General features: G+C 33.5%; 4 protein-coding genes across 5 annotated transcripts in view; 1 reads left to right on the top strand and 3 right to left on the bottom strand.

The window, feature by feature from the left end:
* Positions 1–6,813, bottom strand: part of LOC124539393 — a 30,320-nt gene extending 23,507 nt beyond the window's left edge. Inside the window, exon 1 of the mRNA XM_047116782.1 lies at positions 6,606–6,813. The gene's annotated coding sequence lies outside the window, so the exon portion shown is untranslated. The remainder of the gene's footprint in view (positions 1–6,605) is intronic.
* A 7,263-nt stretch (positions 6,814–14,076) lies between these two features.
* LOC124539224 lies at positions 14,077–38,466 on the bottom strand. The gene is made up of 13 exons (XM_047116521.1): positions 38,185–38,466; positions 37,433–37,569; positions 36,332–36,475; positions 26,584–26,676; positions 24,913–25,018; positions 23,637–23,747; positions 22,205–22,372; positions 20,873–20,968; positions 20,205–20,339; positions 19,577–19,652; positions 19,201–19,382; positions 17,892–18,028; positions 14,077–17,551 (listed from the first exon to the last, which is right to left on the bottom strand). The coding sequence occupies exons 2-13, from the start codon at positions 37,567–37,569 to the stop codon at positions 17,545–17,547; spliced, it is 1,392 nt and encodes a 463-aa protein (XP_046972477.1). The 5' UTR covers positions 38,185–38,466; the 3' UTR covers positions 14,077–17,544.
* A 577-nt stretch (positions 38,467–39,043) lies between these two features.
* LOC124539379 (anoctamin-8-like) lies at positions 39,044–68,350 on the top strand. Its single transcript, XM_047116760.1, has 24 exons — positions 39,044–39,546; positions 40,300–40,428; positions 44,073–44,202; positions 44,957–45,062; positions 47,269–47,407; positions 48,196–48,312; positions 50,110–50,216; positions 50,782–50,885; positions 51,703–51,784; positions 54,405–54,557; positions 55,114–55,231; positions 56,100–56,155; positions 57,278–57,352; positions 57,744–57,876; positions 58,241–58,416; positions 59,251–59,448; positions 60,796–60,927; positions 62,135–62,266; positions 63,046–63,167; positions 65,723–65,816; positions 66,247–66,375; positions 66,505–66,628; positions 67,104–67,246; positions 68,085–68,350. The coding sequence occupies exons 1-24, from the start codon at positions 39,426–39,428 to the stop codon at positions 68,211–68,213; spliced, it is 2,949 nt and encodes a 982-aa protein (XP_046972716.1). The 5' UTR covers positions 39,044–39,425; the 3' UTR covers positions 68,214–68,350.
* Positions 68,351–71,191: 2,841 nt separating this feature from the next.
* The window catches only part of LOC124539377, a 5,568-nt gene continuing 4,670 nt past the window's right edge, over positions 71,192–72,089 (bottom strand). For both annotated transcript variants that reach the window (XM_047116759.1, XM_047116758.1), the window contains exon 2: positions 71,192–72,089. This exon is cut by the window's right edge and continues 2,737 nt beyond it. In XM_047116759.1, the coding sequence (XP_046972715.1) occupies positions 71,269–72,089 (821 nt within the window). In that variant the 3' untranslated portion in view covers positions 71,192–71,268.

The raw sequence follows: 72,089 nt of genomic DNA, 5'->3' as shown, positions 1-72,089 counted from the left end.
CTGACTGTTCCTACGACTTCTTAGGCTTAGATCTCTAGTACATACACATTTCTCTCACATGTAGTTGTACTACGTTCACAGAGTTGAACATACTCCAATTATGTGAGTAAAATGCTAAGGAATAAAATTTTTATTTAAAAATACTTTCTTTGAAATTATGTTAAACATAATAGTCGTTTTGATTATAAACCACTAGCTTTTGCTCGCGCCTTTGCTCGCGTCAAAATTGCTTATATTACCAGATATTTCAAACCCTATTTAACTCTCTTATGGACAGAATTTCCAAAATCCTTTCACAGTGGGTGTCTTTCTAAATAAAACTATCCTACTCACCAAATTTCAAGGGACTAGGTTTAATTGTTTACGTTTGGCAATGATGCATCAGTCAGTCAGGACTTGTTATTTTTTATATATAGAAGATTACTTCAAAGTTTTCAATGCGTTGATATGAAAAGAATGAGCGATGTCTTTATCAATGAGATCAAAAAGGCTCATGCAATACAGGTAGGGTTCAATGCAGATAGCATTTAATATGGTTGACTTTTGGTATGTATTAGAAAGTTCAATGACCCGAGTTCCTTTGGACTTAATTAGTTACTGAAGATGTTTATCTATCCTTTGCCCCCTAATAATCCACTGCTAGACATTCCCTAATTAACGACACTACGGTGTTGTACTTTTCCACTCATTAAGTTTCCTCTAAATTATTCAACAGAATACGACAAAATTGTCATGTTATAATTCGAATATAAGTACATATAATTTTCATTTTCAACAATGGAAATCGACACTGTTTTCTGCTTTGTCTATGCCCGTATTCACCGGCATGATCATAGTTTCATATACAACTATACATCGCATTACCAGCGGCTTCGTTGGCCATTATGGAGTTGATCATGAAAGAACAATCAAAATTGCTTTCACGTTTAAAATATTAGTTTAGATACAAACTGTGGTCAATGTACACACGATGTACCCAATAAGCAGTCGTTTTAAATACAACAATTATGTCGAGTCATAATTAAAATTATAATCAATACCATGAATCATCAGACCATCAGACAACAACAATGGAAGTTCTGAAGTCACGATATGATATTAATGCCACTTGAATATTTTTTATATTATTTTGTAAACGATACTAGCGACCAGCCCCGGCTTCGGATGTAATGCTGATACTAAATATATTGAATTTGTTGTAGAAGCTGAAACATCTAAAATGATCAATGTTTCTTTACTATATTGTCCATGTATTACTTACAAAAACCTTCGTAATTGAATCACTATATCTAATAAAAAAAACCACATCAAAATACGTTGAGTAATTTTTAAGACCTAAGCATACCTACATAGGGATAGACATCGGTAAGCGACTTTGTTTTATACTCTGTTATGATTATATGTTTTAATGATCTTGACATTTTCATTTAAAAATATGTTTTTTTTTTTTTATTTAAATGAATGAGTTCATTCAGTCAGTCAAACCAAACGACCGATGCTGTCACAAGTGTAACAAAATGCAGTTATTTCTTATAATTTTTTTGAAATGAGGGGGACACTTAAAAAATACATATGATATATTTTTTAAATAATTATTGTCTAACCATTAAAATAATATTAGTCAAATGTCATCGATAAAATTGTTTGGACGGCATTTATATATTTTCGAAACAGGAAATATCCAATATTAACTTTAGTACGATCTGATCTCAGACACAAACGATTTTAAAAGAGTACCTAATACTTTTAATATATGTCATCCTTAAAAAGCAGCAACTTGCTTTATATTTAGTTACTCTGCTCGCAAAACTGCTCTAAGCCATGTTCGTTACTAACAGCTTAAAAAAATCTCACATAGCTCACTCGACCTCCTTTTCTTCGGCGCATTACCCTCATTTAAGTTTTACTCAATCACGTCAAATATTCTCAGGTCAAGTTAGATTCGAGACAAAAGCTTCGGTTCTCAGACGTAAGCACTTACATAATAAAATCACAACACTATTAACAAATGTTAGTGTTGCCCAATCACAATATTGTTTGAGAACTTTGATACTTTTTGTTTAGCAGTATACAATCTTGATACTTTATAATACTAATTTAATGTAATTGAATTGAAGGAATGCCATGTTGAAACAAAATGCTATGTCGGTCTATTGGTGTTTTAGAAGGAAATCGATTAATTTAATTGACCTTGGGGACTGGGGACAACAATTATTTTTTTATTGCGTTTTCCGAAACTCGTTTATGTTTTATTAGCCAGTGACATTTAAAAGTACTTCGAATAGACACATCGTTTAGTAAAATGGTTAACGAAAAAGTTAATTGCCCAAACCAGGTCTAGTTGTCTGATTTTATTGCTTCGCATAACGCAGAGTAATAAACCGTCAAATTCAGGAAATGAAATGAATCGTATATAAGCATTCAGTTTAAATTATCAATATAAAAAATTGTAAATACAAATACAATAACAGTATGGAAATATATTTTGTTACTCGGAGTGTGATAGTACCTAACTTTGCAGAGCTTTCAAATTTTAGCCATAAAAATATTTTTTTTATATTTATATTTATTTTTTAATGACAAGTATATTTATTATTTTTCAGGCCTTAAGAATATACAGCTAAAAGTGCTGTTAAATCGTGTCCGGATTGAATTGTGGCAAGAATGTTAGCAGTATTTCCCCGTTAAATTGCGATTCCAATCCTTAGGCCTCCACAACCGCCGGTCCACAGTGGAGACAAAGAGAGGTGATATACTTCTTATTCATAATTTACACTATTAGTTCATAAAGTTATATATTTATTTTAGCTTAATTACATTATACATCTCAAACAAATTTGTAGACATTTTTGGTGAAAAATATTGACACTTGTGAGTGAGAACAAACTGGTCAGCTCAGCTATCGCCCGACCCTTCTAATAACTATCATTTACAATACAGGAAGCAGTTATAAATAAAACAATAATAACAACAGCCTGTAAATTTCCCACTGCTGGGCTAAGGTCTCCTCTTCCCTTGAGAAAAATTTTTGGAATATATACCACTACGCTGTTCCAATGCAGGTTTGTGGAATACACATGTGGCAGAATTTCTACAAAATTAGACACCTAATGTTTCCTAACGATGTTTTCCTTCGAGCACGAGATGAATTATAAACACAAATTAAGCACGTGAATATTCAGCAGTGCTTGCTTGGGTTTGAACCCGCAATCATCAGTTTAGGTGCACGCGTTCCAACAACCAGGCCATCTTGGGTAAATAAAATATGAATTAATAATTCTAAAAACTATTTCTGCACGTTCAACGCGCCGTTATGGTTTTATTGTAATAATAGCCAGATGACATAACATGAGTTTCATTGCATTACGGTACTACATCATCCGAGTCACGATCGCCTTCATCTCACACGAGATCTTAAATAGAAACGATTGTAGTAATGATAGTAAATATTATGATTTACAAGTTTTATATCTTATCTACCTACACAAAAGACAAAACTATTATTAATATGGGAGGAATAATTATTAATAATGGTCATATAGCAAACTGCCTTTTTGTTGCACGAAACTACAGCAAGATACGTTTTAAATCATTTTTGGGATACGTTCACACTTATTGCATAATACACATACATTAGCTAAGCATCCTGGTGGTAGGGCCTTGTGCAAACCCACCACCACCATCAGTTATACTCATCAGTTATCCTACCGCCAAATTACAGTACTCAGTATTGTTGTGTTCCGGTTTGAAGGGTGAGTGAGCCAGTGTAACTACAGGCACAAGGGACATAACATCTTAGTTCCCAAGGTTGGTGGCACACTGACGATGTAAGGAATAGTTAATATTTTTTACAACGTCCTTGTCTATGGGTGATGGTGCCCACTTTCCATCAGGTGGCTCATATGCTCGCCCTCCATCCTATACCATAGAAAAAAAAGTTATCGAGGACAATCTGCGATAATACTAAATATTACCGCGGTGTTACCCGATTATTCCATTGAGGATACTTTTTAATATGGCGGTATTACATCCGACCGTTAACGAGCGGACAGGCCCGACGACGATAAGGTTAGGTCTCTCAATAAAAAACCGGAAAACCATCACAATATAAGAAGTGTTATCCTTTTTCTGATAAAACTTTTGACCTAATGGCTGCAAAATATCGTACGAAACTTCGATAGAACATTATGAAACAAAGATGTAGCATTTTTCGAGATTCATTTTCATGAAATATTGGTTTAGCCGTTTAGAGGAATCATTATTTCGCCAATCTAATCGAGGATACAGTACAGAAGTCTCGAATATGATTGATCAATACGGCGAAACTAAAACTCAATTATGAAGGCAAATTGGCATTACCTACTGCTTATTATGAATTGCGAATATTATATTAAGAGTAGTTACATATACGATTACTGGTATTCAATTAGAATTGTTTTTTTTTTTTTACAAAGCTAGAAAATATGCAAAGGATGCATATTTGAAGCTGTCAAATTTTTGGGTTCGAAATTTGAAATCCGTATATGCACCACTAAGTTGTCAAGTGCATAATTTGTGTTTATAATTCGGTAGTCGAAGAGAAAGTCGTGAGGAAACATGCACGCGTCGGATAAGAGTATGTCTCATGCATATATTCAATGATGCAGAATGGCAAAATAAACTAATAATAAATAATATCATTGTTTAACCCCAATTAAACAGTTTATGCAATCATTTTCTACCTGGCAAATATTATAAATCAACTACTACCGACAATGATCGTGAGGACTGTAATTCATGAGGAAAAGCAAGATATATAAAATTTATTTAGATTTTAAGTGTACTGGTTGACAGAATACTATAATCCTTAAAGGAGTCAGAAAATTGATACTGGGAGCTTTACAGACCGTAAAAACCCTAAGTATTTTATCCTTTCTATATAAACGTTTTATGTGAAGTGTATTCCAATTTCCAATTATAAGAAAACAAAAACCAAATAAACAATTATGACATCGAGAGTTTGGATGATCTATGATATTCCTTTTAGATTTTGCAAAGAAAATGCGGTGTGAATTTGTGAAGCTGCTGTCGGAACTTTGGAAGTAAAATTAAAGAGGATATAAGTAATAAAGTAGAATATTGTTGTATTATAAATATAGTGATTGATATTGATCAAGAACTGCTTGTAGCGTATATTTAATTCAGCCGAGTTATTATCAAATTACATAGAATGCAGTTGATATTTTTATTCTTTCTTCGATTGGTCTAGGCTATAGAACCTTTTTTGTCCATGCTTGGGCAGTTAAATAGTCTATGATAAGACCATACCCAAATCATTATATTAATCAATTTGCGTAAAGAATATTATGACATAGCCTAGACCAGTAGATAATGTCACGGTAGCATGCGTAAGCGATCCCGTGGCGTCCGCCGAAAGACAGAAAGGGTACCGCTGGTTTTTTGCTGGGTAAACCCGGCGTACTTTGGCGCATTCGGCGTCCAGGGCTTCGAGGAGTCCCGCGTGTGGGAAGCGCGTAATGCGTTTTTCCAGCGAGAAAAAAGAAAACAGTATCTAATAATGCATTTGTCACGTGATGCTTTTGATGTTCCATATCTTAGAGATAGATTTGAAAGTATAATCCTTAATGGTTAACGTGTAAAGTCGGGATGGTTAGACTAGTATAAAATATTTTGCTGTTCCAATAATCTCTAGTAATATTATGTATAAATGTGAAAGTAACTCTGTCTGTCTGTCTGACGCTCTTTCACCGCTGAACTGAATTTGATGAAATTCTGTATGAAGCAAACTTAAACTCCAAGAAAGGACATAGACTACTAGCATTTATATATCTGTAGATTGTTGAGTAAAGACTCAAATGTAATATAGTTATAATGGAATGGCATTTGCAGTTACTTTTGTATATATGTTTGCGTGAATGATTAATTAATTATAAATCGTTATAGCATTGTGTAGTGATTCGATTATTAAGTTGCGTAACTACCAACATTAACGTAATGGTAAAGTACTTAGTTATAATAGTTGTGGTAGATGATTCAATTTTGTAAGTTTATTATAAAAATTAAAAAAAATATATTAAGCTAGTATTTATATTTCATAGTCGAAAGAATATTGTTCTTGTATATATTTCCAAAGAACTGAAAAAAATGTATACAAATACATTTCAAATAATAATATCAATTTTTTTATTTATTCTTGAATTCCTCATATTCTATTTTGTTTCATAAAAAATAATTGTTATAGAAATGTTACTTAAACTAAGAAAATTATGAAACTCCGCAAATTATTTCACTTTTAATTTTCAAGTGGCTCATAAGACGTAATTATGCGCGTGTCCTGCTTAAATATTTAAAAAAAGATCATTACATTATGTTACTAATGAAGACACACGTAAAAAAATATTATTCAACATTTTTATGTCTTCTTTCGTAAAATAGTTTCATCCAAATTATCAATTAATTGCATCAAAACTATAAAACAGTCCAATGACGTATTAGACTACACTAATGATACTTGTATTTTGCAAAAATAAACATAAATTACATTTATTCGATTTAAGATATATATCTCAAGAAATATCGAAAATATTTGTATTTTGCTTTATTACCTCACAAAGAAACACAGACCATCCGTACGAAACAAGATATCGATACACTAAGACACAAAACACATATTAAAACAAAGATTAAACTTAAATATCCCTTTTAAAACTTAAAAACAAGTAATATAGTTGTTTTCACATTAACTGATCACTAAACTTGAAAAAAGAACGCGCGCGCTTACGTGAAGTCTCAGCGCGATACTGGCCTCTGATTGGTAATAGCGATTAAAGCGCGGGAATGCACATGTCAATGTTTTCCGAACGGGTTTTTGTGGCCTGTATGCAAATATTTGGATTGTGCAATATTAGTGTATTAGCTTATTATTTCGAATTTATTTATCCGAATTTTATTATAGAAATATAATAATAACATATACATCTTAATTTTATCGTACTTTAAAAAAATATATAAAGTAAAAGCGCAAAATTCAATTTTTTTTTTATATTATTTAGGCACGTGTACAATGTATTTGGAATCAAAATCATAATATACTAACAATTTCTCGAAGACCCTGAATACTTATTAAAACCAATTATATCGGTCAGCATTACATACATTTACATAAGTCAATAGATTTAACATGAAAGGTTTTTATATTTATTCCAAGCGCAGTAATTGAAAGCGCTACAAAGTGACAGCTTGCAAAACAGTATTACTATGTTAAATCGTTATTCGTATATACTATACGAGTATTTATTAGATTACAATAAGGAGTATTTTTGCGTAAACAATTCGTATACTTTATATTTTTTAACTGAACGAAACGCACATGCAGGTCGTGACTCAAGCTGCTCAGCTGGAATATTAAGCAGTTGTTCATACAACTTTTGTCTCTTTATTGTCTACACTTTTCTATTTGGGCTTCGTTAACACTTAACTGAATTTTAATATATTTTTAACTAGGCATTCAAATGTATACTAAATAAATACACAGATTATATAAAGTACGTTATTTCATTTTATTACAGGTGTGAATTAAAAAAAAAACAATACTATAAAAATGCTTGCCCTAATGGAAGTTATACATCGGAAATTGAAACATTTGGAAAACATGAGGTAAGCTAGTAAAACATATATTGTTAGATTTATGTGTATATTTTTTAGAGGCAATAAGATTTAGAATTAGTCTTTAGTAAAGGCTTGAGTTGTTTGAAATAGAAAAACAATTTGATTTAATTTTTAGAAAATTGTCAGGAAATAAAGTTGAATTTAAGGCCTCGTGTGCTGACGAGTTGATACATATTTTTTGCGTCCGACTTCTCCGTTATTTGATAAAAAAAAAGATGTTTAATTGCTTGATTTATTGTAACCTGACATTTGACGTGTTTGCTACTTAGCAAAAAACCTTTGTAAGAAAGAAGATAAAAGACTTATAAATACTTTAATTATGATTGAGCCGGCCACTTTATTTTTTATATCTTGAATAAGTATTGAAAAAAAAAGGACAAGCTCCGACTTACACGTGAAAAATATAAAAGGTATTAATAAAAAAAAGTCATGTATTGAACAATATAAAAATACAGTTAGTTGATTACTTTTTTTTTAGTAACTTAACAACTATGAAATATAACATCAAAAAATTTCTAATTTAAAAAAAAATGAAGATAATATTTTTTTTGACAATTATATTCTAGGCACTGATTATAATTTAAAGGTTCGTAGTTTTCGCTATTCATTCGTCGTGTAATTGTTTACTACCTATCGTTCGATTGTCATCATTATACGCATTTATCAGTGTCTCCATGTTTAGCGTGATGAAGGTTAGAATAGCATCCTTCGCCGCATCCACAACTATTAATGAATCATTAGTTTCTCACGAAACACAATGTCGTTATGGTAGCTCGCTGCGTTCTGTCATTACATAAGTACATTTAACTTTTTTTACATCCTTATTTAGCGGGATTAAGACACATTTTCGAATGAACAATAAAACAAACATTAGAAAAGATTACTATTTGTACGTAGGTATTACAACTAACGCAAAGAACGCCCCAACAGTACCTTGAGGTCGAAAATGGTAATGTTTTTAAACAAAACGTCAATCACTTCCTTTGTTTAAGTATTTTACTATGAGAACCGAATTTAAACGGACACCATTTTTGTTTCGTTTCAAGGATCTCTAGTTAGAATGGCGTACCGACGGCATGTACTTCAAGTAAACTACTTATTTCCTGTTGCTGAAACAGGGGATAAAATCAATTTACGTAAGTATGTTTGAATGATTATTTAGATATTTTAAACGTTGGTTGGCTAAAGCCGGCATCTATCGATTAAGACCTTAATAGAACGAATAGTGATATTTCTAGTATTCGCCAATGCAGCTCCTCAAATGTGCATTTAGAATATAACAAAAAGTTAATTTTGGCTGATTATTGACTATTTAGTTCACAATCATTATTTATTTGCTCGGAAATGAATATCAGATTCTGTACAATGGATAATTTAATATTTACATATTAATATATAGGCAAGATCCTCCTCTTATCATCATCCTCCTGCCCTTATACCAATTTTATTTTGGGGTAGCGCAGCATGTCTCCTTCCAAACTTCTCAGTCGGACGTCATCTCACAAGTTACATTTTTACTAACCATATCATCTTTCACACGATCCATACATCGTTTCTTTGGTCGTCCTCTACCTCTAAATCCGTCCACGACCATCTCCAAGACCTTCCTCACAGTATGTTCCTCATTCCTCGCAAAACATGCCCAATGCATGGGCATTGCGCATGCTGTCACTTAGTTTTCATATTCATCCTTATCAATATGAAAATAAATTGAGACCAGATAATATTAGAAAATAATCACTTTATATTACAAACAAATTTACAATGCTGTTATTTACAGTAATAATTAATGTCCTATCATGGAACCCGAGCATCCAGGGGTACTCAAGGGCTTTCCAAAAAGTACTCTTTTAATGAATAATACCATTTATTTATTAATTTAGTCATATTGATCATCATATTGATTTGCGTAAACAAATTAAAAAAAAGATACTGACAATCTTATCTTACCTGAAATATAATTGAATAATAACTGTTAATGTAATACCGCCTACATATTTTAAAACAACATTAGTTTTCTTGATAAGTACAGTACAGTATCAACCTTAACCTCATGCTCGCTGTGGGCGCATATTTCCACGTACATGATGGTACACCTGTCTTCGTCCTACGACTGTTGACTCATGATGAATAACTGGCTTGACTGTTGAATCACAGCAACTTAGAAAGCCTTGTGTATTTGATCTTGAAGCTCGGTTATCATTTTTGTTACTTAACCAAGTTGTCAATTTTTATTTCATTAAGAAATGTTAGAGAGCCGAGATGGCCCAGTCGTTAGAACGCGTGCATCTTAACCGATGATTGCGGGTTCAAACCCAGGCGAGCACCGCTGTTTCAAGTGCTTAGTTTGTCTTTATAATTCATCTCGTGCTCAGCGGTGAAGGAAAACATCGTGAGGAAACATGCATGTGACAAATTTCATAGAAATTCTGCCACATGTGTATTCCACCAACCCGCATTGGAACAGCGTGGTGGAATATGTTCCAAACCTTCTCCTCAAAGGGAGAGGAGGCATTTAGCCCAGCACTGGGAATTTACAGGCTGTTGTTGTTGTTGTAAGAAATGTTAAGATTCGACTCGATGCGATACAGCCCTAGGAATCTGTAAATCTGCTAGTAAAAATTAAACCGACTTCTAAATTAGAAATAGCTATTGAACTAGAAAAAAATATAAATATCCATGATGATTAATGCTGACCACTACTATCCTTTGAACTGTCAGTGTATCCAGTTTATCCTTTAGCTCGATATATTAACGAATACTTTCTAATTTTCACATACATACCTGTTATATGTATGTGTCACTTAAATGTCACTTGGTGGTAGGGCTTTGTGCAAGCCCGTCTGGGTAGGTACCACCCACTCATCAATTATTCTACCGCCAAATTACAATACTCAGTACTGTTGTGTTCCGGTTTGAAGGGTGAGTGAACCAGTTTAACTACAGGCACAAGTGACATAACATCTTAGTTCCCAAGGTTGGTGGCACATTGACGAAGTAAGGGATAGTTAATATTTCTTACAGCGTCATTGCCTATGAGTGATAGTGACCACTTAACATCAGGTGGCCCATATGCTCGTCCGCCAACCATACACCATATAAAAAAATTCTTACTTATTTCATAGGTTTTATATATAAGAAACAATTATTATCAAAGCCTCATTTGCAAATTATTTAATTTGGTTAAATTAAAAGTACCTGATAATACATGCTCACCACGGCCCACCGCACCGTAAAAATAACTATTTCATTCATTGCCAATACGCCATCCACCCTGAGAATTAAGCTCCTGTTACACTGGTTCAGACATCCTCCCAAGGGAACACAACAATGAGGATAAGAAACATTTAATTATAATGAATATTCAAATATTTATTACGTCTTATGTTAGTTCTCAAAACCTTCAATCAGATAACAATTTGAATGAAACAAAAACGCATTGATTTAAGGTCAAAAGGAAGTAATGTATGAACAAGAGCTATAAAAGCTACCATATCGGTTGCCCACGTAATGAGCCCAGCTACGTGACGGGTAATGATTATTGCATTTCTGTCGTACCGTTGAAGCTTCTAAATAACGAAGTATAACAGACTATACTATAATCCTAATACATCCATCAACGGATATTCATGCTCAAGCAAGATCATTATTGCTGATAATTACGACGCGTTTTGTTAGTCATTAGAATTGGCACCCAAAACATGCCCTAGAGTTTGGTAAAGGTGTAACTCAAAATGTCTACGGTCTGAGACCAGATAAAATATAATTACTAATTCATTGATGCCAATACGGACAAGACTGGAACCAAGCCAAGGGTTAGTTATTAAATTTATATACGCCATCTTATTTCATGATTTATGGGTGAACTTTTAACGGAAAAATATAATATTCTCAACTTTCGCAAGTAATAACAAATGTATATTGTTATATCTAGTAGGGATTAATAGATATCGAAGCCATTCGACCGATTAACGTGAAAGTTTTTACATCGAGGTTACAAGAGGTGTTACTATGATAATTGTCGTTGGATATTGCTAAGTCTACTCTATATAATATTCTATATATAATAAAATACGTTTGCTTGTAGCATATGAGCTCTGTAGTCAATAGTCACTACATAATGAAAAACAAAGCTTCCCTCGTCTGTTTGTCCATATTTATCCTTTATTTCTTTCGCAACTGATTTTGATGCGGTTTTTTTAATAGATAAGAGTTACAAGAGGTTTATATATATAATGAAACAACTATTTGCTACACATACGAATATATTTATAAGTGACATATATGAATTACAATAATATTATAATATAGAAAAAATACATTGAATTTTAACGGTTCTGTCAAAGAAGGTAAAGAAGATAAGTACGGGCCTTAGTTAATATTCATTTCAACTGCAAAGATGCGACTTTAACAGTTTGCTTGAATTTCAGATTCTGATTTTTTTTTAAATAAAATACAATTCAAGATTGAACGTTCGTGTATTAAAAAATATCTCCATATATGATTTATTAGTATATCGATTTTATATTAATTTTAGTCGAGGATATTAAAATACAAATACATTCTTATAATTAAAATTATATAACATTAATAGAAAGTAATTGTTAAAGAAGAGACACGATATAATAGTATTTAAAATATTCTTTAAATTATAATCCTTTCACTCGGATAGAAAGATTACAGCAAAAAAATATATTAAAAATTAGTTTTAGTTAAAAAATATGTTAATATGTTGCAATTATAATAATAAAATATGATTAAATCATTTTAAAAGTTACCATAAAAGTAAAGTACGAATACAAATGTTACAAGTTGTTAATTTCAATTGAAATTACAAAAAAAAATTTAAAGAAATAGTAACAATATATAATATATTCAGTAGTAAGTCGTGTGGCAGAAAACACTAATAATAATAAAACGTTAATACAATTAATAAAAATTGACTGAACAAGAACGAATGAGTGAATATTCAATTCAGTAAATATATTTTTTTATTGAATAGTTTCTATTAAATGTTTCCAATACGAAGTAGATTCGATAACTTTCATATAAATACCTTAACTATAACCAAATACAATTTTTAAGTAACTATTGTTGTACTCGTTAATTCAATCGAACGAAAAAACGAAGATTAATTTTTTTATTTTTAATCTATTTTAAATTTGATCATTAAAGGTGTCCAAGAAACTGTTAAATGCGGATCAGAAATCAGTAAATATATAAATCTGATAAAATTTAATATTAATAATAGAAACATACATTTGAATATATTTACTAACATACAAGCGGTCGAGGTGAGGTAAGTGAACATTTGTATGCATTAATAACTATGTCACTTACTATAATAATGCACAAACTACGATGCAAATAGATACGATGACAAAACACCAATCACATGAAACATCAAATCGAAAATGGAATCAAAACATTGACATAAAATGCGAATAGTCAATTCATTAATATCGAAACGATGTATACAATACTTTTTAGATCTTAAAACATAAATAAACTCTCAAAAAATATTATACAAAATAGGCTCACTCTCGTCAACGCTTCATAATCTGTTACAATTAAATCATAGATTAAAAATAATAATAATGAAAGTGAGCCCCTTAACACACTCTGATAACAGCTTTTAACACTTGTTGTTCCTAATAATCCTCCACATTCCCTTTATTATCACTAGAAGATGCATAAGTACAACAATTTCGATCTAATTCTAGGCAATTCGGTTAGCTATATTCCATTAGCACATGCGCAGTGACAACGTTCGATTCAAATGAATACCTCGAAGAAATATTGAGCAAAAAACTTAAATGAACGAGATAGCATTTATTATTTTATTGTCAATTGATAATACAACAAATAAAACAATACATTCGATCTTCAAAGTTTTTTTTTTCAGGTATATTACGAGAAACGTTTAGAAATCTGTAAATATATTTTTTAATATAGCAACATTGTCACAGCGTGGCATAATGAATAGTACAACAAAGGGCATAAGCTTATAATTATAAGCACTAAAGTTCGTCGTCGTTGATATCGTAAAATTCGTTACTAATTAATTAAGGTGGGTTTAAAAATGTTCATGCCCTTCGTTTGTTAATAGTTTTGGAAGAAATCAGTTAACCAGCTAACGTTTATTTTACTTCACATTTACGGCTTTACTTATATTTTACGCTGAGGGAATTAGTTAAACAATGATGTCTTCTTCTTTCAAATATCAAATCAGTAATGATAGAAAGAGATAAATCTATGTTTGATCAGACCATACAATGTTTACAAGTAAAGCCGAAAATGTTTTTCCATTTTACTTTGCTATAGAAAAGTTATGCATTTGAAATGAGAACGAGCGATATGTTATACTATTTTCTGTCAACTGATTCATCCAATTACTCTTATTTTTCACATTGTTTATAAAATTAGCTGAACCGAATCAAGTTGTTTCACAGCCTTATTGAAGTCTTGGTTGTTAAGTCTCTGCCACATTTGGAATCGAGGTGAGTACGCAAAACTATTACATCTTTGGTGGTTTTCGAATTAATATTAATAATAGAGATGCGTACCGTCTTCAAAACAATGACGATATAACAAATGGGTAATATTTTTAAAGCTGTTTGTTTTGGCAGAGACGAAATTATTAAAACAAGAGGCGGGAATGTATTTCCTTTGTTAATGTTCTTAAAATACGGTTGTCATTTGTATTTATATCACATTTTATTATACATATGTCAGTTGTCAAGTATGGCTGTCAAAACAAAAGTGGTTATATATTTGTTACGGGAACAGAGATCAATTAACTTCTTCACATTTAAATTATGGCTATTTTAAAAAGGTAAATATATGTATTTATTTTATGTAAGGCTATCATTAAACTCTTATATTATTCATATAGATTTGATATTTTGATATTATACAGGGTGTAGTAATAAATATCTTTGTACGCTATCCACTTTTGCAATGACCGCCATTGTTGTTCTTAATATTATTTTGTAATACATATTATGTTCTTATTTGATCTAAGCCTCTTCTATTTGTTCTCAGTCTCAGGGAATGTATGTTGGTAAGTCTCTTCGTTGCCTTACAAAATATGTTCTTCGCATCGAACTTTTTATAAACATCTTAAAAAATATTTGAAGAAACCATTGTTTTTTTTATTATTATTATTTCAAGTAATTTAGTGAGTTTATTTATCTAAAGTACTTAGTACTATAACCTACTTGAAGCAATTTCTTTAATACAATTAAATTGGCCTAGTAAAGTGATTTTCGATTACAATAATTATTTAGCACAATTCGATATTACAGGAATCGAAGGTAAATGTACGAATATATATATATTTTTTGTACACTATCGTTAAAGGCATACTTTCGAATAATTGGGTTTATACTTAAGATCACAATGTTTGTGCGTGACTATGATTTATATATTTATTATCAATTTTTTGCACTCCTTGTATTATTACTGAGGGAAGCTAAAGCCGTTTCAATGTGTTTTAGTCAGTGTATTTATAAACGCAACCGTGTAGCGCTGGGGACGGACTATATGTGACTCCACTGAAATAAAACTTTACAAACATCGGCTAATTCACGATACATACAAGGTAGTGCGTTTCGAATTTGAATCGTTCGTATGAAATAAAATGTAATTTCAAGATTTTCTTCACTCTCGTGGTCGATAATGTAACGATAAATGCAATGTCTTTTAATAATTGTTAAAAAAATTACATTGTTTCCTACAAAGTCGTGTATTAGCTTAAAACGATAACACCCTATTCAACATTTAAGTTCCCTCGGAGAAAAACTAGTCTCGTCGCAGCAACAGAGTGGCACGTATGATAAAAATAACTGTATTTTATACAGTTTCTGAGATTATTATTCTCTTAAAGCTATAGAGTTGATATAAATTATAATATGTATTTTTGTAATACTTCGTTACATTTTGTGCAATTCGATCTTTAATACCGCAGGTGAACGCGTTATTTTATATAATATATGTACAAATGTCCCACGGTTCTGACTAGATGTTGCGAATTTCTAACACCACGCCAAGTTACAAATTACAGTTTATCTCATTTTAAGCCTCATTAATTCGAACCTCAGCCATCGTGATCATTTAAAAAAAAATATTATTTCACCCGCGAGTAATAAAATGGCGCGAAATTAAATAAATTATATATAAAAAAAAATAAAACATTTAACATTGGTTTACATATCCAAATAAGTCCAATAAATATTATAAAATGGCCACATATATTTATGGGTGTGTGAATATTGTTGTAATAGTAAGTAGTTTGAATATATTTTAGCTTTTTTTACTATTTATAAAAAATGACGAAGACTAAAATGACAAGATACTATGAAAGAAAACCAGTACTAAATTCCATTTGTCATATATATAAAAACTACAAGACTGAATAATTTCCTATTAAAATTTGTAATATAATTAGTCTATACCTAATTTTTAATCTCTGAAAACGAATACTGTTGGATTTTATTTACCAAATATAGTATTTATTTGTTTTTAACCTTTGTAAAGACAATATCAGCTGAACCGTTTCATACAACCCTTGGCGTGGGAATTCTAACTTTTTTTTTAATTTTTATCATGACTTTTAACTACGATAAATTCGTATTTTTGAGAGATGTTGCCAGTAAACATATCATTCGGCGTTTCTCAATATTTTTTATACATATTAGAAATTACTAGGAAACTCTATTTTCTTCGAAGTTCTATAATTTAATCTGTACTCATAAGAATGTCGTTAACTAAATTTTTGCTACCTTTGATATGATAAAAGTTTAAGATAGCACATCACTCTATTCATTAATAATAGAACTTTTTAGTTACAACAATTAATCAATTAATGTTATACCATAGACAAATTTATGACTACAGATTGAATATATATTTATACATATACACTCTGTTAGTAATTTGGTGAAAATTGACTTTTACTATGACTTTTTTATGTCATATTATTTAAATTTGTAATATATATATAGGATACAATTTTCACTGCTTTTTTTTTAAAACATTTTTCTTCAAGTTCAAAACTTAAGCTATTTACAAGCGTAAAACATCTATGAAGGTTTCGCGTTTTCCCTAAGTGCATGTTTAATTAATGTGAACTGTTTAAACTTTATTAGGTCTCCAGTAAATTCTAGATAAAGGAACTTTTGCAAATTAAATATTCCACTAATAGTTATGAGAAAATGCAATTTAAAAAAATACAACATGAATATTCGAGAAGAAATCGTTTAGGCCTAAAGATATCGATTTTTTTTTAAATATTGCATATTACATACTTTAAAACAATATTTTAGGAGAAATTATCTAAAAAACGATACACAGACGTAATCGACACATCTCTAACGATATAATTCTTATATCTAAACATTATACCCAACAATTAATTTTGATTTGAGAACCCGAAACCAATTATTGATTGAATATCATTCAATCGAGAATATCTTTTTAATATTGATGTTTTAAAATGGCGAATAATACCGGTCGAGAAGTAACTGGCATACATTTTTCGTATAAAAAAGTTTAAGTTAACCGACTTCGGAACAAACTACACTTTATTTCCTCGATCAATATCCACAGCTGTATAGATCTTATTAGCTCTTCTTCCTTATGTTATTCTTTTAATACATAAATATCAAAAAGATACCTAAAATTACAAGTTGTAATGCGACAAACGTCGCTTCGTGATCAGGCTTCATCGCGGTTGAAATGACACCGATGTCAAATATTTCCAGTAAGTCTCACTGACCTGAGTGATACTTTTATATTAAGATCTTACTACAGTCCGTTGCTGGTAACCGCTGATAAAACTGCATCTTCGCTCTGAGATTATTTCCGGAGTCCATCCTAAAACCTGTGATTAAAAAAAGGAAAATGTTAAAAATGTAACTAAAAAATTACACTACTCTTACTACACTTACGTGCGCAGGGTGGGGGAGACACTTATGTGCGCAGCGTTGAGTAGAATCACGTGCGCAGGGTGGGGGGGGCACACTTAGGTGCGCAACGTTGAGAAGAAAAACGTGCGCAGAGTGGGGGACATTTACGTGCGCAGCGTTGAGTAGAATCACGTGCGCAGGGTGGGGGGACATTTACGTGCGCAGCGTTGAGTAGAATCACGTGCGCAGGGTGGGGGGACATTTACGTGCGCAGCGTTGAGTAGAATCACGTACGCAGGGTGGGGGGACACTCACGTGCGCACGGCGGGGCGCAGGCTCTCGCGCAGCACGTAGTCGATGCGGTGCGCGAGCGTGGCGCGCGGGCGCAGCGCGGGGTGCAGGCGCTCCCACAGCGCCGGCGACCACTCGAACTCCGTGTACGAGTTCACTTGCTGCGGGTTGCACGGCATTAGGAGAAACGTCATTCATGATGCTATACTAAATCTATGCTATTAAATTTCAAAATCTTGGTAAGCATATGTAATAGTAATAGCTAGTTTTCGGACAAGTTGCACACACACAAAAACATGTACGCACGCACGCACGCACACACGCACGCACATACATGTATATAGATAGCGCACGAGTTGAATGCAGTCGGGGCGTGAGGTAAAGAGCGGGAGCACCTCCCCCGCCGTCCGCACGCCCCTCCCCGCTCGCCCGCACTGTAGTGTTGTTCCATCCTTGACAGCTATCGTACGCTTGCCGTGTTACCGCATTATTATTGTTGAAGTAATAAGAAAATTATTGGCAAAGAGATGGATTGATTGTAGATACTATTGATCGATTTATAATTGAAGTCAGCGACGGTGAGGATAGTTACACCGATTCAACCATGTGTGAATCTGATGATAATAATAATAAATAAATTTTTGTGTTTTTTTTTTATTTCGTTTTGTGAAATAATTAATAAAAATATATGATCAGTATTATTTTGCCTTTTTTTCATTATGCTAACATAGTGAAATTATCGATATTAATTACTCACAATATAATGAGTATTTTGGTCATCAATTATAATTAGGTCACAGCACTATCGAATTCCTGAGCTCTGCATTCAACTCGTGCGCTATCTATACATACAAACGCTTGGCCCTTTGTAGTAGTGGTGCAAAAAGCTTCATCAAAAGTATAACACCTCGCCTCATTGCCTCCACTGGTGACAGGAGGGCTGGTTCGTTTTTTGCCCAGAGGATCGGAATTGCGATTCAACGGGGAAATGCTGCTATCATTCTTGCCACCATTCCACGCGGTCAAGATTTATGCAGTAACTAGTTTTAGTTCATATTTGTATATCTATATATTTAAGCATTTAATGTTGTTAATTCTTATCTTAATAAAGATATTACATTACTTTGAGACAGAAAAAAAAAAGTATACATATATGATAGTCCAAATAATGCCAACTGTTATATATTAAGAACCAGATGCTAAATTAATTAATTTGCGGTTGCTGTGCGCAGTATGTGGTTATAGGGCCGCTTTTTTTCGATCAGCATTAATTTATAATCCAGTATAAAAAAAAAATGTTTGGTTTTTAGAATAATAAGTGTATTATACTCACTTGTATATATTCAGGATCGAGGATTTTCTGGGTATCAGTGGCCAGCACTCGTACCATGTGATCGCTGCGTGTCGCCGTCGTGAAGCGACTCTGTCTGTCGTATATGGCAGATATTTCCAGATCCTGTAGAGACCTACGGAGGCGAACTATGCCTAGAAGATCGTATTGCCACACCCAGTAACCTGAAAATGCATTTTTTTGTCCAATATAATATTAAATTGATTCGATTTTGTTTTTATACATTCAAGCAACATTACAGCATTATAATTGCAACAAAAAATTATATCAATGACATAAAATATAGTATTTATTTAGGAAGTCTTATACAATTCCACATTTATTGATTTATTATTTAGCACTTAGTGATTTTACTCACCATGTATGACAAGTCTCTTTAATTGAGTGCACTGCCAGCATAGCAATATAATCGGATTCACGTTAGACATGGTGAACTGAAATAAACAAAATATGTACAGACATAATTCATTCATTCATTTGTTCTTAAATATTTATTGAAAATATTATTATTTATATAAAATATATGAAATTTCTTCTTGGGATGCTTTGGGATAACATCTGTGGGACTCTTCCCTTATCACGGTAAATTTTGTTTGCAGATATGATATATTAAAACTTGACTTTTATAAAGTTAGTATTTTTATTAAAAACAAATAGGTTTTTTTGTAACAAAGACTATGTATTGGTAATAAGTGACAATTAGTAGTAAGAATTTGGTTATCATACTAAGTCTATGCTATTAAATTTCAAGATTTTGGTAAGCATATGTAATAGTAATAGCTAGTTCAAAATGCTTTGCACAAAATGCACACACACAAAAACACGTACGCACGACGCACGTACACACGCAAGCACGCACGAACGCACACACGCAAGCACGCACGCACGCACACTCGCTCGCACGCACGCACACACGCACGCACGCACGCATGCACACACACACGCATACACATACATATATAAGTATAACATAAAAATGATCATACCTCTGTGGGTTCCCTGTGATGTTTGATAATCCTGCCGCAGACGTCGACAGTGTTACCAGGGGAATCGATCCAAACGAACTCGCGTATCGTCTCCTTGTACATGAGCACGACGCGTTGGAGAATACCCACGTGTAACTGGAGAGGGAATTGAATTACCTCACATTATATCGACACTTAGTTTTGGAACTTGCAAACACGGTATTCAAAGATGTTTAACATATTATTATAGCTTATCGGTTCTAGATGGATCACATTACTCACATCACATAAAACATTATTATTTTCTTAGGAGCTGGGATGGCCCAGTGGTTATAACGCGTGCATCTTAAACGATGATTTCGAGTTCAAACCCAGGCAAGAACCATTATATACACGTGCTTAATTTGTTTTTATAATTCATCTCATGCTCGGCGGTGAAGTAAAACATCGTGAAGAACTCCACATGTGACTAATATCATCTAAATTCTGCCACATGTGCATTCCTCCAACCCGCATTGGAAAAGCGTGGTGGAACATGTTCCAAACCCTCTCCTTAGTGGGAGAGGTGGCCTTAGCACATCAGTGGGAAGTCTAAATGCTGTTATTGTACCAATACATTAGCAGATACACTAAAATTATGAACAATTTTTGTAATACACGAACATAGAAACTAAAATATAGTCACTCACCGTTTCACAGAATAGAACCTTCAATGAGAACAACGGTAGACCCTCAATGAAAACTTCCTCGATTACCATGTTCATCATGCAGTGTGGGACTGTTATCTGTGAACAAAGCAGATAGTATAGACGGAATCCAGATTTCTTCGAAATTTTGGTGCCTAAAATAAATGCTAACAATTTGTATGTAAAAATTATAAAAAAAATTAAGAAATCATTTTGATTTTAGAGAGAAGGAAACTAGTCGTGTTCTATAACATGACCGGGTAGATTCAGTGTTCTTCATAAAATAATCCAGGGCAAAATTGAGGAAGAGAGTAGCGTTAGCAGAAAAAAATTGCTTCGAAATATACAGATTGTATGTTACACAAAATTGGTTTTAACTTTCAATTGTGAAGTGGAACAAGATGAAGAAGAATGTTTTTTTCGATATTTCTATCCATTGTTATTATTTTATTTAGATTTTGCTAATCGATACTTTATTAACATTTACTTGATCGCGTTATTGTGAGGAAGGCCTTGAGCATGGATGTGGATGGATATAGAGGTAGAGGACGACCAAGGAAACGATGGATGGATTGTGTGAAAGACGATATGGTTAGAAATAATGTTACTTGTGAGATGACGTCTGACAGAGAAGTATGGAAGGAGAGACATGCTGCGCCGACCCCAAATAAAACTGGGATAAGGGCAGGAGGATGATGACTCGATCACGTTAATACCTTACGGCAATACTTCACTACAATATGTGATTCAATAAATTTAAAATGATTTTCTTATATGCAATTTTAGATGTAATGTTACATCCCATGATTGAATATATAAATATAATATAATGCTCGATAAATATGTATATGTGTGGAAGGGTTTTTTTCTAACAATACTAACCCAAACAAAAATGCAAATCAAACAGACTTTTTGTATTGGAAGTAATACTATGACCATGAAATATGCGAGTTTGCAAAAGGTATAGTATGACACAACATAGATGTATCATCGGCAAAGTTCGTAAAACCGATCACAACCGAATTAAGTACGCTAGATCAAATTATCAATATTTATTTCGCATGCGAATATGATCTTTACACAAACGTAATAACTTGTAATATCATATGACTTAATATATTCGTCAATTTGGCGCGTCGTTTACATGCACTTGTTTTCTCTGACGCGTGAATCTATAGCGACGAATAGCGTCAAATGGCGCGATAGGGAGCTATTTCTATTGGTCGTGTAAATCGGCAGTAATCGGTTTTATAATCATTTCATTGCATTTTCCGATGCTACATCTAATTTGTGTCGAACTATACCCTCTTACCTTTGTTTAATAATAATACTTACAACGATCAAAGTCACCCGTAGGTTTCGGTTCGCGTAGTTCCAATCAACGAGGGGTAGGTTCACGGGCCGCTTTTGTCCAATATTCAGCGTGAGGTCTGTTATTTGACCCATCTGGCTCAGAGTCTGCAGTGTCGGCGTACTCATTAGGTCAAAATCGAAGATTAATTGCTGAAATATTAAAAAAAAAATTAAGGCCATGTTTATATCTACTATATATGGGAATATCAATTTAAACAATGATATTCTAATAAACAGATATGTTATATCCATACTAAATAACAGAAAAAAGTGTGCCGCGCCGGGGACCGTTTATTTTAGTTTATTTTTACATTTCGTTTAAAGTAAAAAGGATAGCTTGATAAAAACAATAGGTAAAAGGGATAACTAGATGTTTTAATTACGCAAAACGTATTATTACGTAATTATGATGTATTATAACGTATTACTACGTAAAACGACTAAAGAAAAACGTCCCAATTAGGACGTTTTCTAGTCTTCACTTTTTGCGCGTTAATAACATATCTGTTTACTAAAACATCATTGAATTTAAATTATTGGCCTGACAATTTCTCGTTCTAGGTATAAGTAATGTGAGATCGATATTTAAAACGTTCCTTTTAAACTTGAATATAAATTTTATATTATTATCATATAGGGATTAAGGTTTGCTCTTGAAATAATATTTTTGCTTTTTGGATATGCTGGTAGGGCAACGCTCTCTATATATTCTCTCGCTGGCTAGAATTTTAAAAAGAAAATTAACCCAGTGTAATTACAGGCACAAGGAATATAACATATTAGTTCCCAAGGTTGGTGGGACATTTGTTATGTAAGGACTGTGGTAACCGCTCGACATTTCGGCCTACCAATACCATAAACAAGTTTAAACATATACATATCATGATAGCATATTATAATATCAAAATTATTGTAGCTCTAAGGTGCGATTGTTGAATGTAATCTAATATATTATCGTATTACTCTTCATAATAGACTATTTGACTGGTTTTTATAATCCATTTTATATTATTTAGTAGAGGTTAAGGTACCCAGTAAAAGTAGATTTTTTTATTTCTAGTACATATTTGCCGAAAAATATCATATTAAAAATTACATATTTAAATAACGCCCGAAAACGCTACTTGGACAATATGGCGCCGCAATGGGGTCGGTGACGTCACTTTGCTGTATTTTAATCTGTGGTACATATAGTAGAAAAGCAAGGTTTACAAGAAAGTGAATTCATCATAATCCCGACCAATCAGGTGCGTTTTGTGTCACGTGACAAACGTTTGAAAAAATGCATTTTTATTGATGGATTTTTAGTAAATAACCATTTTTAAACTCATAATATACACTGATTACAATAATTCACAATTTATTTTTCGCATTGTCAAATAGCCTATTGCGTGATAGTCGGTTAAATACTCACTCGTAGTGAAGAGAATGCCATCAAACCAGCGTTGCAACGCGAAAATACTGTATCGAACGGTGAAACAGTGCTGAATGTGAGCGGTCTCGAATAGTACTCCACATATTTATGCTGAAATAATTATTAATAATTGTTTGTATTTTCATATTAAAAATAAATATTAGCAAAATTCGTTTAATCAATGGTTAAGATTTTTATTGATTAAACGAATTTTGCTTGCGAGCAGAGATGGCCCAGTGGTTAGAACGCGTGCATCTTAAACGATGAATGCGGGTTGAAACCCAGGCAAGCACCACTGATTCATGTGCTTAATTTGTCTTTATAATTTATCTCGTGCTCAGCGGTGAAGGAAAACATCATGAGGAAACCTGCATGTGACAAATTTCATAGAAATTCTGCCACATGTGTATTCCACCAACCCGCATTGGAACAGCGAGGTGGAATATGTAGGTGCCAAACCTTCTCCTTAAAGGGAGAGGAGGCCTTTAGCACAGCAGTGGGAAATTACAGGCTGTTGTTGTTGTTTAATCAATGGGGAGATTCTTGTCCTGTTTATTGGCCATCTTTAACATGGTTTATAGTCTAGATAGTATGTATAGCAGACTGCACTCTATATAATATTTGTAATTATATAATATAATTTGTGTGTGTGTGTGTGTATAAACCACCACCTAATGAATTTGTAAACGCTTGTGAAATTAACGATATAATAGTTCTGACAAAAAGACATTTTTGACTTATTTATCAGTTTAATTTCTTTTAAGTTTTTTTTGAGCTGAGATGGCCCAGTGGTTAAAACGCATGCCTCTTAATGATGATTGCGGGTTAAAACCCAGGCAAGCACCACTATATATGTGCTTAATTTGTGTTTATAATTCATCACATGCTCGGCGGTGAAGAAAAACATCGTGAGGAAACCTGCACGTGTCTGATTTGATTTGATCAAAATTCTGCCACATGTGCATTTAATCCCGCATTGGAACAGCGTGGTGGAATATGTTCCAAACCCTCTCCTTAATGGAAGAGGAGGCCTTATCTCAGCAGTGGGAAATTTATAGGCTGTTACTTTAAAGTATTTTAAATGAATTAAGTAAAAGAGATAGTGTTCTGGCAACAATCATAAAAGTAGAAGTGATTATAACTTTATCAAAATAATAAAGCTATTATCACAACAATATTTCTATACTGATTTATATAGAAACAAATACCGGTTCTTTTAGGTAAATCTATAATTTAAATTACTTTTGGCTTTGGAGATTTAATTTGAATAACTTACAGTGTATCTGTCGTTTTCGTTCTTCACCGGCGCCATGATAGAACCCAGTAAGCTGAATCTTTGTAAACAGTGAGAATTCTTAAACAGTAAACTCTCAGTGATGATTCTGAAAACAAACATTTTTTATGTTATTTTTTATGAATTAAATGCTAAAAGATTTAATAATTAAGACTCCCGATTTGAAATAACTTTGGAAATTAATTATTTGATACAATATATACAAATTATATATTAATATTTTGAAGTAACTTGTTCATAAATAATATTTATGTCATACTAGTTTGTTAGCGAAGTTCGCGAAATTTTGCGTTTATTCGAAAGATTATTTCATTTAATTGCAATTCACTTCATATTTTACATTCAATTCACATTGTAACATGGTAAAACCTTATTTAAAAGATTTTTTTTTCTCATACAGCCGTGCTCTAACCGGCCAGTACCTTTTTTATCGTTCCCTGAATTATTTTTTTATTAAATTGTAACAATTCTAATCTAGAATCTTCTTTAATTTTCTGCACATCTACGAACACTTCAACATGAGAACATAACTGCTTTAGGTACAAATGCCGTCCCATAAAATCACTGGGACAAAAATAGGCTTACGTTATTAATATATACGACTAGCGACCCGCCCCGGCTTCGCACGGGTGCAATACTGATACTAAACATACTACAGAATTTGTTTGCTTGCGACATCACATTATAAACTTCTACAATTATACGTTTTGGCATGTGTACCGTATATACATTCATGTCCACGTAGTAGAAAAATTACAAACAGACGACGACGGCCGCGTGGCGTGGGAAATTTGCAAAACGCAACGCAACATACACCCGATCAAGTACCAGTATAACCTGACCCCCAATTCATATCGACAACCACATCAGAAAGAGCTCAACTTAAGTTGGGCGCCTATATTTCCAAAACTTTGTATTATTTGCGTATAAAAAGTAGCCTAAGTTACGCCTTAGTACATTATAAATATAAATATAAACATGAGACAGCATCACATACATTACTCTGATCCCAATGTAAGCAAATGAAGCACTTGTGGTATGGAAATCAGAAGTAACGACGGTACCACAAATCCCAGACCCAAGACAACATAGAAAACTAATGGTAATCTACATCGACTCGGCCGAGAATCGAACCCGGGACCTCAGAGTGGCATACCCATGAAAACCGGTGTACACACAACTCGACCGTGGAGGTCGTCCTATTACCTACCCGCCAATGAAAGTCCTGTTCAAATCGGCCCAACCGTTCCAGAGATTACCCGGAACAAACAGACAGACAGACAGACAAAAATTCTAAAAATGTGTGTTTTGGTATGTGTACCGTATATAAAGACAAATGCACGTAGCAGAAAGCGGTTATTTTAATATTACAAACAGACACACCGATTTCATTTATTTGTATGGATTGTAATAACACTAAATTAGAGACAAATTATAACAAATGTGAAATCTGAGTCCTGCATATGTATATGCTACATCCACACATCTGAACAACAAAATCATACACGTTTTCCGTATCGTAATTACACTTATAATAGCTGTAGCCTGAATAGGTATATTACAAACATAAAAAATAATAGCTCTGATACTGTGATAATTATTTACCAACAATTATAACAGCATCGAGAAACTGCTGACGTCATACACACTCACCGATTTATTTTGGACGCTGATATGATGTTCTTCTGTTGAAGGTAAACGGGTCCGATAAATACTAATTCTTGCAAATTCTGTGTATCGAAGAATCTGAAAAGTAAATATGATTATTTTAATTAATATGTACTTTATATACCATTAGTTATGTCAGCGTGGTGATTTCGCTACAAAGTCTACGAAAAAAATGTCGTTTATAATTATAAAAAAAAAATTAAAAACATTTCGTTAGGCTTGCATATAGGCGAAGTGTGTAGAGGTATCTAAAAACATTGGTACAAAATATAGACTAATCCGTTGACATTGAAGACAGCTCCGTAGCATTAGCGGTAAGAAAAGTTAGGCAACTAACTAATATGGTATTATTTCATGAGGCATATTAAAAAGGTGCTATAGATATTGAATCTGTTTTTATTACACAAAACAAAGTTCTCCGGTCTATTAATAATCATGGAGGTAGACTCCCTTCGGAATGTTTTACCAAGGTTTCCTAACTATCTACTTACAGTCGACTCACAAGATATTATAAACAACAATGTTATGTACATAGCGTAGCAGTATATATAATGTAAAGGCATCAAATATCTAAGATAAGCTTATAACGTCAAGTTTTCGTCTCCGCTGAGTCAATACTCCGTAGCAATAAAATTTCGCAGATATTTTTAACTTTGCCGGTTCATATAATCAAATCATTAAAAAATAAATATATAGAGATATTTTTTATTTATATTTGTTTATTTACACTCAAAATATAAAAACAAAAAATATGGTTTATTGAATTAAGTTTTTAAACAGCTAGCAATTAAGTCATATATATTTTTTTCAGAAATTAATCGATGTTCTAACTGATTTTTGTATTATTTCACTTTATACATATATATTTATAAAAGCGACTTCCTAGCAATGTATCACAAATGTACGAAAAACGGTAACTAGAGAGTTTCTTGCCGGTTCTCGGTTGAATCTACATTCCGATTCGGTGGTAGCTTTACTTTTATAGTTCTATTAAATGATAATTTAAAAGTGCCTACAAAAGCCAACATAAATAAAGTACATTTTGATGCAGACATTATTAATAATAAACGCATATTTTATTATATTACTATTATTGAATATTATTTATGAATTAAAAAGTAAGTCAGTGTAACTTCAATTCATGCCACGTGATAAAGCTGCGTGAAAAATGCAAATTGAACAATAATGTAATTAATTTAGTCATTTATGTAAGACACGTGAACTACATTCAAATACAATTTGTACGAAGTGAAACCGTTTAAATGTCGAAATAACTTTGCTTTTGTTTATTTTGTGTTGTTTTTTTTTTAAGAGGAAAAGTTATTCAGCGAAAATGAAACAAATTCAGACGACAATCTTTAATTTCGTTATTCTATAACTTGTTAATTTGAAATTTCTCAAACGTATTTGTGTTTTTATTGAATTCGTTCAAATTGGATATTTTACAATAAAAACGTAATTGGATACTTGACTATAAATAGATCGTGTTAAATAATTAATTTATTTATTATTACGAGAATAAATAACGTTTCTTAAAATTTGCATTAAAATATGAAATAAATATTTTACTTGTTTAGATTATCTTCTAATTCAATAAATAAATAAATATTGGACAACATCACATACTTTACTCGATCCCAATGTAAGTAGCTAAAGCATTTGTGTTATGGAAAATCATAAGTAACGATGGTACCACAAACACCCAGACCCAAGACAACATAGAAAACTAATGAACTTTTCCTACACCGACTAAACCGTGAACCTGGGACCACGGAGCGGCGTACCCATGAAAGCCGGTGTACACACTACTCGGTACACACCACGGAGGTCGTGAAAACATTTACAATACTCAATCGACCTTTCTTATTACTTCCGGATAAAGTTTCTTAACTGCCATTAAAGTCATGTATATACCATTCCAGGCGATCAAGATTCATACAGTAGCTAGTTTTAGTTCATATTTGTATATATTTAAGCATTTAATGTTATTAATTCTTATCTTAATAAACTATGTCTATATAAAGAATTACTGTCTCTTCATCAACTTTAGTTACACGAATATGCTCTTAATTTTTGGCAACACGGACCTAATTCCGGAAAGTATGGTAGATGTTGAAGGATACTAAGGCAATGCGGATTGCGTAGAGCGCAACATCCGATCGATAAGCAGGAGTTTTATTGTCAAGAAACAACACCGCCCAGTGTCAGTTTAAGGACACTTTTTGTTATTGTTTGTTATTGCATAATAATTTTCAGTATATGTTTTTGGCACGTAATCAATTATTTATAGTTGTTTACAAGCAAAAAGATATAACTCGAGCTTTGTATAAATTGGTTCATAAAATTAAAAAGTGCCAGATATTAATAAGACTCGGGCGGGTTCTATGAGCTTCAGATCTCAACGGCACCAACCTACCGTATTGTACACCTTAGTACAATACGGTTGGTCATTATTTTGATCTATCTTGTAGCATTCAGCCAGCGTTTGCAATGTGAGCGCAGAAAAAGTGTTTATTTACGACATCACCTTAAAAACCTATAGATTAACCACTGTTTCTCTACAATATTGTGCATATATAGATATAAACCTTCCTCTTGAATTAATCTATATATAGGAAAAAACCACACCTTTTCCTTTGCGTTAATTTTTATGGAATAGGTTGGCGGACGAGCATATGGGCCACCTGTGGTAAGTTGTTACCATCACCCATAGACAATGACGCTGTAACTATTCATAACTATTCCTAACATCGTCAATGCGCCACCAGCCTTGAGAATTAAGATGCTATGTCTTTTGTACCTGTAGTTACACTGACTCACTCACCCTTTAAACCGGAACACAACAATACTGCGTACTGTTGTTTAGCGGTAGAATGATTGATGAGTGGGTACCTACCCAGGCGGGCTTGCACAAAGCCCTACCACCAAGTAAATTTTAAATATCTAAGCATACATAGGAATAGACAGCGGTAAGCGACTTTGTTCAAATTCCTTTATTAAATATTATTACACTTACTTATTAGTCAAATTAAAATCTACCACCGGTTCAAAATAGAAAACACTCTGAGCTGAGAAAACCCGGCGAAAGAAACTCAGGGGGTCTTTTTTTATTCAAATTTATTAAATACACATACTGAATATGAATAGAAATATTTTATACTATGATGATATGGAAAGACATCAAGTTATTTTCTAAAGTTTTTAAACGTTATTCTAATGAACTGATTATGCATGTTATAGAAGTAAACTATATAAATTTTACATAAGCGATCGTTACAAAAGCAATACATGATTTGAATTGTTAAACGAATATCGTCAATATTACGAAATTTTACTTTAATCAACTTTCCATTGCGCAAGATAACAATAAAAATGCTACATAATGTAAACGAACTAACATTGGAAAAGAGTTATTTATAATTCTATTAACAGTTCAGACGTTTAAAAAACTATTTATTTACTCGTATTTTACTTTAGATAAAAAGTTAAATATGAAGTTGTCTAGTGCGCACGTGAATGTGAATCTTGAAATTTCGTTTAAATTACTATTCGTATAGTGAGTCGAGATGGCCCAGTGGTTAGAACGCGTGCATCTTAACCGATGATTGCGGGTTCAAACCCAGGCAAGCACCGCTGATTCATGTGCTTAATTGGTCTTTATAATTCATCTGGTGCTCAGCGGTGAAGGAAAACATCGTGAGGAAACCGGCATGTGACAAATTTCATAGAAATTCTGCCACATGTGTATTCCACCAACCCGCATTGCAGCGTGTGGAATATGTTCCAAACCTTCTCCTCAAAGGGAGGGGAGGCCTTTAGCCCAGCAGTGGGAATTTACAGGCTGTTGTTGTACTATTCGTATCCTGATCGATAGTAAAGAAATACATCATGTATAAGTCTACACATTTTTCGATATAAACTCTTACAATTAACTCTGTTTGTAAAATCATTGACCGATAGAAATCTGTAAAACGTACCTTCGTAAATTTCAAAATTTCTTGATATCAAGAATTACATTTTAGATTCGACTTTTCATCCAATAAACAAAACTTTCTACTCGAATAACAAAATGTTGATTCTAATTTGTTGCATGCTTAAATATGTAAATCTTCACCAGTGTCCTAAGAAACATCCAGATGAACCGTAATGATAACAATATTTTATCAAAATCGTTCAAACCGATTAGGAAACAAGCAACGAGAATATGTACCGAAATCTACATTTGTAATAAAAATGTTTGTTTGTGTATGTGGTACATATACCTAAATAAAAATGTTTGCTGGAATGGCTGAACCGATTTTGACGGGACTGACACTAACTGATAGCTGATGTAATAGGGATTAACTTAGGCTACCTTTACTTTAGAATCATTCATAAAATTTCAGTTTCATTGAAACACGCACAAAGTTGCGGACAGCTATTTTCCTTTATAAAAATAGCAGTTTGAAATTTATCACCCTTGATATTTGATAAAAATAACTTCACTGTTATATTACATTATATGATATATTTTTTTTTGATAAATAAATAAATATAAATATGAGACAACATCACATACATTACTCTGATCCCAATGTAAGTAGCTGAAGCACTTGTGTTATGGAAATCAGAAGTAACGACGCGACGGTACCTCAAACACCCAGACCCAAGACAACATAGAAAACTAATGGTAATCTACATCGACTCGGCCGGGAATCGAACCCGGGACCTCGGAGTGGCGTACCCATGAAAACCGGTGTACACACCACTCGACCACGGAGGTCGTAGCTTTCATTTGTATCACTGAGCAACTTTATAGATTAAAACATGTTTAGTTATGATATCGATTACATTGCGTGATACGATAGTAGCTTATGTTCTTCATACATTATTGTTATGCCATGTTGTCGTCCAAAAGGTTGGGCCAATCTGTTGCACCAATATGGACCAATACACAAATTACAATAAAAGTGAACAGTTTACACGGTTTGATAGAATGCCGGTATTTTCTTATTGTAATTTCAAATATATTCTTTTTATTTATTTTTACTCATATAATATTACATTTTTAAATATAAAATACAAACATATGTATAAAATATATTTAAAAATATAAAATATAGAGGCCAACTAGTGGCGGGAACAGGGTCCAAGCCACCGGTGGTCAGGGCTCCAAACAGAGGAACTTCCTCACAATACGCGCCGTGCCGAAGAGTATAATATATATTTTTATACAACACATCCTATAAGTATTGAAACTAATCAAAGCAGAATAACCAATTATATAAAATCTATCATCATAAATCTGACATTAAAGTAATTATTAACATAGCTGATATACTTTACTGTGTATTTAGTAAGAACTAAGTTATGTCGGCTTTAACAAAGCATAACTGTAGCTATTAAGGCAATGTAGTAATCTTAGTCTGAAAATAAAGCTACTTTTGACATGTTATAAATAAAAATCATAATTGTTATAATCCGCTTATTTTAATTTTAAAGTGAAAGAAATGTACCAAACATTAAGCTATGAGTTAAATATTTCTTGTTTCTTAAAATAAATACAATTTGTACTTGTTTTTGTACTTTTAAAAGTTACAAATTTTATGCAATAATTATTTTTTTTACGTTGATTATGCTTTGATTATAGATATGTTTTGATACTCTTTTATAACTTGTATAACATATGTATTCCAATACGGCATTGTAAACCTAAAACATGAATTTTATTACGCCCAATGCATCTCTATTTAGGAGTAACTACAAACTGATTATAGAGTCAATGCTGTAGGTGGCAAGCGCCAACATCTTTAGAAGTATGTACGGTTAACCACAAAACGATTGGACAACTTGCCGCCAATGACAATTTAGACCAATCGGACCTGTACAATTTCAACCAACAGCCAGATGTGTTGGCCTAACATGCAATGTAGACTTTACATATTTTATCAAAGGTATAACATTAACGTTACGTCTTTTGTATTTAATTGGATCATTGTGACTTTATTTATTCCGTGTTATTAGGGGTTTATTTATACGAATTTTGCTCGATGTACAGCTAATTGGGTTAATGTACGTTACTAGACTGCCAAAATAACAAAAATATATAACTGTCCTAGCGTTTGTCACGTACGACGTACAAGAACATCTAAAATTGTCGTACATTTTATAGTATCATTAAAATGAATATATTATGTAGTGGTTTTAATTGTTATACAGGTAAATATTTCCATAGACAAAGAATATCTAGACTCTTTTTCCAAAGAGTTCGTTATATGCAGATGACATTATACTCTTTTCTTCTCCTCTTATGCTTCTTCCTCATCATCAATGAACAGTAAAGAACAATAGTTTATACATCCATCGTAGTAAAACAGAATACACGAACAAATAAACAGAACTGCATTATAAATTTCTTTATCGATTATATTATCAACCACTGCCTGAAGGTAAAGCGATTTCAGTATCGATAAATAAATATTCAATAATGCTCTTCCTGGCACCAATTAATATGTAAAAGTCGTCAATGTGGCCTAAGTAAGTAACATAACATGACTACAATGGATAAGGCTATCAGACTTAGTAAAGGTTTCGGTATCATAGGGTCGGATGAAACATAGCCTGTAGTCATTTTACCGAGTAACTTTAGGCTTGATTTACTTGGGGTTATGCAGTCATCAAATATTCAAACGCCAAAGCTAATACTATTTGTTGTGTTACGGTTTAAAGAAAGAGCCAGTTTAACTACAGGCACAAGGGACGTAACCTCTTAATTCCCAAGGTTGCCGAATTAGCGCTGTAAGCAATATTCAATTTCTTACATCGCTGTCTATGGACGGTGATACCATCCATTGACCCGACCCTATGAGAATATCATAACATAAAAACAATCAAATTACGAAAATGCGTTTAGATAAGAGCGATATGTATAGATTTATTTCTGTGCCGTTTTAAATATCACAGAAATTCAGTCGATATTAAAAAAACTTCATTTTATTTTTATAAAGCAAAACACCAGCTCTAGTCTGATTATTGCAAATAGCAATGTAATGTAATCTTATTAAGCTAATTCATATTACCTAACACGCGTCATTACATGAATGGCAATTTTCATCGTAAGCAGATTATGTATCATTCTGTCGTGCAGTCAAGATTTCAAATATTCTTGAAGCTTCATTGAAACTATGATTTTTTTTATGGCATAGGTGGCAATCGATCAGGAGGTTCATCTATTGGAAAGTGACTACCACCGCCTATAGACATCTGCAACACCAGGGGGCTTGCAGGTTACCGGCCTTTAAGAAAGGAGTACGCTCTTTTTTTGAAGGTTCCCATGTCGTATCGGTTCGGAAAAACCGCCGGCGAAAGCTGGTTCCACAATTGGATTTTATTGAATGTCAAAAATATGTATGACGAACCCCATAGTCGAGTAGTGTGTACATCGACTTTCATAGATACGCCACTCCGAAATCCTGGGTTCGATTTCATGTAGAAAAGGTTCATTAGTTTTCTATATTGCCTTGGGTCTGTTTGTGAAACCGTCGTTACTTCTGATTTTACATAACACAAGTGCCTTAGCTACTTACATTGGGATCAGAGTAATGTATGTGTTGTTGTCCAATATGTATATTTTATTACTGATATGAAACACGTACATTTTGATTGAAGGTTAGACCATACAAAGCAAGTTTTTGGCAAGGTGATAGGCGTAGACAGAACACCTCATCAAATTTTAATCACAATCGGATATATGGCTTAGAGGTGAAGCATACAACGTTTTCTTTTTTTGTATTTAAATTAATTTAAGAAAATAAGACACTTTTTTATTCTATCACCATTCAACACAGATTAAATATTAAATTAATTTCGAATTTCGAAGAAGACAATATTCGAATTTCAGAGGATTATTATTATTAATCGTTAATATTGAACAAAGTTGCCGTTTAAAAAATTACTTTATTTATCGTTATCGTTTTACAGATAATTAATTCAAAAGTTTATTTAAAACCTGTTGATAAAATTACTGAGAAACGTTTTACACAGTCAGTAATTTCGATATCTGTAGTCGAATATTGAGCAAGGTAAGTTTATATTTTGCATTTGCTCCCGGTGTCGTATAATGTCAACAGTTTTTGTTCTACAATCTTCTGTATACATTTACATCAACAATATTGTATACATAATAACGTAACCGAAATGATGTTTACATTTGAGGCAAATCAATTATACAATCCATCTGATTATTATACCGAATCAAAAGGGACTTTAAACATATCCTATATTATGTATGTTTAATATTTAATAGTATTTTTAACGTATATAAATATCGGTGTTTGTAAAAAGAACCATGTTGAGTGGACATTGATCTTAATCATTATATTTAAGAAGATATACAACCTTCATTAAGTTTTCCAAGAGACTATTGTTAAGAGATCGTCGCGTGATGCTTAGAATGTAAATATTAAAAAAATAAATACCTAGTATGAGGTAAAAAATTCAAAAAAATTCAAATCATGAATGAATGAATGATGAATTCGCGGGCAATCTTAAACGGTATTTTATATATAGGATATTAAACTGCAGGCTTGTGTGAATGTATGTGAAAACACGCACCTTATTCCCTCGGTCTTATATTAAGGTCGCAAAGCTACATGTGACACAGTTGTATAACGTCAAAAACTTCCTCCCTGCTACTTTAAAGATATTTTTTGACAAAGTAAGCCTTTTTTAAGAGATTTCTTTCGAATGTTGGGTAATCATTAAAGTTAGACGAGTTGGTTAAAAAAAAGTAAAGTAACAGCCTGTAAATTACCCACTGTTGGGCTTAGACCTCCTCTCCTTTTGAGGAGAAGGTTTGGAACATATTCCACCACGCTGTTCCAATGCGGGTTGGTGGAATGCACATGAGGCAGAATTTCGATGAAATTAGACACATGCAGGTTTCCTCACGATGTTTTCCGTCACCGCCGAGCACGAAATGAATTATAAACACAAATTAAGCACATATATATAGTGGTGCTTGCCTGGGTTTGAACCCGAAATCATCGGTTAAGATGCACGCGTTCTAACCACTGGGCCATCTCAGCTCTTATGGCGAGTTGGTTAGTTACATTTTATTATCGCGTATGTTATAGTTCAAGGTGTACAGTTTATTGCAAGTATGTTTACATAAGGCGGATGCATTACGCTGGAAGTGTATACGGCACTTTCAAGGCACATTTCCTACTCATAAACATCTGAGGTATCAAATTATAAGTAACATGATTTATATTCGCACCTTCTCGGTTATCGCTCAAGGCTACTTGTCGTAGGGCTTTGTGCGGAACCAACTAACCACTTCACTATTAGTATTGGAGTATTTTATTTTGAATGTTCAGTAAAGCAGTGCAATAATGGACTTAAGTCTGCCATAAATAAATCATTTTTCTATTCATTTCATTCAATTATATAAGTGTAGGTATTATTAACTATATAATTAAGACATAAGAACTTTGATAAAATGTTACATAATAAATATTAGAAATTGAGTATTATTTTAATTTCTATGAACATGTCATCATTCTATTTGAGGAAATAATTTATAGCAAGTTAACCTATTAAGGTTAAAATACAATTGAATTTTTATGGTAATAAAACTGTGGTTCGCTTAATCAGTACGGAATATGTTTAAAGTAAGTGTACATGCCGTTACAATGTAGATTTCAATAAAAAAGACTACAGGTTCCATAAAATTATTAAACAAAATCGTACTCACTGCGGCAGGACGAAATTCATAAAGTTCTCCAAATCTTTGTTGTCGCTATCAATGATAATATGAAGTTTCCTCGTGTACTTCTTGAACAGTCGTGTGACAAAGAGGTTCCTCTCGAGGGTTTTCACATTTAACTTGAGTAATTCTCTGTTAAGGAATAAATAAAAAAAATAATTGGATAACTACATATTTTGTTTTATTTTTTTATTATAGATCAAAATGTTGCTGTAATATTAAAACCGTCTTTAAAAATCTCAGCAACATTCAGATTTTTAAATATAATGTTATTATTTAACACTAAAGATATAACTGATGGGTACTGCTAGAGGCTTATGTCCAAAAATAATATTGCCTAGAAAACATGGTAAGTCAACATAGTACACAAACACTTACTAATTAAATACCGTGAAATGTATTCATTGCATTTTGGAAATATTTTTTTTCATTGTTTTTGCTATAAAATTAACAGTAAAAATTAAAAATATGCATAAGTATTCATAAAAAAAAGAACTTTCCAAATCAAGGGTGCTATAGAGGTTTTCCAGGTAAATGACCAGTTACTAGAAAAATAAAATCATTGGAAATAAGGAATTAGTATGTATTTGAACTATACTATCACATACAGAATACCAGTACTTTGTCTGTCTCTCAGAATGGATGTAGGGGTGGATGACAAGGCACTGTATTTGAACTGATTATTAAAGTATGCAAATAAATAAAGGTGCAATAGTTCATAAACAATTTAATAATTAGGAGTTATAATGTATACTTTTCAACTATAAGAGGAGTAAAGGCAAATAACCAATATTTGACAGCAAATTGATGCAATATCTTTGGTCAAGGGATTAATTTAACTGTATTTGCTATTTTTATGCAAAAAACTAGCATTTTGAATATAAATAAAGATAAACAAATGCTTAGTAGTGCACAACATAGCTTAGATATTAGGAAATTGTATGTAAAATGTAAATTTGCCGTTTTTTTGTATTGATTCCTACTACTTCAATTGGAATAGGTCACATAGTTATTAATTGTTTATTAAAAAAGCTTTAAATGTTTAATTAAAATAGTTTTAAAACAAATAAGTTATGTTTTAATACTTACTTCTTACCCTCATATAGTAAAATGGCACTACGCCAGTGACGGCACGTGGATAATGCAGCAAGCGCATCCTCTGTACTCAAATGATCTAATACGCATCTCAGTGAGAGGAGAGGCAAGCTGCCCCATTCTGCAGACATCTATTATCAAAATGATAAGTTAAAGCACAATGCCAAAATATATCTGTATAAGAGTTTTATCATTATTTATAGGTAAATCAAATCATATTATTACAAGAAATAATAATACAATTAGGAAATGTACTTCTTTTAAAATGTTTCTCTGAGCAATTAATTGATTTTGAATACTATATGTTAAAATTTCTTAATAATTTAATAACAAATTAGCTAATATATGTTTTTACACATTTATATTATATTAAGATACATCAATCACTTAACGAAAGTAAAATATTAATCAATATTTAATACGCATAGATAGAATATTGACCTTCACTTTCTCGTCAAGTTTAAAATAATTATTTAAAGCTCAAAACATGAAAAACAAAAAAGAGCACTGTATCAGCTGTTTAGCATAAGGTGTGACGACGTAACAGCTGTTTTTGAGAAAGTAGGCTGTTTATAACAAACTGCGTAAATAATTATTACTTGTACATATATAAACCACACCTATATGCAGAACATAGTAATACGTATTATTTAAAACAAAAAAATATCTAAAACATGAAGAAGTATACTATTTCCATACTTATTTAAGGTAAAAACAAAGAAAGGTCATTTAATAAAGATACATACCTTCAGATATGTCGTATTTTCTGACGATACTATACTATATTATTCAGTGTATTATAATATTAATACTTTTACAAAACAGGTCTCATAGGGAAAACGGTACAATTTTATTTAAACGCCCATTGTCAATAGTATTTTTTGTAAAAACCGAGATCACTCGTTGCAAACACAGATTACTGGACACTTACTGAATGAGAAAACTACGTTTTACAAAAAGTGAAAACTAACTTCAAGTTGTTAACCATAGAGTAAGCGGTGCAGTGTAAGGGGAAATGGGGAATGCAGTATAATCGAGAAGAGTTGCCAGAAGTACATACTACATTACTTTTATTGAAAGTTCATAGAATCCATTTTTGTACAGGTAAATTTTCCAGAAAAGTAACTTTTATTTACAATTTCAATATATTAAGAAATCGCTTAGAAGAAATTGTAACAAATAGACAAACCAGAACTAGCAATGTTTTCCGAATAGGTTATTTATTTTATTTTTCAATACTAATAGATATCGTAATGTAATAACAAAGAGTATATAATGAATTTATAAGTTTTATAAATATAATTATAAAAGAAATCTTTGGCTCAGGGATTGGAAATAATAATATTAATATACAAAATCGAGTTACGTGTCAAAATTATTTGAAATATCAAAAATTTAACGTGTACTTGAATATTATTTTTATAGGAATATTATACAAGATTAAAATTCATTTAATAAATATTGGCTGTATCCTGAACACAGCCAATATTCACTTTACACAGAGCACTTGTTATTTTATGTTACCAGTAACACAGATATATATCACACAAAAATACGCTATGGTAGGAAAAAGAAAGACAGACTACTATGCCATATATTGAATCGAGAAATATTATATAAAAATTCAGTGGTTTGTAATTTAAAACAAAGAAAATAGAGACCAAATAAAGTACTTTCAAATTTTGTTAAAAGTTATGGCAACTTAGTGACTACTCGGCGAGCAATGGCGGCCAAAAATCAATTTTGAATTCTGACAGATGATTGTTTGTCGCAGTAATATTTAATAAAATAAATATAAAATGATACGCGTACATTACTATGTTATATGTTTGAATTGTTATGAATAAGGCGGGGGTGACATTAGTTCGTGCATATTGTTATATTTCGTGAATAAGTCATTGCCTACTAGTTATTGTAATCGATGATGTAAGATCATTGAAGGTCTCCGAGCGCGTTTCATTGTTCATTAGTTTTTCGTGTATTCGTCATGGAAGGTAATAATAGTGGTATCGGTAATCATGAGAAGGAAGATAATGAAAGTAGTTCCCATTCTACACCCCAGGAACATAAATCCTTTGCCGAATTTGCGAAAGATAAATTGGATAGCGGTAAGTTAAAAAATGTTTACGCAAATATATTTTTTATTTAGTGTAAATATTTTGTTTAATACATTTTTACATGTACTGATACATTATTTTTCAACCGCTTATTGTGTACGTTTTCTAATTTCTGTAAAAAAAGTCTTCATTAAAATGTTAGTTACTTTTTAAGTTTCTTTCGTAAATGTTTTTCTACAAGAGTATCTCACGAATAGGAAATACATAAATATGAAGAATTAAATCTTTGACATAAAATCTATCGTATATTCAATGTTTTCAATAATTGGCTTTTATTTTGCCTGTATCAAATTTAAGTTATCCTCTTAATAAAAATTACTCTTGATTATTTAGATGACTAATCATTCAAAAGTCGTTTATAAATTACTAATTACCAATTTACTGCTTTTCTTTTTCATTGTTTTAACTTAATAAATTTTTTAACAAATATTTTAAAATCAAAATTCCTATTTACTATTTGACTTTTGTTTGAGAAACCTCTAAAGAAATAATTGCAAGCATTAATAACTCTTTGATAAAATTATTGTTACACAAACAAAATAAACTAGTATTTCTATATAGTTATTATTAAAATTATGACTAAAGAAACATATTTTTTTTATAAACTATGTCTAATGCATTCTTATGTAAATTTTATTTCAATATTTAATTACATAGCTGTAGGTCATTTTTGTGTTGACGTATATTATCTATTGAACTCTTATGTTCGCAAATTAGATGCTTATTTATTCCTACTCGCTACAGCTGGTAGAGAACTACGCAGACGTTTACCGATGGCGGGGCAACTGGGTGCTCATTTAATGCATCCAAGACGATTATTGCTACACTCAACTCCGACGCAACAAACAGATGTCGTTCTCATTTTTCCTAAAGGTAAATGTGTAATTTTCTTTTTATTAAACAAACATTTTGAATTCAATCTATAGCTTATTGATCGTAAATGGTGTATTGACAGTGAGAATCTTTATAGATTTCATTTAGAAATATCCATTGAATCAAGAACATTGGGATTTTCATTTAACAAGATTAATTTAAACTAATAGATAAGAAATAGTATTCTATAATTACTTATGATAGTAAGTAAATAATTTATTAAACATCAATTAAATTAATCATCAGTGGCAGGATGGTAAATGAGATAACTAAAAACAGTGGGTATGGTACATCCCACACTTTGTCTTACATTCAAATACATCAGAATCATTGGATTCAACGGAAATCTTCTATACTCAGTGGTGACCACTTCAGGTGGCCTTTTTCCCAGTTTGACCATCTTAATTTTATAAAGAAATCTGCTGTTTATTTCGCGTCAATAGAATCATTCTCTATTATTTTCTTTGTTACTATATCTTTTCTTTGTGTGAGATAGATGTTTTAAACTGTGACGAATTGTTTTATTTAACTTACATTCCGTATACATAAGCTCAATATTCACGTCAGAACTGAAAGAAATTCAAGTTGTTATGGCGCCGCGTGTTAATTGAAAATTTACGCAAATCGCTAATGAAGACATCAAGTATTAGTAGTCAGGCGATATAAATGAAATATGCTTAAAACAAGAAAGAAAAACGCCTTTCAGAATGTTTATTAACTATTTAAAAGTAATATTAACACCGATATTATGTTCAACCTTATGTAGGGAGTAGGATAAGTCTCCCAATTTCGACCCTTAGGCGTCGTAAAAGCCGGCTAAAGATTTTTATTAAACATCAATCGAGCACTTACCCGCCAATAAAAGTATTCCCTAGAAACGTAGGCGTAAATAAATTCGATAAAAGCAAGTTAATGGTGATGAGTAACTTTGTTAACTGTAGGCAGTGTTTTAATTTAAAACATAATAATGAAAAAGTTTAAGTACAGAATTAAATAAATTGCCCGATTATGTTATATAAATCGAGCTTGTATATATTTTCATCTGTTTTATAATATTTAAATTGTAGTATATTCCAATGGAATTAGGAAATAATAAATAAATAAATATTGGACAACATCACATATATTACTTGATCCCAATGTAAGTAGCTAAGCTAAAGCACTTGTGTTATGGAAAATCAGAAGTAGGTAACTACGGTACCACAAATACCCAGACCCAAGACAACATAGAAAACTAATGAATTTTGTACATCGACTCGGCCGGGAATCGAGCCCGGGACCTCGGATTGGCGTGCCCATGAAGACCGGTGTACACACTACTCGGCCACGGAAATCGTCAAAAAAGTTAAACAAACCATAGATTTGCGTACTTCATGCGATATTTTAATAACTACTAATTGCTAGTTTTATTTTACTCAAACAAATCCGATAACAGTTTCGTCGACGTTCAAAACTAATGATTTTTTTTTTAAAATCCATTTTGAATCATCATCAACATCATCATCAGCCCGTACCCGTCCACTGCTGGACATAGGCCTCTCCCAGTGCACGCCACTGTGGTCTTTCGCCGGCTACTCGCATCCAGCTCCTGCCTGCCGCCTTGCGTATATCGTCACTCCACCGTACCTGAGGACGTCCTACACTACGTTTGCCGAGACGCGGTCTCCACTCTAGAACGCGTATTCCATTTTGAATATCACAGATTAATTAAGCTCTCAACCAATGATATCGCGTCAATTTCCTGTCAAATTTTGACATTATGATTACGAATGCCATAGATAAAGCTTATTCAAAATATCCGCCAATGCTATTTAGCGTTAGTTCAATGTTAGGGGAGCTGAGATGGCCCAGTGGTTAGAAAGCGTGCATCTTAACCGATGATTTCCGGCTCAAATCCAGGCAAGCACCACTATATATATATATGTCCTTAATTTGTGTTTATAATTCATCTCGTGCTCGGCGGTGAAGGAAAACCGCATGCGTCTAATTTCATCGAAATTCTGCCACATGTGCATTCCACAAACCCGTATTGGAACAGTGTAGTGGAATATGTTCAAAACCCTCTCCTTAATGGAATAGGAAGCCTTATCTCAGTAGTGGGAAAAGTACAGGCTGTTACTTTACTTTACAATGTTAAGGTAGTATTTTGCGAACTCGTTTTGTGGTTTCAACAACAATAACAGCCTGTAAATTTCCCACTGCTAGGCTAAGGCCTCCTCCCCCTTTGAGAAGAAAGTTTGGAACATATCCCGCATTGGTGGAATATACATCTGACAGAATTTCTATAAAATTAGACACATGTAGGTCCTCAAACTTCCTCACGATGTTTACCTTCACCACCGAGCAGAAGATGAATTATTATAAACACAAATTAAGCATTTGAATATTCAATGGTGCTTGCCTGTGTTTGAACCCGCTATCATCGGTTAAGATGCACGTGTTCTAACTACTGGGCCATCTCGGCTCTTGTGGTTTCAATAGACTATATTTATTTGTACGTATTAAATTAAAATATATGTAAAATGTCTACTTAAAAGATAACATAGAAAAGAATATTTGCCTTTATATTTAACATTACATATTCGAAAATAACCTACCTTATGCATAGACTTCAACAATCAAGGACCGCGTCTAAAATAAAAGTAATTCCCTACATAAATCAGGCTGAGTCGACATTTGGCAAGGCTATTTGGCAAAGTAAAGTACCTATTTAACTTTCCAGTTCTCACGACGAACGTCGCTCTCAGACAGCTATCGTATTGAAACGAACTTTTTTATCTTACATTCTATTTATTTTACCTTCTAATTCGAAGCAACAACATATTTGTTTAAGCTATGCACATTTAGTAGCATTCGATTTATTAAGTGGAAATAGGTTATTAAAGAATAAATAGATTTAATTTAATGTCATGATTTATGTTGTGCCAAAGTTACAACAAAAAAAGTATATACCTACTTCTATAAACAAAATACAAACGTGTCAATTTGATGGTACAGAATATACATGTTATTCACGATGGCGCGCCGATTCATGTTAAATTATCACCGTTTTAATTTTTTTATATGATATCGCTTGGCGTACAACCAAATAGGCCACCTGATGGTCGCCATCACCCATAGAATGTTGTGCCGTAAGAAATCATTACTATTCCTTACATCACGCCACCAACCTTGGAAACTAAGATGATATGTCCCTTTGTTCCCCTAGTTTAGTTGCCCTGGCTCACTCACCCCTCAAACTGGAACACAACAATACTGAGTATTGAATAATATTTGGTACTAGTGGTAAATGTTTGCAACGGTTTTCCATGAGTCGTTTTGCATTACGGTGTTATGTATATAAAATCCTATCGATTCTTTATTTCTAAAAGTACTTATTGATATATTTCTGTTTTGATTCAATGATATTGCAAAAATATGAATGACTGCGTAGTCAATAATCAACGTATTTTAGAATTTCTATAATTATGATTGATAAATGATAATCCCCTTTATATTTTAGAAGTCAAACAGGATAGAGGCAAACTAAACTAGAGTTTAGTTTGGTAATATTAAAATACAATTTATAAATCAAATTACGGATGGTTACATAATATAAAGACTATAAACCTTATTGCTAAAATTCTACACAACATTTTTTTTAGGTCTCCCAGACAGTATGCTGCTATGGTTGCTACAAAAGTTGCGCGGGAGTCGACCACGATTACGCGTATGCGTTCGTCAACATGCCTCCTCACAATGCTCTGCTTTTTATATAACTGCTGATGATGAAGTGTAAGTAAGACAGATATTAATTTATTTGTTTGTGTGTGTGAGCATATGGGCCACCTGATGGTAAGTAGTCACCATCACCCGTAGACAATGACACTGTAAGAAATATTAACTATTCCTTACATCGTCAATGCGCCACCAACCTTGGAAACTAAGATGTTATGTCCCTTGTGCCTGTAGTTACACTGGCTCACTCGCCCTTCAAACCGGAACACAACAATACTGAGTACTGTTATTTGCCGGCAGAATAACTGGTGAGTGGGTGATACCTACCCAGATGGGCTTGCATAGAGTAAAAAATAAATAATTTACTTTATTAGTTGTCACTCGCGGCTTCGCTCGTGTTTTAGAGTGTTGGTTGTCATGTGTTAGGCAAAAAAATGCCTATGTCCTTCTTTAGAGTTCAGGTTTGCTCCATACCAAATTTCATCAAATTTCGTTCTTGATTTGGTGGTAAAAGAGCAACGGCAGAGAGACAGACAGAGTTAATTTCACATTTATAATATTAGTACACAAGTATAGATTGTACACCACGCAGAGAAAATAAACAAATACAACAATGATTTAGAGGCGTACAAGTTTGGCGAATAAATACTTATTTTATGGGGAACTTTTTGGTTGTAACTATTTTTAATACTCTTATGTTAATTTTTCTTATTATAAGTTTATCTATAGTATAACATAAACATAATTTGCCCCATTAATATTTTAATTGTTGATATATATGGTTATGAATGTATTTCTGTTCAACGTTTAGACTTTTGCAAACAGCCGAAGAAGTCCATTTGCCAAAGTTGTTGAAACCGGAATTTGGTGGAGGATATAAGGAATTCACCGTTCGGGATATGCATTGTTTTCAAAAGGTAAGGATTATTGATTTTAGTGAAATAATCCATGTTTATAAGACTAACCGTTAGTGTCACATATTTCCTCATAAATGCGTTAGCAGAAATATTACTATTAAAATTTAAGAAGAGTGTATTAACACAAACAAACTCTTAAATTAAAAAAATTGAAAAGATAAAAACTTATAAGCAACTATCAATTCAATCAATTTCAAGTCAATTTTGTAGTAGTTAGGCTTTTTCGCTTTTGAAAGAATATGTACATCGTTTTCCATCAATTTGTCTCGTATCTAAATCTATCAGTACTTCTCCTATAATAATTACTTCTTAGAGCTTGGCAAATGTGTATAACTTCTGTGCAGAGCATTAATCGAATTGTAAACATAATCGTTATTCGTTGAAAAAATCGATTCTGAGAAGATATTCTCGATTAATATTTAATATAAAAGAGCTTAGCTCGATTCGGGCCTACGATAAAAATGTACGTGCGTTGTATCCAGAATACAATTTCTATAAATAAGGCCATTTTCCGTAACTTGTTACCGAGTTAAGCGTTTTATGATAGTGAGTTATGTTATGTAGTCACGAAATCCAAGCATGTAGACTTTCTGTACAGTACTAAATTCCAAATTATATACGAGCTAACTAGACCGTCTAAATTCAACGGTTACTGTTATTGTACTGATTATTTATATACACACTGACTGTTGCGTGAGTTTTTATACGAGTTCAATTTATGTTATATAAGAAATAATTTAAAAAAATTACATTGTATCAATATTTACATTGTATGTTGCGCAGTACAGCGTTTCTGCCAACTAAGCAATCTCTGGGAACCAAATCTGTTAGTTTCCAGTAACTTGCTGATTCCTTAATTTTAACATTGTTTTAAGCTTAACGAATCATTACACGATTGGCATCCAATTCAGTCACATGTATTCATTTTATAATTAAGTTTTAATTTCTGCTTAAATTAAATTTAATTCTTAAATACATTTTCATAAATTTTTAAAAAGTCTAATTGAAGATCTCGAAACTTGACTATCTATTATTTAGATTTATATTAGAATAATGTCATATATTGGTAAGGTTTGCTTGTTTTTGTTTGGTTACTAAAATTCTATTAATACGGCTTCTGTAGTTTATTAAATGGTAATATTTGAAAAGGCATATAAAATTATCGGTCTGGACGCTTTCTGATAGAACGCTGCCAAAATTTGGACAAATACGTTTGTGTTAGAATTTCAGATCTTCAAAATGCTTAGAAAAATATTCTCAATGAACACCCCGATAACTATTGTTAGGTTAAAAAAATGTTACAGTTATTTAATACGGGATATTTACCATGATTTATATCTTTATTATTTGTTATTGTTCGTAAGAACAAGACATTCGTAAATAATTTCGAAATATCTTGATATTTCGACATGTCATCGTTGTCGTCGTATCTACGAACGTCTTCTAGCTCCACCAACTAAAAGTAAAAAACATGGTAAAGATCCTGTATTAAATAACTGTAAAAATAAAAATAACCATGTTAGTTTAAAATGTTATATAAAGAAATAGATCGCTCCTATCACCTTATTGGAGTTTTCAACTGATACAACTTGTTCGGCCTTTGAAATTATTTTCCATGGATTGTAACATTAATCTTATTTATTACTGATATTTTTGACAGTGATGCTTTCGGAATACAATTTTGTATTTCAATGTACAAGAGGCTTAAGAGCCGTACGTGCCTTATCATTATTAAATCCGTCATTCATTTTGTATTCCAAATTTGTGAGACGTAATAATTTTTCACCCACTCATTGATTTAGTTAATGTTATTTTATATTTTAGGTTAATAAATTATTTAGAGTAGGGTATTTAAGAACTGCGTTACTTTAGCATGTAATGTCAGAAAAAACAATCATGGCGGATGAATAAAAAAAATAAATCGTTTCTTTAAGTTTGGTATTTGAAATAATAAACTAATAATTAAAAAAAGACCCATTTTATTAATTAGTTACTAAGAATTCTTGACTCAGCGCTATTTTTTATATTAATGTTAAAGTTTTTTATTACACTGTAAAGATGAACTACATCGATAAAGTTGCTAACGCTACCATAAGCGCTATTTGACGTCATATGTTGCTGAACTCCAAAAGGTCTTATCTCAACAGCATTCGGATATTGTCCCTTATTGCAATTGATATCTACCATGTATGGGTACATAAAACAGGGTACAACAGCCGCGGACTTGTTAAGCTCTCAGGAGCGCGGCGCGTTGGTGAAACACGTGCTCGAATCGGCGCGCGCCGAGCCCGGCGACGAGCACGCACTCGAACCGGCGCTCACACTAAGACCCGGACAAAGTATCGGTGAGGAGTTTTGTAAGAAGTCTACTCTGCCGTGGTATATTTATAATATTACGGGTTATCTACATAAACTCAGGCTATTTGACAATGCGTAAAATAAAGTGTCAATTATTGTAATCAGAATGTATTATGAGTTTCAAAATGGTTTTATTAACGAAAGTTGAAAATAATACTTAATTTATTCAAAAATCCATAAATAATTGTCACGTGACAAAAAAGGGTCCTGATTAACCGGGTTTATAATGAAGTCACTTGCTTGTTAACCTTGCTTGCCTACTAGATGTACCACCGATTAAAATACAGGCATGTGACGTCACCGACCTCATTGCAACGCCATATGGTCCAAGTAGCGTTTTCGCTCGCTATTTAAATATGGTATATTTCGTCAAATTTGTAGTAGAAATAAGAAAATCAATTGTTGTTTGTTTTACTGGGTTCCTTAACCTCTACTAAATGATATAAAATTTATTTTAAAAACCAGTCAAATAACCTATTATGAGCTATGAGCAAAAACGCGAAAACTAAAAAGTATGTAACTTATCGATAATAAGACCATCAAATTATTTCCAAAACTCAATATATCAAAAAATTGCAAACATTATGTCGATAGATATTTTTTTTCTTATATGCGATTAAAAGTCGGAAGTTGGAAATCGAACAAATCGAACGGCATTTTATTTATGCCACGGCAGTATTCAAGATCATCTAAAAAGCCTTCAAAAATATAGAAACTCTTTTGATTAAATGCTGTATAATTTTTCGTAATTGTAATGTAATCTTCTGTATTGTAGTTCCAGCTTGCGTAAGTCGTGGTGTGGTTGCCGGAATGTTCCCACTTCATGAGCGAACGGCTCTGGAAAACCTACGGAAAAAATGGGTTAAGACGTTATTCTCACCTCAGCCACTGGGTGAGTTTTTTTTTACGTTATCAATTGAATGATCTCATGTCTCAACTAGTGGTCCGGGTCACATGGGCAATATCATCAGTGTTTCTTTACTATATTGTCCATGTTTTCCCTTGGTGGTAGGGCTTTGTGCAAGCCCGTCTGGGTAGGTACCACCCACTCATCAGTTATTCTACCGCCAAATAACAGTACTCAGTGTTGTTGTGTTCCGGTCTGAAGGATGAGTGAGGCAGTGTAACTACAGGCACAGGGGACATATCATCTTAGTTCCCAAGGTTGGTGGCTCATTGACGATGTAAGGAATAGTCAATATTTCTTCCAGCGTCATTGTCTATGGGCGATGGTGACCACTTACCATCAGGTGGCCCATATGCTCGTCCGCCAACCATGTACAAAAACCTTCTTCTCGAATCACTCTGTCTATTAAAAAAAATCGCATCTAAAGCGTTCTTTTAAAGATCTAAGCTCACATAGGGACATAGAGCGGTAAGCGACTTTGTTTTATACTATGACATGATGAAGTGAAAGTATAACGAACTCTGAGGATGACGACGATATGGAGCTGAGATGGCCCAGTGGTTAGAACGCGTGCATCTTAACCGATGATTGCGGGTTCAAACCCAGGCAAGCACCGCTGTTTCATGTGCTTAATTTGTGTATAATTCATCTCATGCTCGGCGATGAAGGAAAACATCGTAAGGAAACCTGCATGTGTCTAATTTGATCGAAATTGTGCCACATGTGCATTCCACCAACCCGCATTGGAATAGCGTGGTGGAATATTTTCCCAAACCCTCTCCTTAATAGAAGGAGGCCTTATCCCAACAGTGGGAAATTTACAGGCTGTTACTTTACTTTTTTAATTTAGGATGACGACGATTTTTAATACGGCCAATATTATTAATATATAAACTAGTTACTCCTTCCCACAATACTTGTGTTAAAGCTACGTGCTAAATAATTAACTAAACTAAAACATTTATTAACATAAATTAGATTTTGTTAAGAAACGTTAGATGTTTTCATTGCGGTGAATTTGTTGTATAATATTGTGGAACTATCGTTTTGAACTTTGCATCCACTTTCCGAGGTAGATAATTTGCTTACTCACATTAATTATAATTAATGTAATAAACATGAATACATTTGATAACTTCTGCTATTTGTGACAAAATGTTAATTAGCAAACATGTAATATTGATTTATAACTTTTGTACAATGCTGCTACCACACTGAAGTTTGGTATAAGCTGTGTGGCAGCAGCATTACTTGAGTCTTTATATTTTTACTGTTTGTTTTGTCATTACACAAACAAATATAACTTTCGCAAGTGTTTTATACAACTTGATAATTTAAAAAAAAAAATCATCATTTCAGTTCATATATGGTTCATATTTGTATGGAAGTTTGTCACTGTTGATGTTAAATATGTTTTTTTTTTATTGATTACCAGTGGCTTAAATTTTAGCTAACAGTTAAATATTTTTTAAAGTAACATACGTTTACGTTTTGAAGTAACACAATTGTTTAGTGGTATTATTTCCCTGTCGCCACAATTATAACAAAAAGTATGTTCATTAAAGGTCGATAAAATATAGGGTGGTGACACACTCACCTAAATCACAGTTATTTATTTACATAGACAATTTTAAATAAAATGAATACGTTTTTTTTATGAGACACATCTAGTAAATCCTACACTTAGGGAGAAGATCTTTACAATAGCACAGTTTTAAGTTTGTTTGTTTGTTTGTTACAATGAGGTCCTAAACAATAACGTTATGATTTCTTAAATTTCAGATGAAATAAGCGAATATTTTGGCGTGAAGATAGCGATGTACTTCGCCTGGCTGGGACATTACACGCAGTCGCTAACAGTTCCTGCTGTTGTTGGGTTTATATTTTGGGTAAGCTCTAATTAATTAAGTTACGTATATACACCAACTAGCGACTCGCCACGGTTTTGCACGGTGGCAATGCAAATACTAAATATACTATAGAACTTGATTATTTACAAAATCACTATAGAAACTTTCAAAATTTTACTGCTAATGACATAAAATATCTTGACGAATTGAAAAAATCTCAATTTTTTTTAAATTTCTTTGTAGTATTCAAAATCCAAAATAAACTTTATTAGAGTAGGCTTTTAATTTTTTCTATAATTAAAAAATACATTCATATTAGTCATATGTATGAAATATATCCTGCCTGGAAGTCAACAGGTATTAACTCCATGCTTTTCTATCACCCATGAAATCTGGTATCGAATAATATGCCTTTTTTACCAATGTATTTTTTACAAACGATTTGAATTTACGAAACGGCAAAGTTAAAAATTTCTGCGGAATTTTAGTAATAGCAAGGTATCTTACAGTCGTTTTTTTTTTAATTTGATGTCATAAAAGTTGCAAGATCACAAATTTCATGCTTAATTTGCCTTTTTTATAATTTAATCATATTTTTTTCTAGGTTTGGTTGGGAACAGCAAACGATTACTGGAAAGATATAGCTTACGTGTTATTTTCGCTGTTCAACGTTCTTTGGGCCTGCGTTTATCTGGAGACTTGGAAAAGGTTTGCAAATGTAATTCATAGAGCTCTTTTAGTTTTTTATGCTACTCATATGTATAAGGTATTACAAGTAATAAAAAATGTACTGCATAAAATATTAATATGTCAATAAGCATTTTATAGTTAATCTTTTGCCGATCAGACCTATGCAAGCAATACAAAAAGAATATTAAAGTAACAATTGCTTTAAAAGATAACATATCTGTTTGAACAAGAGAGAAAAGCAAAGTAATCCATTTGTTTTGCTTTTCTTAAAGCAAAAAGAACACCAAATAAGAAAAGTAAAAGTAAATATTAGTAGTTTTTGGCATTGAGACTTAATTGGGTACTATTCTAATATAGATTAAATAACAAATTCAAATTTGAGTGCATTGTTTTTAAGTGTATCATTTGTAAATAAATAATTACTACGCAAAGTTTTATTCTGCTATCGGTACTGAGCATTTAATTATATTAAATACTCGTTGCTATATTGCTCTGATTGTCTTAATCTGTTCCTCCCCAACATGTTTCATACGTGTGTGTAAATGTTAAACGTGAAACATGTTTAATAGTGTTTTATCTGATAAGAAAATTGGAGTTGAACAAATTTTAACAAGTTGTATGATGTTTATAGGCATAACTTACATATTATTGTGTAAAGAATATTTTTCTTATGTATATTTTTCATCTATGCTCATGTGGGATGAGAGATAAAGCATCATAGTATATTAAAACATAAAATCACTTAACAATCGTCGATTAGCAAGATTAAATTGATATTAATGGTATGGTAACATTATTTCGAATTCTATTAACAATATACATATTTATCTTGCAGATATTCAAATGTATTGGCGTACAGATGGGGGACTTTGGACCAAAGGGATGAATGGCTCGTCGAACCGCGACCTTTATTTCAGGTACGAAACTCCGGCAGTAAGTTAGGTTCTGTCTATGGTTTAATTTATTATCTTTGTTAAAAGATAACATCTTAACTCGTACCACAATCTGCATTTCTCTTAAGAAAATTTGAATAAGTATGTTTTCTAAGTGGCTTTTTGTTGAACTACATATTATTTAGTGTTCGGTTTGCATATATAAAAGGATGTTATCCTTATTATTATTTTTTGCGTTGTAACAATGATTTTAAATATATCCTTTTATATGTTAGCGACGTTTAGAGGAATACATTTATTAATTCTTAGTCCTCTAGTGTTTTCTTTTAAATATTTCAAGTATTTCGTAACGAAATTTGGGGGGGGGAGGGGGTGTCAAGTAAGATATTATGATGATCATAAGAGTATTACGTCACGTGTAGAGATGGGAAGGGGGGGGGGTGTATTCTTGTATAGAAACGTTACGGTGCGTTACAAAATTGCATTACGTTTATTCTTGAACGTTCCTTATGTGTATATGCCTTTCAACCTATAATTAATCTAGTCAACGAGATAGCAATCATTTTTAGTAAAGGTCTAGTTTTGAAATGCAGTCACTAAGCCAGTCAACTTGTGACTGTAGTCCAAAACAAGCCCGTAATCAGAATGAGATTGTTGGTGTCGCAGGGCGAGATGGGCACGAGCGATGAACGCTCTCTATGCGTATATGCCTATTCAACCTATAATTAATCTAATCAACGAAATAGGACTCATTTTTAGTAAAGGTCTAAGTTTTGAAATAGTTACCGTAGTCCAGTGTAGATGATCTATTAAAACAAGCCCATAATCAGAATGAGATTGGTGCGACTACAATCCAGTGTAGATGATCTATTAAAACAAGCACGTAATCAGAATGAGATTGTTGGTGGCGCAGGGCGAGATGGGCACGAGCGATGAACGCTCTCTATGCGTATATGCCTATTCAACCTACAATTAATCTAGTCAACGAAATAGCAATCATTAGTAAGGTCTAGTTTTGAAATGCAGTCACTAAGCCAGTCAACAAGCCCGTAATCAGAATGCGATTGTTGGTGTCGCAGGGCGAGATGGGCACGAGCGATGAACGCTCTCTATGGGTATATGCCTATTCAACCTATAATTAATCTAGTCAACGAAATAGCAATCATTTTTAGTAAGGTCTAGTTTTGAAATGCAGTCACTAAGCCAGTCAACAAGCCCGTAATCAGAATGCGATTGTTGGTGTCGCAGGGCGAGATGGGCACGAGCGATGAACGCTCTCTATGGGTATATGCCTATTCAACCTATAATTAATCTAGTCAACGAAATAGCAATAATTTTTAGTAAGGTCTAGTTTTGAAATGCAGTCACTAAGCCAGTCAACAAGCCCGTAATCAGAATGCGATTGTTGGTGTCGCAGGGCGAGATGGGCACGAGCGATGAACGCTCTCTATGCGTATATGCCTATTCAACCTATAATTAATCTAGTCAACGAAATAGGACTCATTAGTAAGGTCTAGTTTTGAAATGCAGTCACTAAGCCAGTCAACAAGCACGTAATCAGAATGAGATTGTTGGTGTCGCAGGGCGAGATGGGCACGAGCGATGAACGCTCTCTATGCGTATATGCCTATTCAACCTATAATTAATCTAGTCAACGAAATAGGACTCATTAGTAAGGTCTAGTTTTGAAATAGTGCCCGTAGTCCAGTGTAGATGATCGATTAAAACAAGCCCGTAATCAGAATGAGATTGGTGCGACTACAATCCAGTGTAGATGATCTATTAAAACAAGCCCGTAATCAGAATGAGATTGTTGGTGGCGCAGGGCGAGATGGGCACGAGCGATGAACGCTCTCTATGCGTATATGCCTATTCAACCTATAATTAATCTAGTCAACGAAATAGCAATCATTTTTAGTAAGGTCTAGTTTTGAAATGCAGTCACTAAGCCAGTCAACAAGCCCGTAATCAGAATGCGATTGTTGGTGTCGCAGGGCGAGATGGGCACGAGCGATGAACGCTCTCTATGCGTATATGCCTATTCAACCTATAATTAATCTAGTCAACGAAATAGGACTCATTAGTAAGGTCTAGTTTTGAAATAGTGCCCGTAGTCCAGTGTAGATGATCGATTAAAACAAGCCCGTAATCAGAATGAGATTGGTGCGACTACAATCCAGTGTAGATGATCTATTAAAACAAGCCCGTAATCAGAATGAGATTGTTGGTGGCGCAGGGCGAGATGGGCACGAGCGATGAACGCTCTCTATGCGTATATGCCTATTCAACCTATAATTAATCTAGTCAACGAAATAGGACTCATTAGTAAGGTCTAGTTTTGAAATGCAGTCACTAAGCCAGTCAACAAGCACGTAATCAGAATGAGATTGTTGGTGTCGCAGGGCGAGATGGGCACGAGCGATGAACGCTCTCTATGCGTATATGCCTATTCAACCTATAATTAATCTAGTCAACGAAATAGGACTCATTAGTAAGGTCTAGTTTTGAAATAGTGCCCGTAGTCCAGTGTAGATGATCGATTAAAACAAGCCCGTAATCAGAATGAGATTGGTGCGACTACAATCCAGTGTAGATGATCTATTAAAACAAGCCCGTAATCAGAATGCGATCGTTGGTGTCGCAGGGCGAGATGGGCACGAGCGAGGTGACGGGGCGGCCGGAGCCGCAGTACGCGGCGTGGCGGCGGCGCGTGTGGCGCCACGCCGTGTCGCTGCCGCTGATGCTGCTGTGTCTCGCAGTCGCCGGCCTCGCGACATTCGCGCTGCTGCGCACGCAGGTATACCCGCTACCCACCTGGGATCATTTTAATACACGATCTACTTAGCTTAAGCTAGCCAAAAGTATTGGGAGTTTTTTGCAGCCATAGATAAAGTTAGGAAATTCATAGTGTGGTTGTGTGCCAGAGGAGGCGTAAAAACGCGTTGGTTGTGATTTATGTATATATTTATGTAATGTGGCTGGCCGATGGGCAAGTAAGCTATATTATGGCATATTTTCGCCACCACCCATAGGTATTTTTGCTTGAAAAAATATTAAAATTTTACTTATATAGCAATGTGCAAGGCAATTAAGATGTCATGTCGGTACTTATATAAGTTCTTTTCCTTTAAACAAAAACACAAATAGTCCTGATATAACTGTTTGATTGAACAATAACTGATGAGTGGGTAGTATCTACCCAGACGGGCTTGTGCAAAGCCCATGCTCTCCATAACTCCAGTCGCGTCAGATTTACATTTCATAGAACTTTGTAAATGAGAGAATAGAGTGCACGAACGGCCTTGAAATTTGTTCGAACAGGTTTATTACACTCATCTTAAATTCATTCACAGGATTGGTGGGAAGACACGATATTTTATTTCAGTTGGATACCGCGCGCTTTTTTGGCGATACTAATTGCGGTCGAGGAAGAAGTCTATGCGCGAATCGCGAAATGGCTCAACGATAAGGGTAAGTCCTGAATATCAAACGTTCTTTTTTTAAATTTAAAATTCGAATTCAAATATCAAATTTCGTGTTGTTATGATTTATGACGTCATCTTTGCGTAAATAATTAAAAAAAGCTAGGTTTATAATGAGTGTATCTTTAAAGAGTATTAATATCAATTAGATATTTTAGCGGTCCCCATTAGATAGTACATTTTTAGTTGAATTGAAAATTGTAAGTTTTTCTTGATTCAAAAAAAACTGTGTCCTTTCTCATTTTAGTTCTACAAACACTGGTTATAAATAGTACCCCTTCCGTTGCCACTAGTAAAAAGATAAACAAAATATACCCAAGGTCAATTCACATTGCTTGGATGCGATCTCTCTGGTAGGGAGCCTCTAGGAATTATTATATCTATATAAATAAAAGTCCTAGCTTAGTCAAAATTTTATATCATCATAGTATGATGTAGTAAGACATGTGATTTTATACGATATTAATATTGTGTGAGTTGTGTGGATTTTACATTTTTTTTTATACTAGCAACATTCACAGACAATTGAACACTAACAAAATAGAAATATTTAAATTTTTTGTGCATGTGATGTGACATTACTTCGAGATTCTTCTAGATTTTTTTATAGATTTGAAATTAGAATATCTTATCTTTAAATAATATTAAATAGTTAAAATTATTAAATTAAATAAACATTGAACTTAGTTATAGTTTTAGATAAATTTAGCGAATATATTGATTGATTGTAGTGTAATAAGATAATATAGCGCATATTGTTTTCTCTTTACCGCTTACCAAACGGGACTGGATGGAAAAATACGACATTTTATTAAATGGTAACACCGACACCGTCCAATTTTTATAAAAAAAAACAGAAAACTATCGACTCGAGACAAAGTATGAAAATCATCTGATTCTGAAAATAGCATTGGTTTGTATTTAAGCTATGAAAAGTAATGCAATACTAAAATGACAATCATGCTTGTGCTACACTAATAGCAGGCCTGCCGCTAGTCGCTGCATCCGCGTTAATAACCATCCCTAACACAAATTTTAAGTAAAAAAACGCAACGATTTGACAACGGGGTAATTTTTAAAATTGGAAGAACTGACCCATATACATACTTATTCATATATCTTTGTAAAACACTAATAACGTCGCAGTGTTATGTTCTATGTACTTATTCCACAGATCTAATAAGTTTTAGAAAGAACAAAATAACTTAAAAGTATATTGTGTGAAATAAAATATGAATTAAATGTTTTTTTTTCTGTTATTTATAAATATGGTCCTGCGATATTAAAAGTGTTTACAAATCACGTATGTAAAAAAAATATTAAAAAAGGGAAGCACTATGGAGTTTTTGAATGTCTAAGGAGGACATTATTATGAACTGCCTGTTACCAATACTACACACTTATTAATACAACAGCCTTTGCCCAGCATCACCATAAATATGAGATTTTACTGTAATATTCGACGTGAAAATGAACAGGTTTATACTCATTGCCACGTGAGGGGTACGCTTACCACGCAGGCTCGTTGCGGGCCCTCCTAAAACATAACTATTAACCTAACAAGTTAAAAAGTCGTTAAAGCACGGCATTCTCATAGATTGTCCAAACCGCTTGCATGTCTCTTAAATAAACATACATTATAGCATGTTCTAAAATTAAATTATGTATATAAAAATCGCTTCATATCAGACACACAGAGCATTGAAATTTTTTTATAGTAACATTACTATGACTGTATATTACATAATAAGTTTTAAACTTATTTTTTGTTGCGATACAAATATTAATTATAACTTAGAAGTATTTTTTCACGACCATATTGTTATACTTCAATAATTGTTTTTTTTTTCTATAATGTGATACATATATATAAAAATATAACTCAAGACTAGATTAGCTTCATTAAATTCAATTTGCGTTTAATTATATATTGAAGTTTAATTGTTGTCTATGCGTGTTAAAAGTAGACTTGCTTTTGGTATTGATATGTAGAAAAGTTATTCCTTACCTTCCAATAATCTCATTTCTGTTTCAGTTTCAATTTGTGAATTCGTTCATGAGTTTGTTCTACATTGCGTTCTACCTTCAGGATATGGATAAATTGAAAGAGGTGAGATGAGTTACGAAAGTTTTCATTTCATTTTATTACATTATTTTTCGTGGTAGGGTCAGATATTCTACCGAGAAATATCTGTAAGCCAGTGTGACTACAAGCAAAAGGGAAAATAAACGTTTCGATATTTATTTTGTTAGTTTCATCAAGTCTGGTCGCTTCTTAAATATTCTCTTGGATTTTTTTAAAGATATTATCTGTTAGTAGACTGAATAAAGAATAATTATTTTTTCGTAAATTGTTTGTAACTTTAGCGGTACGTTGTCCATTCGATCGTCTATATATGTATGTTTTTAAATATAATGTTAACTTGACTTGCCTTTAGAAGTCATCATAATAAATTTTTGGATGCTCAGGGAAATAATTCATTAATATTTATTTCTTGTAGCAACTAGCCGTTCTGCTCATAACGCGACAGATAATTGGAAACTTGAAAGAGTCCGCCTTACCATATCTGATTGAAAACCTCAGGCTGGCGAAGATTTGTTTCGATGTTTTCGGAGCTTTAAGTCCCAGCAAAAGTGAGTCGATTGGAATTTTTCTAATGTATATATAATAAGATGGCCGAGGTGGCCCAGTGATTATAACGCGCGTATCTTAACCGATGATTGCGGGTTCAAAGCACCACTGAATATTCATGTGATTAATTTGTGCTTATTGTGAAGGCGGTGAAGGAAAACATCGTGAGGAAACCTGCATGTGTATAATTTCATTGAAATTCTGCTACATGTGTAGTCGACCAAACCGCATTGGAACAGCGTGGTGGAATATATTCCAAACCTTCTCCTGAAAAGGGAAAGAAGACCTTAGTCGAGTCGTGGGACATATACAGGATGTTGTTGTAATATTAAGTTTTGTATTCTAGAATTTGTGCACGTGTTTCAGTACCGACGTCCGCTCAGTTGAATGAGTTGTTCGAAAAGAGGACGTCGTCGTCGGGCGAGGCGCCGGAGATGCTGATAAACGGCGGCGCCGACAAGGAGAGAAGTGACCGGCGTGACTCGGAGCCGCTCGGGCAGAAGGTCATACACCAAGCGGAACTCGAGTCGCAGCTGTTTAAGGTACATTTTGACGCCATTCTAATCAACTCCATCACCACACAAATATCTCACTCAATGTAAGAAAAGGTGCGTCACCTTTAAGGTCTATTTTCGTGTGCACAGTATGAGCGGTAATCTGCTTTACCGATCGAGAGTGACATATTCCGTCGCAATGATTTGACGTTTACATTTTAAAAGTACTAGGAGTTTAAGACTTGATTAAGGAATGAATTTGAAAACTGATGAAGGTTTTCTTACTCTGACTGTACATAACAATAACAGCACACAATTAATGATTACGTTACACTTACTTTAAAACCAACTGATCTAAGAAAGCCAGGTCATGTAATGCAGGTTACATAATGCAAACATGTACACACTGAAATAACCACTTGCTTAAGAACAAATTCTGTAAGCATTTCTATCTTAGAGAACAGTAATAAAGTCACTATAACCTTATTTCTCTTGGGTCGTCAACTGTGATGATCGCCTCCAGGCTGTTTCAAATAACAAAAATATGTTTATTATTGTATATTGTAAATTGACATTACACACAAAAAAAAAAAATAATAGATCCCACTGAGGTTTCTATCGCCGGTTCTTCTCAGGTCTGAGGTATTATATTCCTAACCGGTGGTAGATTATCGACAGTCAATAATAAAGTGTAAACACTTATAGTTTTTGACTTTGTGTTACGATAGTGCTTATCGCTATGTGGTAACTGATAATGAGCGTGTGGGCAGTACGAGGGCACGTTCTCGGAGTATCTGGAGATGCTGACACAGCTAGGGCACGTGGTTCGCGATAGTGTGCGATAAATATGTGGTAACTGATCGTGAGCGTGTGTGTGTGCAGTACGAGGGCACGTTCTCGGAGTACCTGGAGATGCTGACGCAGCTAGGGCACGTGGTTCTGTTCTCGGCCGCCTTCCCGCTGGCGGCGCTGTGCGCGCTACTAAACAACGCGTGCGAGGTGCGCGCCGACGCCTTCAAGCTCTGCCACGTGGCGCAGCGGCCCTTCGGCGAGCGCGTCAGCAGCATCGGCAGCTGGCAGGTGCGTATATGGTCCATGATCATGACAGGATCTGTGAGAAGATCTTTGTGGTAGGGCTTCGTGCGAGGTACCACCCACTCATCAGTTATTCCACCGCCTAATAACAGTAGTCAGTATTGTTGTGTTCCGGTTTGAAGAGTGAGCCAGTGTATCAGGCACAAGGGATATAAAATCTTAGTTCCGAAGGTTAGTGGCGCAGTGACGATGTAAGGAATAGTTAATATTTCTCACAGCGTCATTGTCTATGAGTGATGGTGAGCACTTACCATCAGGTGGCCCATATGCTCGTCCGCCAACCTATACCATAAAAAAAACCAAGGATAAGTTTATAACGCCAAGTTTGCGACTCCGCAATCAATAGACCTTTCTTTGAGGTATTTCGGCTCCCGTAAACTCATTAAATCCTTCTTCGTTTCGACATCAAAAAACCATAGATATTTTTAACATTGACGGTTTATAAAATCAAATCGTTTGCTAAAAACATTAAAAAAGGGTCATCATTCATCACAAAAAAATATATTCACTTCATCATCCTCCTGCCCTTATCCCAATTTTATTTGGGGTCGGCACAGCATGTCTTCTCCTTCCATACTTCTCTGACAGACGTCATCTCACAAGTAAAATTCTTTCTAACCATATCGTCTTTCACACAATCCATCCATAGTTTCCTTGGTCGTCCTCTACCTCTATATCCATCCACATCCATGCTCAAGAAAATATATTCCAAAATGATTGAAGCCTACTCGAATAAAGTATATGTAAGACTATGGATTTGTTAGTTGTAGTGTATTATAAGAGGTAGTTTATAAATAAAATATTGACAAGCCTACGCGTAAGGCGAGCAATAGTGGGGGGTACGGCCATTGGCCATATCATAATCAGTTAGTTCGCCGTACGAGCAAGACGTGTCCGTTATAAATCGAACTGTGTTGTTTCATTATTAACCACGTGCCTAATAGTGACCTGTATAGTACGACACAAATTAGATGTAGCATCGGAAAATGTAATGGAATGAAAATAAAACCGATTATTGTCGATTTACACAACCAATAGAAATAGCTCCCTATCGCGCCATTCGACGCTATTCGTCGCTATAGATTCACGCGTCAGAGAAAGCAAGTTCATGTAAATCGACGCGTCAAATTGACGAATATATTCGGTAATATGATATTACAAGTTATTACATTTGTACAAAGACCATATTCGCATGAGAAATAAATATTGATAATTTGGGATAGCGTACTCAATTCGGATGTGATCGGCTTTACGAATTTTGCCGATGCGACATCTAAGTTGTGTCGTACTATACATTAGTTATAACACATTGACACTGGTGGTCGGTGGTAGCACGCGATGGAAGCGATGGTAGCGGTCGCCGTGCTGGTGAACTGCGCTCTCATCGGTCTGTCGGGCCCCGTGCACCGCCTGTTACCTGACGCCTCGCCCGCGCAGACTATCCTCGTCATCGTGGCGCTAGAGGTCGCTATTCACCCCAGCCACGTATTGTTCTGTCAACCGTACCTATTACATCTGAAATATAATATATAAATATGAGACAACATCACATACATTATAGATAGCGCACGAGTTGAATGCAGAGCTCAGGAATTCGATAGTGCTGTGACCTAATTATAATTGATGACCAAAATACTCATTATATTGTGAGTAGTTAATATCGATAATTTTACTAGGTTAGCATAATGAAAAAAAGGCAAAATAATACTGATCATACATTTTTATTAATTATTTCACAAAACGAACTAAAAAAAAACACAAAATTTATTTATTATTATTATCATCAGATTCACACATAGTTGAATCGGTGTCACTATCCTCACCGTCGCTGACTTCAATTATAAATCGATCAATAGTATCTTCAACCAATCCATCTCTTTGCCAATAATTTTCTTATTACTTCAACAATAATAATGCGGTAACACGGCAAGCGTACGATAGCTGTCAAGGATGGAACAACACTACAGTGCGGGCGAGCGGGGAGGGGCGTGCGGACGGCGGGGGAGGTGCTCCCGCTCTTTACCTCACGCCCCGACTGCATTCAACTCGTGCGCTATCTATACTCTGATCCTAATTTAAGTAGCTAAAGCACTTGTGTTATGGAAAATCAGAAGTAACGATGGTACCACAAACACCCAGACCCAAGACAACATAGGTAACTTATAGTAATCTACATCGACTCGGCCGGGAATCGAACCCGGGACCTCGGAGTGGCGTACCCTTGAAAACCGGTGTACACACCACTCGACCACGGAGGTCGTCAAATACTTGGGTACCGTTTGAAGAAAAAAAATATGTTATCATTAATTGTTCCTAAATGGTACTACAAATTTTATTGACACAAAAATTAATAACATTTAATGCCTAAATATCTACAAGTATGAATTAAAAGTAATTACTGTTTAAATCTTGACCGCGTAGAATGGTGGCAAGAATTCTTATACCTTCATATATTACAAGGTATTTTTCTAAGGTGGTCAACTAAAATAGATAAATCTGTGAGGATGGATGTATGTATGTTTCTTACTCTTTCTCTTAAAGTACCAAGTTGGGTCGCTAGTATGACCTATAAAATTGATCGCTCTTAAGCTTTTGTTACACGTGCAATCAATTTTGTAAGGTTTATAAGACTAAATTCATTATTAATTATTGATAGTAAATAATATTTCAGCACGTAGTGTTAGTGATAGTGCTGTGCCTGCGGATCGCCATCCCGGAGATACCGGGCTGGCTGGCCACTGAAATGGCTAAGACGGAGTTCCAGAGAAGGGAAGCCATTAAAAACGCACATGCACCACTATTGGTAAGTCGCGTTGTTTTGGTAACATATAAAAAATATATTTAATGTTTTTTATGTTTCATGCAATTATGAAAGTATCGTAGTAGTAAGTGATAAGTATAAAATAATCGTCGTCAATGTGCAATATAAGTATATATAGATCTATGAAAGCTGTATTGTATACATACACGCCCAGTCTATAATATTTGAACCACACCCAATAACAATTGAAGATGTTACGCGAAAGCCATTAAAAACAATAGTATTGAAGTGGGTTTTTGTTTATGGCAACAAGTTTTATGGCTTAAGAATTGTCTCCTGCGAACAAATGTAGAAGTGTTGTATATGACACCGTAAAATTACAAAATTTGTCAGATTACAATCTGACGAGATAGAACTGTAACATTGAAATAAAACTAGTTATAACGGATTTGAATCGCGTATATTAATTATTTTTGGCATCCCGACGTTTAGCACTTTACAGCGTTCGTGGTCACGGGTAGACGAATAGTATATAGCTATAACTAGTTTTATTTCAACGTGTAATCGCGAAAATTTAAGACAACATTATGAGAACTGTAACATGTATGGACAGATTGTAATCTAACAGTTTAACTTCGATAACAATATAGCGAAAAATAATACGTTAAATTGCAATCGTATTTCGCAGTTCACAATATTTCGACAGCTTACAATCTGACGAGACAGATTGTAATTTAGCGAATTTTGTAATGTTACGGTAACATATACACCATACGGTGGTGAGTGGTGAGTGGTGAGTGGTGTCTATGTGTGGTGCGCAGTCGGAGGGCGCGAGCCAGGACGACGTGCGTCGCTCGGCCACGCCCACCACGCCCAAGCCGCCCGACAAGCCCGACCGCAAGCGCATCAACATCGGCAAGATCCCCGAGATCCCGCCCTTCAGGTGAGCGCCGACATTCGCATTGACACATTGCCTTATTTGGCGAACTATTGCTGAGGAAGCGTTCGAGTATTACTTAAGCAATTTTCCTGTTACTATATTTCTCGTCCCCCTTTTTAAAGATAATAGGAATACTTCCATATGCCGCAACTAAAATTATTTATTAATTACATTATATATATGTAAATATTCATTCTTCGTTCTGCTACTACAACAACAACGGCCTGTAAATTCCCTCTGCTGGGCTAAAGGCCTCCTCTCCCTTTGAGGAGAAGGTTTGGAACATATTCCACCAGGCTGTTCCAATGCGGGTTGGTGGTTTGCTACTAAGAAGTACGCAATAAAATTCGATATATGTTATTGGAAGACATTTTTTTTTATACCTACCTAAGTTAATTACGTTTGTCTGTGAAATTAAAAATAATAAGAATGGTGTATTCCACCGATTGCTTACGTTATACTCAAACGCCTCTTTGAATGGCTTTTTGGTAGTAGTTCGAATTATCTAAAGACGCTACCGCTACTGATGGCGCTATTATTTAAAGTCAAACTCTCATCGATTGATAGTTTACGAAAATTTTATCCAGATAGGTATTAAAATTGGTCCCATTTGACGTATAAAAAAAAACATGATGGTATAGAATACCATTGGTTTAACAATCACTATTTAAAGAAATCTGGGTATAGCTTTCTTGGAAATGTTTTGAGGTACTGTTAATACAGAATACTAGAAACGACACATTTTTAATAGATTAATAAAGACTAGAACATATTTATCTATTTACATTTCACTTAACACTTAAATATTATGTATTTTACATTTAGAGAATGTTAGAATTTGCATGAATATACGATGGGAGGTCCAAAAGTGAGCGTAATAGTGTGAAAAGGTTGAGGATAGGGAGTAGTATTTTACTAATTGTTTATCATAGACCGGGAGATGATAATGACAAAATATTTGGTCATTTGTACCAGTATGGCGGTTTTTCAGGTTCAAAAAAAAAACCATTACTCCTTTGCAGTGGTATGGCGGCCATTGGGAACTGTCGGAAAAGTATGGCAAGTGAGACTAAGAGAAGTAAAATTATCCAAAGCTGTTCTCGTAAGACACCTTTGGTTTTTTCTCATTACCTATAGGCTATAATTTGGATTCCAAATTTGAAAATACATTTGTTTCCAAATTTAAAAAAGTATTAAGAAAGAACATTTTCGTGCGATAATAACGTAAAGGATAATATTACGGCCCGTTATTAAAAAAAGGTAAAATTTTCCTAATTTTATTAAATTTATAAAAGAACATTTTTGGGGACTTTTGGACATCCTCTCGTATTTCACTTTAAGAATATTAAAAGTTGTCATTAGGTCTATTTTCCATTAGAAAAAATTGCCGTTTTCTATTACGTAAAGTCTAGTCATTATTACTATTAAAATATATTAAATGTTATGTGCACGTTATGTTAGTTCATGCATTTAACATTAATATATGTATAGTTCTTTATCTCATGCCTAAGAACTCTTAAAAATTGTAACGGCAACAAATCGTTTTCTTCTGAAGATAAACTACTAAAAAAATGTACATATGTATGATAAAACATTAATTCAATTTGTAATTGCTTAAAAAATAAATACAGAACATACTTTTTAGAAAAAAAATATTACCAATTGACATGTGAGAAAATCAACCAATGAAATTTCCTTCGGAATGCAAGCTAGCCAATCAAATGTAGAGAAAGAGACAAATATAAAATTTTAAATTTAATCCATAGCAAATTGATTGAAGTAAACGTAGCGAAACGAAGCCAAACGTTCTTTAAAACATAGACACAATTTTTGTCATGCAATAATTTTATAAAAATCACCCGTTAGGACATTTGTAACGTACATTCATGTAGACGATCATGTATTTTAAATTTGTTTTTTTCATTTTGTTTTCAGTTAATTTGACACAAGTAATATGCCTGGATGGGTGTGTAGTTACAGAGTATATATTCCGTCATATTCCATCGAGTCAGTATTTATTATCTATATGCTTGTTATGATCATTACGTTGTAATTCATTTATGATTTGCAATAAAATTTATCTTTCGAATTTTGTAGTTTTTTTGGCTTTCTTAAACTTTGGAAAAGTTAAAAGAAACTTCTTTTACAGATAATTTAAAAATAGACACTAAAATTCTTCAATTATATTATCAGCAGAATGCCTATTTATTTCAATATCTAACGAGGTAAAATAAATTTTACATTTGCCTTGCTTTTCGCTGATATTGTCCTGACATTACACATATAGTTATTTGTATATTCTATTTTAAAACTTCTTTCTTTTACCGTACTAAAACTGTCTCTAACAAATACATCCTTTAATCTAAAACACCTGAGTTTGTATATAAAATGCCCCAAATAAATGTACAGTTAATCAATAATCACTTATCCACTTTATTCCATTCATCGCACGTTTTTTTATGCCGTAATGTTCTAAGCTTTTCTATCTAACAACATTCTGCTTGCCTCCAAAACACGCTGTGCTTTATACAGCGTGTTGAAATAATAAATACTTTCAGACCTAAGGCAGCTTCTGTAACCGAGCCTGCGGTCACAACGGGGTCATTACAAATGCTACAGGATGTCAGTCCGACGAAACCTATACGGCGTAAGGTACGTGCTATTTATTGAATGCAGGAATAATACTTACATCAATAGCGTAACTCAATATATTCGACTGGAAAATATTTTATTAATTAAATATGTAGTTTTGATTTCACCTTAACAAAGGGCCACTCAAATATCAAAAATAGTTTTTTTATTATTTCAAGCAAATTAAAAAGTTAAATCCAATGTGCATAAAAATATCACCGGTAGGATAATACTTGGAACGCTAGTCGCTGAATTATCTATGCAAGTAGATCCGGCAAATAGGATGAAGAATGAGCTGGTGTAACTATGGATTTAACGGACACCATAAAGTCCAAGTTTACCGGCAAAACGTCAGTGTAAACAGTGGTTTATATTACTTATCCTCAGTTATTAATTGATTATAATTTAAGTGTTTTATTTAAACTGTCATTATTAAACGTAAGCTCTATAGGAAGGTACGCCAGGCGCCCCGCTCTCTCTTCTGGGAGTACGCGGCTTGAGAGACGAACCTCTTCACAGATCGGCTCACTGCATTCCGCATCCCACCCAACATAGACCTCTAGTCAATCCAACGCTACAGGCAAGTATCTATAACCTAATTTGTTGGTCTATATGACAATCATTTCTTTATGACGAGAAGTTTATGGGAAAAAATTGCAAAAATGAACGAAACAATTCTTATCATCATGAAAATGTGCGCGATTTTCAGGAGCTTTCGGGAAGTGTGAGCGCCGGTGGGTCCGAGCCGGACTTAAATGCGGTACCGTCAACAGCGCCATCCATGGACACTAGTGCGACTTCCAGTGAAGACGATAAACCTAAGGATAAGAGCAGTACGTACTCTTAATTATTTATTCATTAGTAAATAGGGAATGTACAAAATTAGAGCAGGTGTATACATTTACATTAACAGTCTGTAAATTTCCCTCTGCTGGGCTAAGACCTTCTCTCCCCCTGAGGAGAAGGTCTGGAACATATTCCATCTCGCTGTTGTGGGTTGGTGGAATCCACATGTGGCAGAAAATCAACGAAATTAGACACAAACAGATTTCCTCTAAATTCCTCTCGATATTTCCCCGCCGAGCACGAGATAAGCACATAAATTAAACACATAAATAAAGTGGTGTTTTCTTGGCTTTGAACCCGCAATCATCGGTTAAGTTGCACGCGTTCTAACCACGCGGCCATTATTATTATTATTAATAAGCGCTCGTGTCGCGCGGCCATCGTTATTATTATTATTGCGTAGTTAATTAGCAAAACAATGCGAGTGTCAGCTGATGAGTGCGTTCGGTGTCGCGTGCGCAGGCCGGTCGCGCGCGCGCGCGGCGCTCGTGAAGCGCGTGCGCTCGGTGGCCGTGTTCTCGCTGGGGCTGCGCAAGGCGCGCGAGGCCGCCGCCGCCGCCGAGCGCGCCGAGCCGAACACGCCCGAGCGCCCGCACACCACGCCCGTACGTCTTTTTTTTTTTATGGTTTCTTACTGTTTTTAACAAACGATTTGAATTTATGAACCGTCAATGTTAAAAATATCTATGGTTTTTTGATGTCGAAATGCCTCTTATAATACACTACAACTAACAAATCCATAGTCTTACATATACTTTATTCAAGTAGGCTTTTTCAACCATTTTGGAATATATTATCCTGAGCATGGATGTGGATGGATATAGAGGTAGAGGACGACCAAGGAAACGATGGATGGACTGTGTGAAAGACGATATGGTTAGAAATAATGTTACTTGTGAGATGACGTCTGACAGAGAAGTATGGAAGGAGAAGACATGCTGTGCCGACCCCAAATAAAATTGGGATAAGGGCAGGAAGATGATGAATGGAATATATTTTCTTGTGATGAATGATGACCCTTATTTAATGTTTTTAACAAACAATTTGAATTTATAAACCGTCAATGTTAAAAATATCTATGATTTTTTTATGTCGAAATGAAGAAGGATTTAATGAGTTTACGGGAGCCGAAATACCTCAAAGAAAGATCTATTGATTGCAGAGTCGCCAACTTGGCGTTATAAACTTATCCTTGCTTTTTTTTTTATGGTATAGGTTGGCGGACGAGCATGTGGGCCACCTGATGGTAAGTGGTCACCATCACCCATAGACAATGACGCTGTGAGAAATATTAACTATTCCTTACATCACTGCGCCACTAACCTTGGGAACTAAGATGTTATGTCCCTTGTGCCTGTAGTTACACTGGCTCGCCGCCACGGTTCGTTGCCTTTGCACTCTGTGCCCCTCTGCTGTCACTGTAGCGTCCCCTTACCCGCGCAGGGCCCCCCGGCGCCGATGCTCGGGGGCGAACTGTCGCTGATACCGATCGAGCAACTGATCCAAGTGGAGGACGTCAAGCCTCGCCCCTCGATACAGGTGGAGGAAGTCAAGACTCGCCCGACGACATAAGTATTTTATCGAGTATTATTTTGATTATGTTTGAACTTAGGTCTGTAAACGCACAACAGTTATGCGTGAGTTCATTGCAAAATATGTATCGGTTACATCTTTAGTGTAAATTGGGTTTATCATATAATTTTAATCATAGGTTTATCTCATACACACTCAGTCATTAAATAAAGCATTTAGGTCGTGAATGATGACTAACAAAACACATCTGGACATTGTTATCATTATTGAATACAGTTATTATTTTATCTCAGTTTAAAAATAGCCTAATACAACAAATATACAATGGTTTTAATTAAATACAGTTAACAGCTTAAAACGACCTTTAGGAGTAAAGATAACCTTTCCTTTTTGAGATTTTCATCTTCCATGCAATATATTTCGAAACACTATAACTCAATTTCAATTCATGGCTTACATTCTTACCTACTTCTTTCCTACTTTAGTTTTACTTCCTAAAAATCCGATAAGCATTTTGGCCATATTCCAAAACAATGCTATCTTGTCAATTCAATGTCAAAGATGTTTATTTTGCTTTACTCCTATTGTAATTGAATACATATATATACATATAGTTCCTGTACCTTATGTGCAGATCGTTACTAATATCAATATGTAAACGTCCAATCAGTGCAAAAGTTATAAGAAATTTTGATATTTATTCAAACGTTTTGGGGCTTGTGTCATCCGATAGCGTGACGATACATTTTTTAAACAATTTGCCTTTTAAAATACGAGTATTTATAGCCCCACTATTCAAGGAAATACCTAATATGTTATTTTATGTGATAACAAGTCTTTCGTCAGCTTCCAAATAAAATGTTACGCATTTAGTACAAAATATTTGTATTGTTGATGAATTCCTTTCGGAGTTTTCATATTGAAATACGCATGTTATATATAAGATGGGTAATGACGGTGATAACCTTACCGTACTATGTCGAACGAATGGACAGAATATGGTGTTGTGTATCAAATGAAATTTTGGACATTTTTAACATTTTGTAAGAATTTTTCGATGTTGTTGATGTCTTCGTTTCAAATGCAATTGTTGTAACGCAATTTGTTTCTCGAAGCTTCCGAGTTCAATAAGCAATCGTCTGACAATAAGTTGAAAATTGTGTATGTTCACCGTTTGTCTCTGTCCGACCAGAGGAAATTATTGTTCCAGTAACCATATTTTCTAACGTCGGTAAAATAAAATTATTTGTGTTGTGAGATAGAACGAACAACGAACTGTTCTTTTGTTTTCTTTTGGTTATTGGGAGGTTACCTTACGTTTTCCTAAATAGCTCCAAATTGCAAGGAAGTCAAAAATATCAGTATAATAAATAACTAAAAGTTATAATTAATGGTACAGTATTATATCCTAAGATAATAGTTTTAAATATATGTATGGTCTATGACCATAGAGTTATATTTTGTCTGGTCGGAAGTTTTTCTTATCTATCTGTGTAATACCGCTAGAATCACTTCACTCGTGTCGTTGTCTGTAGGTTAGTTATAAAATAAGAAAAAGTCTGTTAAAAGTTTCTAGAAAAGTACCGAATGAATTTTATTTAAGTTTTATCTCAGTTTCTAGGCTTTATTGTGAAATTATGGGAGGTTTTACATTTTAGTTTCACTTATTTAAATAGAACTTACAAAAATTCAAATTTGGCTGATTTTTTTTTAACGATTATGCTATTTTGTCTACGACCTTATATACGCTTTGGTTTAAAACTTTCGTTTATGATTGCTCAACAAAAATTATACAAATACTGTCAATTAATACGAGAGGACTTTCCCCGAGTTATTTTTCGATGTCAAATACAAACTTTTTAAAGTCTAGTTGATTATAGTTTCAATACGTTTAGTTGTCAATCGATGTTGATTAGCAATACATTACAGAAGTGTTGTAACTTTGATTGTTTAGGTTTAGTTTAGAATTGTTATTAACGTATTTAACACTAACATTAAAAAATAAAACTGCAGTATCTACTTCTTGCATAAATATTCTTGTATTGCTTATGAAAAATAACTATTAAATAACATTCATTTTTTTTGTATCCTTAATCAAATGCTTCGCATAGACTGTTTGTAACTTTTGTTAATATCAAAACTATTTTTCTTTATGAAGCTATGACAGACGGTTCATGTTTTTCTCCTTTTTTTTAATTATTTTTATTTCAGTCTGTCAAACTTTAAATTTCATATGGCAATACTTTATTCCATGCAACAGTAGACATTGCAGCGTTATTATAGAAACTAATATTGAGAGAAATAGTATAGTACTTGGTTTATGGTCGATTAGTTTCAGCTTACATGCCTTATAGTTATTTTAGTATTAGAAAGGTATTAAAATTGAAATAACTAAAGAATATATTTAATTCGCTATAAGATACAATCATATGTATAATATTTGCGTCCATCTTCAGTTTTAAATATAATGTGCTCGTGTAAACTGCCCTTAAAATTAATATCCGATTAAAATCAACATTTCCTATTTTCTCGTTTATGTGAGCACTGAATGTATTTATTAGCGTGTTTGGAATTCTATTGAAAACCCTATTTTTTGTAATGTGTAAGGTCGAGTAATAATTATGTATTATTTGAATTAAAAAAAAACTTATGTTTAAAATAATACCCTAAGTATTACTCGATCCGTGTAACGGTGATGTAAAATGCTTTATTATTAGCATTGCGAAGTAGCTAATTAAATATTTGTTGTTATGTAATTATTTTTTATACGAAATATTGATAAACGTTGCATTTTTGAGTAGAATATAAATTTTATGTTTGCCTAACGGTAATGCTGTTTTATTTATTACATTCTAACTTCTGTAAGTTAATGCTGGGCAAATTTACCTATTCATTAACACGAGAAAACATTTCCACTGCTAACTTAGAACGTCAAAACTAACTACTAATTCTTTCCAATGGGTAACCATTACTAACATTTACTGAGTAACGTTATTAGACAAATAAATACAAGGTACTACACGATTATATAACATCTTTTATTTAAATACATAGGATACATTGTTTAATGATTACAACACATATACATATATTTTCAATTAAATTTCTGATACATATAAGTTATAATTTCGTCGTTTCCAAACTTGATAACTTTCTCCGCAATACTGCCCAGCTTGTGGTAACTTGTATACCGTGAACCAAGAAGAGTCAATGTGATTAAAAATGTCTCCGGTACTTGACTGTTCGTTAGAAGATTACATATGCACATCTCCAAAACATCTCTAGTTAAATTTGTGTTATATAACATCGTGTCGATTACATTGGAGATAATATCAGTGATATTAGCATTCAAGCTACAATAATAAATGTTTTTCTCTTTGAGATCATTTATAAACGAGATCAGCGCGTCAGTAAACCCAGCAGCTATAACCAAGGTATCCAAGTGGTCATAGCTTAGTTCTCCGTTTGCGTCAATCTTTTTGGGGCCCACAACTTTCTTAGAGATTATAGTTAAGTTGTAATTCCAGTACAATAGATATATTTCATGCATTGGAATCGATTGTAGGATTAGATCCATTATTTTCTCCAATATGGGCACCGTCTTTATTTTATCTGTGATATTGCAGGAATATTTTAGTATTTTTTGCAGAATCTCCAATAAAAATCGATGAATTTGGAATTTATGATCCGATTCCGCTTTCAGTTCGATGCACTTTTTAATAATAATCGACGCTAGTTCCCAGCTTCTATTCATTTCCTTTTCGTTTTTATAATTGACTATATATGTAACGGCAAGGATCCACTTCTCGTAAATAAGTGTGTTGTTTCCCCACGTGTTGTCAAACATTTCTACCTTCTGTTTAAAATTCGTAGGCTCAACCATCTCATCTAATATTTTAGTGCGACAAAACTCCA

The sequence above is a fragment of the Vanessa cardui genome, chromosome 22, assembly GCF_905220365.1.
Source record: "Vanessa cardui chromosome 22, ilVanCard2.1, whole genome shotgun sequence".
Lineage (NCBI taxonomy): Eukaryota > Metazoa > Arthropoda > Insecta > Lepidoptera > Nymphalidae > Vanessa > Vanessa cardui.
This window is presented reverse-complemented; position numbering and strand designations above follow the sequence as displayed.

Coding starts and splice junctions, on each gene's coding strand:
- LOC124539379 (XM_047116760.1), top strand. CDS start 39,426: ATGGAAGGTAATAATAGTGGTATCGGTAATCATGAGAAGGAAGATAAT. Junction 62,267..63,045: donor ACGCACATGCACCACTATTG/GTAAGTCGCGTT, acceptor TGTGGTGCGCAG/TCGGAGGGCGCGAGCCAGGA. Junction 67,247..68,084: donor AGCGCCCGCACACCACGCCC/GTACGTCTTTTT, acceptor TTACCCGCGCAG/GGCCCCCCGGCGCCGATGCT.
- LOC124539224 (XM_047116521.1), bottom strand. CDS start 37,569: ATGTCTGCAGAATGGGGCAGCTTGCCTCTCCTCTCACTGAGATGCGTA. Junction 25,019..26,583: donor TCAGCGTCCAAAATAAATCG/GTGAGTGTGTAT, acceptor GTTTGTTTTCAG/AATCATCACTGAGAGTTTAC. Junction 22,373..23,636: donor TGGCATTCTCTTCACTACGA/GTGAGTATTTAA, acceptor TTAATATTTCAG/CAATTAATCTTCGATTTTGA.